We start from the raw sequence: 72089 nt of genomic DNA, 5'->3' as shown, positions 1-72089 counted from the left end.
ATTTTTTATTGTTCCATGCTATATTATATTCTGTTTTGGACATTATTGGGCTTTATTATACACTTTTATATTGTTTTTGGGACTAGCCTATTAACCGGAGGCCCAACCCAGAATTGCTGTTTTTTGCCTATTTCAGTTTCGCAGAAAAAGAATATCAAACGGAGTCCAAACAGAATGAAACCTTCGGGAACGTGATTTTCGGAACGAACGTTGTCGTGGAATTGTCACGGCAGATGTCCTTGAGCTAGGACTTAGTCGTGGAGCCATCTCAACTAGGAAGCTTGAAGGGGTTATGCGGGACAAGAAACACGAGGGTTTATACTGGTTCGGCCCCTTACGGTGAAGGTAAAAGCCTACGTCTAGTTCGAGGTGTTATTGATTAGGGTTACGATCGCCAGGGAGCTAAACAGCTATGCCCGGCTCTCGATCAGATTGTTGTCGCCCCTAAACCGCTGCCGGGTCGTCCCTTTATATAGGGAGGCTGACGCCCAGTGGCCCTTAGAGTCCCGGCCGGCTCATAAGAGTGTCCGGCTCGGACTCTAAACAATACTTGCCTTACACTACAAGTCTACTATAACAATAAAGATTGTGCTACGGGCTTTAAGCCATCGCCGGGTCTCAGCCCATCTCTGGCCCATTATCTTGAAACTTAGCTCCGGGCTTCTGGCAATGACGCTTAGTGTAACCCGGCCCTCCTGGCGGGTGACTCCCAGGTCTATATCCTCAACATTAGGCCCCAGATTGACTTGAGCCGGCTCGTGTCAATCTTCAACTCCGCCAACAGAAAAAATCTCCGGCTTACCGTTCGTGTGAAGGCCATAACCCGGTGTGACGTCATTCTCCGGACTCCGGATAATCCGCCGTGACGTCATCCTCCATTAAGTCCGTTTTCTACTCCGCCAGATCCGCAACGGATCTCTGCTGTTACTGTCTTTCCGAAAATTGAGGCGCCGTGAGGGGGAGATAACCACGCCGTGGTCTCCTTGAATATCGCGCCCACTTATGACTTGCCTTATAAATAGGCCGGCCCGGCACTCTCTTCTCACACTCTCCTTCTTCTTCCTCGCGCTGTCGTTCCTCTGCCCGAGCTTCTGCCGCCGCCGCCGCCGTCGCGCCCCTGATCTTCATCGACCCGGCCGCTGCATCACCTTGACCCGGACCAGATAACGGCGGCGACCTTCGCTCTTCCTCAACTCCGGTGAGTCTTCCCTGCCTTGCTAGAACAAATCTGTGGTAGGGTTCATCTTATGTTCTTCGCGTTCTTCACCATTGCCGCAAGTTTCAGTAACCCCTGTAGTCACTGCCCCCGTTGATCTTAACTCTTCGTAGAACCTTTGCGGTAAATGTTCGAGATCCATTCCATCTGCAAAAATCCTCTTTTTACTGCTTAAAGACCATGTTCCACCTTAAGAACTTCTCCTGTTTCTGTTTCTTTAGGTCTAGAAAATTTTCATCTTGCCCGACCATTTTGATCCGAAAAAGTTACTGTAATATATGAAATTTGTTTTACCACACTTAGTAAAAACTGCAGCCCTTGAATCTTGGCGGCTTATGTTTCCGGCTTAAAGAAAACACGCGCCGTAGAACTTTCCGGTTTAAAGAGAACCATGCTCTGTAGTATCTTCCGACTTAACCGCAGTAATCCGTAGATGACCAACTCATCCTGAATGCCCCGACGGCTTAGATAACCCACCGTATCAATACATACCATTAGTCCCCTTCATAAGCCGTCATTGTAGTTTGAATGATAAACTCCGGCTTATAATTAACCCGGACACCTTCTTCTTTATCATAGATCGCCAACCGTCACCATGCCTCCCAAAGCTCCCATCACTTGCAACTGGATGAGATCCAACGTCACTGATGAGACCCTGGCCAACTTCGTTAAGTCCGGATATCTGCCCAGGAAGGAAGTGATGTCCTACCGTGCCCCTGATCTGTCCGAAGAAAGACCACAGCCGAGGGAGGGGGAGGTAGTGATCTTTGCGAACCAAATGAGCCGGGGCTTTGCACCGCCCGGCTCAAAATTCTTCCGGGATGTGCTCAACTTCTTTGACCTTCGACCTCAGGATATAGGACCCAATTCCATATCCAACATCTGCAACTTCCAAGTCTTTTGTGAAGTATATCTTGGAGAAGAGCCGAGTCTACTGCTCTTCAGAGAGCTGTTTTATTTGAACCGCCAAAATGAGTGTGCCAACGGGCCAAGTCTAGAGTTAGGCGGCATCTCCATCCAGCGACGTAGGGACTGTCTGTTCCCTTACGCAGAGCCGCCGAGCCACCCTAAGGACTGGAATATGACTTGGTTCTACTGCCAAGATACATCCCCGGCTGACGAGAATCCACTGCCCGGCTTTCGCCCAACACGCCTGGAGCCGACTCACCCGTTATCCGACAAACTTACTGCTGCGGAACGCCAACCTTTGCTTCCAACGATCAACAAGATCAAGGCCCTGCTAGGCAATGGCCTGAACGGAATTGATCTGGTCCGGGTCTGGATCTCATGGCGGGTGATCCCATTGAGCCGCCGCCCCGGCTTAATGTGTGAGTACACCGGGCGAAAGGATGACCCGCAGAGGCACAGTCGCAATGATCTTCCAGAAGACGTTGCGGAAGAAGAGACCAAGGCTCTGTTAAACGAGAGCCTGGCAGACTGTGGAAGAACCGGGCTAGCCCCGTTCTGCAAGACCAATCCAGCCCCAGCGGTAAGCCGCTGACTTTAACCTTTCCATTTTTTACCTGTCATCTTACTAAGAACTCATTACTGTATTTTTCAGGCTGATGATAAATTCTGGCGGGTCAAGTATGACCATGAGGCGGCCAAGAAGGCCAGGAAGGCGAAGAAAGCCGCCAAGAGAGCCGCCCCTCGCAAAAAGGGAAACAGACCCACTGCTTCGGAGCTGCTGCAATTAAGCGATAGCTCCGAGTCAGAGGTAACCCTTAAACCTTTAAACTCTTGCCGTATTTACTGGTTGCTGCTGTCCACTTTACCATCATTTTGCTTATTGACAGGATGACACCAGCGCCAGTAACCCGGTGATTGAAGAGGTAACATTACTCCCCTCCGACTCGGAGCCTTTGCCACAGCTGAAAGTCCGAAGGGTAATCCGGAAAGTAAGCTTTTCTCATCCATTAGCTCATCAAGACCCTCAATTTCTTTTGAAGCAGCAGGTTCACGAAAGCCGGCGTCTCACCCGGGCCCGCAAGGACACCGACCTCTCCGCCGGGTTACCCGACGCGATAAAGAAACGTCGCACCGAGGTCTTTTCTCACTTGTACCCTTTTCATCCGTTGGCGGGTGTTATCCGTCAACCACTTAATTCTTCTGACTCCAATTACCAGGAGACCTCCCCCTCTTCGGGTGACTCCCTGCAATCAAGTCTGCCGGCCTTCAAGACTGCACCCGGGTAATAACAATCACCTTACATTATCTGTCTGTATTTACTCTTTGTGTGCCTAACACTTCTGTCTTTTCAGTGCCCAGGCAAAGCTCACCAAAAGAACAAAGAAGACCAGGTCAGCCGGAGTGCCGGACTTGCCTGAGCCGGAGACGACGGCTCAAGATCCGCCAGCCGCCTCCGAGGCCACCATTCCCATGGATACTGCGCCTGAAGCCCCTGCCCCGACCACCAAGACAACGACCGAAGCGTCAGCTAATCCGGAGGCGTCCGGCTCAGCCCCACCAGCTAACGACCCGGACGTGGTAATTACCCGGACGGAGTATGTTGAGCCGAGGAGGCCGACCGCACTGGCCAAATGCTCCGCTAAGGGGGAGTTGCTGCAACCCCATCGGGTGAATCTGGACCTCTCCAGCTACACCGATTTAAGCATTGGAGAGCTTGTCTCAGGCTACATCAGCCAAGTTCACAAGAGCCGAGACGCCGAGATCGCCATGGTCAACCAGATCCAACAGAAATCTGAGGTAACCTTCTGCTGTTTTCTTATTTCTGCATAGTGATCCTTATCATCCTAGCCCCCAAGTCTAGCACTTATACTTGAATATGTTGTAGACTTAGATTCCGGCTTACTGAACTGAGCCGGCCGTTCATAGATAGATACGTTCAATATGCATTAGCCCCCAAGTGCCAAGTGTCTTTGCTTGGAAAGCGCTTGGGACTTTATAGAATGACTGTCAATAACCCGGAAATATATGCAGGCTGTTGGCAAGAAATTAGAGTCGGACCTGGCGGATCTCAAGAGCCGGTTAAAGACTCAAGAGATGGAGACCCGGAAGGCGAATGCCAAGTTTGTCTCCAGCATCGCCGCTCAGGAGAAATTGAAAACTGAATTCGACGCTGAGCGGAAGGCCTGGGCTGAGGAGAAAGCCGCACTGATGACCCGAGCGGAACAGGCGGAGAAGGCACTCTCTGAAAAACCCGCTGAACTCTCCAGCCTAAAGCGCCAAGTGTCCCAAATGGTAGCTGCCATCTTCGGTAAGTCGCCTCACCGGCTTTCATTCATGTTAGAATGTTTACATCTCCTGATTCATCCTTGTCACCGGGTCATCTGATGTTGTTAAACAGGTTCCAGAAGTGCCAACTTGAACCAGAGCGTGGTCACCAAGCTAAAGGCCGTGTACACCCTGGTGGAACAACTCTACACCGGGTCACAGCGCGCTTTAGCTGTGGTGGCCCTATCCAACGAGGTGCCGACCCATCTGGCCGAAGTCCTGCGCCGGCTTGCTATTCTGCCATAGCGGATCCAGGAGCTACGCCGAGCCTCCGCAAGATCCGGAGCAATTGCCGCGCTGAGCCGGGCCAAAGCATTCCTGCCGGAGCTAGACCCGGCAGACATCGCACTGGGTTACCCGAGCTTGAAGGAAGACGGCTCCACCTTCGACCAGAAGGACTTCGCGGCATGTGTTAAGGCTGTACGCCCGGTGGCCACCATCATCGGGAACGACACCGACTTAACCAAGTACCAGCCGGGGTACAACGCGGAGAATCAGAGGATTCCAACCCCTCGCTATGAAGCTCTTAGTCTGATTCCTCCGGCTCGTCAGCACACCTTCGCCCCCGAGATTGACCCGGCCGGGTTAATTGACGAAGAAGCCCAGTTCGAAGCTCTCAGCGGCATCGACTGGAAGTCGTCAACCTTCGAGGTCTTGGGATCAACCGGAGCAGAAGACGAGCCGGGGACTTCAACCCAGCAGGCATCGTAAAGCGGCTGGCGGTTCACCGAACAACGCTCCAACCTTGAGACTTGAAGAATTTTGTAATAGACTAGGTGCAACATTTTATCTCTGCCGTGCCATCGTGCACGTAATGAATGCTGGAAACTCTTGAAATTATCCTTTGTGTTCCTCCGGGTCGTAATTATCCCTTTGTCCTTCTCAACCTTAAAAAGTGCCTTTAAGTATCTGCATAGAAAGGCAAATCACAAGTCGCAAGGCGGCTTACCGCCCTGAGAATCAGGTGTTTGAGATTGATAACCCGGAATACAAACCAAAAAGACTGGTCCTTAACTATATTCTGAACACAGTCGTGATAACACACTCAACAGCCTGTAAGCATACTTCCGGGTTAAATAACCCGGGTAGCACGGTTGGTATCTTAACTCGAATTTACTTGTCTTGATGACATCCATGATGCTCAACTAACAAGATAAACCAAAATTAAGCCGGCAAGTGAAACCCGGCCATGCACACGTTGTCATAATCAGAGTAGACTTTGCGATAAATCGGAACTTAGGGGCTTCCAGTTCGAATACGACCAGAAACCCGGCCCGAAAGGGGTTTAAGCCAAGATTCGGATACGATCATATAGCCCCCAATGGGTGTGGCGATGCCAATCAAGAGGGTACCGACAGCTATGTTCTCTTGGGTTCGAATACGACCCATGTTTGAACAGGAAGCCCCCAAGTGATTCTGAAAATTGTTTAACGACGCTGATTCAAATACGATCCACGTCGGTTCTCAGAGGGGTTACACTATGATTCAAATATGACCAAAGGCAACCTCCCAATGAGCTCGGCACTTTGCCAATCAAATGGGTATCGACAGCTACGTTCTCTTTGGTTCGAATACGACCCATGTTTGAACAGGAAGCCCCCAAGTGATCTTACTGCTTACGGCTAGACTCGAATGCGATCATAAACCGGATCCTCCTTTCAAATTAGTATGACACGTATATTTGGAGGAGAAAAAAGGACAGAGGTCCTGCTTTATTGCTTATCATAATATATACATGGTTGAGATAAATATATACACCACAAGAGCCGGTAGCTCAAGTGTAGTAAGGCCGAAGCTGAGCTATGTTCCACGGCCGACGGGTCTCCTCCTCAGATTTACGCGAGTCTTTATGCTCCCGGACATCAATGAGGTAATATGACCCGTTGTGCAAGTTCTTACTGACCACAAAAGGCCCTTCCCAAGGTGGGGATAACTTGTGTGCATCTGTTTGATCCTGGATGAGCCGGAGCACCAGGTCGCCTTCCTGAAAGACCCGTGACTTGACCCGGCGGCTATGATAACGGCGCAGGTCTTGTTGGTAAATCGCTGAACGGGCGGCTGCCACATCACGCTGTTCGTCCAACAAGTCCAGAGCATCTTGGCGCGCCTGTTCATTATCCGTCTCAACATAAGCCGCCACACGAGGTGAATCATGACGGATGTCGCTGGGAAGAACCGCTTCTGCTCCATAAACCATGAAGAAAGGCGTGAAGCCTGTAGACCTGTTAGGAGTAGTGTTGATGCTCCATAAGACGGAGGGCAATTCCTCCACCCAACAACTCGGCGTCCGTTGCAAAGGGACCAAAAGCCGGGGTTTGATGCCCTTCAGAATCTCCTGGTTAGCTCTCTCAGCTTGACCATTAGACTGGGGATGAGCTACTGAAGAAACATCAAGCCGGATATGCTCTCGTTGACAAAACTCCTCCATAGCGCCTTTGGACAGATTAGTGCCATTGTCTGTTATGATGCTGTGCGGAAAGCCGAAGCGGAAGATCACCTTTTTCATAAATTGAACCGCCGTGGCTGCATCACACTTGCTAACTGGCTCAGCTTCCACCCACTTCGTGAATTTGTCCACTGCCACCAAGAGGTGGGTCTTCTTATCCTTGGACCGTTTAAAAGGCCCAACCATATCAAGCCCCCAGACCGCAAAGGACCAGGCGATTGGAATCATCCTCAACTCCTGAGCCGGCACATGAGCCCGTCGTGAGAACCTTTGGCAGCCATCACATTTACTGACCAAGTCCTCTGCATGAGCGTGAGCCGTCAGCCAGTAAAAACCATGACGGAAAGCCTTGGCCACAAGAGATTTTGAACCGGCATGATGGCCACAATCCCCTTCATGAATCTCGCGCAAGATCTCTTGACCTTCCTCAGGGGAGATACAACGCTGAAATGCCCCTGAAACACTGCGATGATACAACTCGCCATCGATAACAATCATTGACTTAGCCCGCCGGGTTATTTGCCTGGCCAGAATTTCCTCTTCAGGCAATTCTCCCCGGGTTATATAAGCCAGATATGGCATTGTCCAGTCTGGTATGACATGAAGAGCTGCCACCAGTTGCGCCTCCGGGTCAGGGACGGCCAAATCTTCTTCTGTAGGCAACTTGACCGAAGGATTATACAGGACATCCAGGAAAGTGTTAGGCGGCACCGGCTTTCGCTGAGAGCCTAGCCGGCTTAACGCATCCGCCGCCTCGTTCCTTCGGCGATCAATATGCTCCACTTGGTACCCCTGGAAGTGCCCAGCAATGGCATCAACCTCGCGGCGATAAGCCGCCATTAGAGGATCCTTAGAATCCCAGGTGCCTGATACTTGTTGAGCCACCAAGTCTGAGTCACCAAAGCACCTCACCCGGCTTAAGCTCATCTCGTTAGCCACCCGAAGACCGTGGAGCAAAGCCTCGTATTCAGCCGCATTGTTAGTGCAAGGAAACATCAACCGTAGCACATAATGGAATTTGTCACCTTTAGGGGAAGCCAAGACAACACCAGCTCCCGAGCCCTCCAGCTGCCTGGACCCATCAAAGTGAATAGTCCAATAAGTGTTATCCGGCTTTTGCTCAGGTACTTGCGACTCTGTCCAATTATTGATGAAATCTACCAAGGCCTGAGACTTAACAGCAGTGCGTGGCGCATATTTAAGGTCATGAGGTCCAAGTTCTATAGCCCACTTAGCAATTCTCCCTGTAGCCTCTCTGTTCTGGATAATATCACCGAGAGGGGCAGAACTGACCACAGTGATGGGATGACCCTGAAAATAATGCTTAAGCTTCCGGCTTGCCATAAACACCCCATATACGAGCTTCTGCCAATGCGGATACCGCTGCTTGGACTCAATGAGCACCTCACTGACATAATAAACCGGCCGCTGAACCGGATGCTCCTTACCCGCCTCCTTGCGCTCCACCACAATAGCCACGCTGACGGCTCGTGCGTTTGCCGCCACATACAGTAGCAAGGGCTCCTTATCAACCGGAGCAGCAAGGACGGGGGGCTCCGGCAGTTGCTTTTTCAAATCCTCAAAAGCGGTATTAGCTGCATCATTCCAGACAAAGTTGTCAGTTTTCTTCATCAACTGATATAAGGGCATAGCCTTCTCACCCAAGCGGCTTATGAACCGGCTTAAAGCAGCGATGCGACCTGCCAAACGCTGAACATCGTTTATACATGCCGGCTTAGCTAGAGAAGTGATAGCTTTGATCTTCTCCGGGTTAGCTTCAATTCCTTTGTCAGAAACCAAGAAGCCCAATAGCTTGCCCGCAGGAACACCAAAAACACATTTGGCCGGGTTAAGCATCATCTTGTAGACCCGGAGATTATCGAAGGTTTCCCTTAAGTCATCTATCAGGGTTTCCTCCTTGATGGACTTAACCACAATATCGTCCACGTAAGCGTGAACATTGCGCCCGATCTATTTATGGAGACAATTCTGTACACAACGCTGGTAAGTCGCCTGCGCACACTTGAGCCCAAAGGGCATAGAGACATAGCAGAAGGCTCCAAAGGGAGTGATGAACGCCGTCTTCTCCTGGTCCTTAACTGCCATCTTAATCTGATGATACCCGGAATAGGCATCCAAGAAACTTAAGCGTGCACAACCTGCCGTAGCATCAATGATCTGATCAATACGGGGGAGAGCAAAAGGATCAGCCGGACACGCCTTGTTCAAGTCCGTGTAGTCCACACACATCCGCCAGGTGCCGTTCTTCTTAAGTACAAGCACCGGGTTAGCCAACCACTCTGGGTGAAAAACCTCAACAATGAACCCGGCCGCCAAAAGCCGGGCCACTTCTTCACCAATAGCCTTCCGCCTCTCTTCGTTAAACCGTCGAAGGAACTGTCTGACCGGCTTAAATTTCGGATCAACATTGAGAGTGTGCTCAGCGAGTTCTCTAGGTACACCTGGCATGTCAGAAGGTTTCCATGCGAAGATGTCCCTATTCTCACGGATGAACTCGATGAGCGCGCCTTCCTATTTCGGGTCCAGATTTGCACTGATGCTGAACTGCTGAGACGAGTCACCTGGAACAAAATCAACAAGTTTAGTCTCATCAGCTGATTTAAACTTCATTGCTGGTTCATTCTCCGTGGTTGGCTTTTTCAGAGAGGTCATATCTGTTGGGTCGACATTGTCTTTATAAAATTTCAACTCTTCTGTGGCACAAACAGACTCTGCATAAGCCGCGTCACCTTCCTCACACTCCAGAGCCACTTTCCGGCTGCCGTGAACCGTAATGGTCCCGTTGTGACCCGGCATCTTGAGTTGTAAGTACACATAACACGGCCGTGCCATGAACTTGGCGTAAGCCGGCCGTCCAAATATGGCGTGGTAAGGACTTCTTATCTTGACCACCTCAAAGGTCAACTTCTCCACCCTGTAGTTGTTCTCATCACCGAAGGCCACTTCCAGTTCGATCTTGCCGACTGGATAAGCCGATTTACCGGGTACCACACCATGGAAGATAGTATTTGACTGGCTGAGGTTCTTATCAACTAGTCCCATACGACGGAAAGTCTCATAATAGAGGATGTTGATGCTGCTGCCTCCATCCATGAGTACCTTTGTGAACTTATAGCCTCCCACTTGAGGAGCCACCACTAAGGCCAGGTGGCCCGGGTTATCCACCCGGGGAGGGTGATCCTCCCTACTCCACACTATGGGCTGCTCCGACCACCGTAAGTAGCGTGGAACCGCCGGCTCAACAGCATTAACAGCCCTCTTGTGAAGCTTCTCGTCTCGTTTGCACAAACTAGTGGTGAACACGTGATACGGTCCACCGCTAAGCTGCTTTGGGTTGGTCTGATAGCCCCCCTGTTGCTGTTGATGACCCTGACCAGACTGTTGATTAAAGCCCCCTTGACCGTTCTGAGGACCGGAATTTGACCCGCCGCCCGGGCCATGGAAGCCGCCGGAGCCTGAGCCGCCACCTGGACCATTGTAGTTTTTAAAGGCCTTCATGATAGCACAATCCTTCCACAGATGAGTCGCTGGCTTCTCTCTAGAACCGTGTCTCGGACAAGGTTCATTCAACAGCTGTTCCAGAGAAGGTCCTGACCCGCCGCCTCGGGGAGGGGGCCTCCCCTTGCGTCGCTGGTTATTACCTTGAGAGTTGGTGTTGGCTACAAACTCTAGGCTGCCATCGGCCTTGCGCTTGCCTCCTCCTTGATTCCCCGGGTTAAACTGAGGGCTCTTGCCATTGCCGTTCTTCTTTCCCTTCCCTGTCCTTTCATCATCTGAAGGGGGATCCTTGGTACCATCAGAATCGGCGTACTTGACAAGAGCCGCCATCAGTGTACCCATATCAGTACAGTCACGCTTAAGCCGCCCGAGTTTCATCTTTAGGGGCACAAAGCGACAGTTTTGTTCCAACATTAAGACTGCAGAGCCGGCATCCATCTTATCCGATGAATGTATGATCTCCTTGACCCGGCGAACCCAATGGGTCGTGGATTCACCCTCCTGCTGCTTACAGTTAGTCAGATCCACGATTGACATAGATTGCCTGCAGGTATCTTTGAAGTTTTGAATGAACCGGGCTTTCAGCTCAGCCCAAGACCCAATGGAGTTCGGCGGTAACCCTTTCAACCACGTGCGGGCAGTTCCATCTAACATCATGGTGAAATATTTGGCCATGGCCGCCTCACTGACTTCCAGTAATTCCATAGCCATCTCATAACTCTCAATCCAGGCTGTAGGCTGTAAGTCTGCTGTATAGTTAGGCACCTTCCTAGGTCCTTTGAAGTCCTTGGGTAGACGTTCATTACGGATAGCTGGCACCAAACAAGGGACACCCCCGGTTCTGGTAGGGATACCCGCATCAACGGACGTCGTCGGATAAGCCGGGGGGTCTGGTAAGCCGACAATTGAGGCGCCTGCTCCGCCTCCTGGCGTGCTTGGTCTGCTACGTAGAAGGCTCCCTTATGAGCCGGGCCATGACCAGGGGGCGGGTCATGGCGTTGGACATTACTTGAGCCGGTCGCCGAGACCATGTGCCGGCTGTAACTCGGGCTCTGCCCTGGACGAGGGGTTGAGTGGATCCTATCCCGGCTGTAGGAGTACGCCTCTTGTTGCGCCAGTGCTGTATGAAGGAGTTCTCTGACCCGGCGGGTCTCAATAGCCGTCGGAGAGTCGCCATCCACGGGCAGAGCCGCCAGCCGTGCCGCCGCGGCGACCATGTTCTCCAGCGGGTTATTATAATGGCCCGGGGGTATTGGCACATATTGAGGCAGGGCAGGGGCACCTGGGGAGGCCCCATCACTCGTGGCTGAATAAGGGGTCCTGACCCGGGCGCAATGACCCCTGGTGGGTTACTGGATCCCGCACCCGGCGTGTTGAAGAGATTGCGCGGATCGTAAACCGGCGGGAGTCGAGACTGGGCCTTCTGATGCCTCCTTCTCATGGCCTCGTTGGCCGCGTTTTGATCCATCGTGAGTTGGAAGGACTGCGCCTGAATCAACTGAGTCCAGGCGTCGAGAGCCGCCCGCTCTGCCGCCAGCCTGATCCCTTCTGCTGCAAGATCTTCTTTAGCTTTCCTCAGATCCAATTTTAACTGCGCCACCTCCGCATCATGCTGAGCTTGATCTGCCGGGTCAACCGTGGCCGTTAACAGGGCCGTTATCTTGTCCGTGAGATCCATCAGCACCTGAGCCGGGGAAGGCACCGGGTTTCCTGATCCGGCAACGGGGTCCTGAACAGGCTGCGCGCCGGCCATAAAAACTCCAACCTGACTTGGCGGCTCAAAAAGGTCCGGAATACTGTCGCCATCGGAAAAACTCATGAGCCTGCCATCTTGAAGTTGGTACAACGAGTTTGACTCATCAGCGGCCGACTCACCGTCAGAGCCGGCGGCCGCCTCATCACCAGACCCGGATGGATCAGAGGGCCCTCCGTGGATGCATCCCACGAAAGCGCGCCTTAAGGCAGGCCGGGCCCGGGCGGGTCGTGCGCGCTGAGCCGTTTTGATGAGATCGGCGCGGGGATCCGGCTCGGGGCCCGGCTCACTAATCTTGCCGATGAAGACATGAATTCCACCGAAGGGGACCCGGTACCCGTACTCCACTGAGCCGGCGTCGGGGCCCCAGTCCGCATCGTCGACGTAGAGCTTGCCGCGACGACTCTTGGTCATCCGGCCCACATCGTATCCCTTGAGCCCTTCGAAGCTGCCCTTCAAGAACTCAAATCCACCGTGCGCCGGCCCCACGGTGGGCGCCAACTGTCGTGGAATTGTCACGGCAGATGTCCTTGAGCTAGGACTTAGTCGTGGAGCCATCGCAACTAGGAAGCTTGAAGGGGTTATGCGGGACAAGAAACACGAGGGTTTATACTGGTTCGGCCCCTTACGGTGAAGGTAAAAGCCTACGTCCAGTTCGAGGTGTTATTGATTAGGGTTACGATCGCCAGGGAGCTAAACAGCTATGCCCGGCTCTCGATCAGATTGTTGTCGCCCCTAAACCGCTGCCGGGTCGTCCCTTTATATAGGGAGGCTGACGCCCAGTGGCCCTTAGAGTCCCGGCCGGCTCATAAGAGTGTCCGGCTCGGACTCTAAACAATACTTGCCTTACACTACAAGTCTACTATAACAATAAAGATTGTGCTACGGGCTTTAAGCCATCGCCGGGTCTCAGCCCATCTCTGGCCCATTATCTTGAAACTTAGCTCCGGGCTTCTGGCAATGACCCTTAGTGTAACCCGGCCCTCCTGGCGGGTGACTCCCAGGTCTATATCCTCAACAAACGTGATCCAGAGGACCTGGACCCTACGCCAAGACATCAACCAGGAGGGCACGAGGTAGGGGGGGCGCCTACCCCCCAGGCGCGCCCTCCACCCTCGTGGGCCCCTTGTTGCTCCACCGACGTACTCCTTCCTCCTACATATACCTACGTACCCCCAAACTACCAGATACGGAGCCAAAAACCTAATTCCACCGCCGCAACCTTCTGTACCCGTGAGATCCCATCTTGGGGCATGTTCCGTAGCTCCGCCGGAGGGGGCATCGATCACGGAGGGCTTCTACATCAACACCATAGCCTCTCTGATGATGTGTGACTAGTTTACCTCAGACCTTCGGGTCCATAGTTATTAGCTAGATGGCTTCTTCTCCCTTTTTGGATCTCAATACAATGTTCTCTTCCTCTCTTGTGGAGATCTATTCGATGTAATCTTCTTTTGCGGTGTGCTTGTTGAGACCGATGAATTGTGGGTTTATGATCAAGTTTATCTATGAACAATATTTGAATCTTCTCTGAATTCTTTTATGTATGATTGGTTATCTTCGCAAGTCTCTTCGAATTATCAGTTTGGTTTGGCCTACTAGATTGTTCTTTCTTGCAATGGGAGAAGTGCTTAGCTTTGGGTTCAATCTTGCGGTGTCCTTTTCCAGTGACAGTAGGGGCAGCAAGGCACGTATTGTATTGTTGCCATCGAGGATAACAAGATGGGGTTTATATCATATTGCATGAGTTTATTCCTCTACATCATGTCATCTTGCTTAAAGCGTTACTCTGTTCTTATGAACTTAATACTCTAGATGCATGCTGGATAGCGGTCGATGTGTGGAGTAATAGTAGTAGATGCAGGCAGGAGTCGGTCTACTTGTCTCGGACATGATGCCTATATACATGATCATACCTAGATATTCTCATAACTATGCTCAATTCTGTCAATTGCTCAACAGTAATTTGTTCACCCACCGTAATACTTATGCTCTTGAGAGAAGACACTAGTGAAACCTATGGCCCCCGGGTCTATTTTCCATCATATTAATCTCCCATCAACAAGCTATTTCCATTGCCTTTTATTTTCCTTCTATTTTACTTTGCATCTTTATCATAAAAATACCAAAAATATTATCTTATCATATCTATCAGATCTCACTCTCGTAAGTGACCGTGTAGGGATTGACAACCCCTTATCGCGTTGGTTGCGAGGATTTATTTGTTTGTGTAGGTGCGAGGGACTCGTGCGTGGCCTCCTACTGGATTGATACCTTGGTTCTCAAAAACTGAGGGAAATATTTACAACACTTTGCTGCATCACCCTTTCCTCTTCAAGGGAAAACCAACGCAGTGCTCAAGAGGTAGCAGAGGACCAAGCTCCGACGGCAGAAGACATCCTTCAACTTGATCACAATCTTCTTACCCCAACTGAGATCGAAGCTTTCAATATGATTGAGTTAGCTCGTATACAAAACAAGTATCTCACACGTGAAAAATATTTTGTTGAAGGAGCATATCATCGCACTCAAGGGCATTATCCGCAAGTTGGAGGACCTCTTACGCTCGATGTGCGACTATCCATCATCACCTCCATCTTCTTCACCAGCAAAAGAGATATAATCACATGGGTATGGGCGCTCCCCTTGGCAACTGCCAAGCTTGGGGGAGGTGCCCCGGTATCGTATCACCATCACACTTCTATCTTTACCGTTTTTCTTAGTTCGATCCTTCTAGTAATATCTTGATCTAGTAGAATAAAGTTTTTGGTATGATCTAGTTTTGAGTTTTGCTTTATGATCCCTTTATGTAATCGAGTCCGTGAGCTATATAATAAAGATTAGTGTTGAGTCAAGGGCTTGATTATTTTGTTATGAATCTTGAGGGAATAAAAGAAAAGAGAAAGAATAAAAAGAAATAAAGAGATCATATTGATCTTATGGAGAGTAATGACTTCACATAGAAAGAGTATGATGATTAAAAGTTGTTGAGAGTTGACAAACATAGTTTTGGTCATTGTTGCAATTAATAGGAAGTAATAAAGAAAGAGAGGCTTCACATATAAATATACTATCTTGGACATCTTTTATGATTGTGAGCACTCATTAAAATATGACATGCTAAAGAGTTGATGTTTGATACGTCACCGTCGTATCTACTTTTCCAAACACTTTTGCCCTTGTTTTGGACTCTAACTTGCATGATTTGAATGGAACTAACCCGGACTGACGCTGTTTTCAGTAGAATTGCCATGGTGTTATTTATGTGCAGAAACAAAAGTTCTCGGAATGACCTGAAACTCCACGGAGATTATTTTTGGATATAATAAAAAATACTAGCGAAAGAATCAAGGCCAGGGGGCCCACACCCTTGCCACGAGGGTGGGGGCGTGCCCCCTGCCTCGTGGGCCCCCTGGAGCTCCACCGACCTCAACTCCAACTCCATATATTCGTGTTCGGGGAGAGAAAAAATCAGAGGGAAAGATTCATCGCGTTTTACGATATGGAGCCGCCGCCAAGCCCTAAACTCTCTCGGGAGGGCTGATCTGGAGTCCGTTCGGGGCTCCGGAGAGGGGAATCCGTCGCCATCGTCATCATCAACCATCCTCCATCACCAATTTCATGATGCTCACCGCCGTGCGTGAGTAATTCCATCGTAGGCTTGCTGGACGGTGATGGGTTGGATGAGATTTATCATGTAATCGAGTTAGTTTTGTTAGGGTTTGATCCCTAGTATCCACTATGTTCTGAGATTGATGTTGCTATGACTTTGCTATGCTTAATGCTTGTCACTAGGGCCCGAGTGCCATGATTTCAGATCTGAACCTATTATGTTTCATGAATATATGTGAGTTCTTGATCCTATCTTGCAAGTCTATAGTCACCTACTATGTGTTATGATCCGGCAACCCCGAAGTGACAATAATCGGGACCACTCCCGATGATGACCATAGTTTGAGGAGTTCATGTATTCACTATGTGTTAATGATTTGGTCCGGTAATCTATTAAAAGGAGGCCTTAATATCCCTTAGTTTCCGCTAGGACCCCGCTGCCACGGGAGGGTAGGACAAAAGATGCCATGCAAGTTCTTTTCCATAAGCACGTATGGCTATATTCGGAATACATGCCTACATTACATTGATGAATTGGAGCTAGTTCTGTGTCACCCTATGTTATGATTGTTACATGATGAACCGCATCCGGCATAATTCTCCATCACTGATCCAATGCCTACGAGCTTTTCACATATTGTTCTCCGCTTATTTACTTTTCCGTTGCTACTGTTACAATCACTACAAAACCCAAAAATATTACTTTTGCTATCATTACCGTTACTTCCATACTACTTTGCTACTAAATACTTTGCTGCAGATACTAAGTTATCCAGGTGTGGTTGAATTGGCAACTCAACTGCTAATACTTGAGAATATTCTTTGGCTCCCCTTGTGTCGAACCAATAAATTTGGGTTGAATACTCTACCCTTGAAAACTATTGTGATCCCCTATACTTGTGGGTTATCAAGACTATTTTCTAGCGCCGTTGCCGGGGAGCATAGCTCTATTCTTTGAGTCACTTGGGATTTATATCTGCTGGTCACTATGAGGAACTTGAAAGACGAGAAAACAAAAATTTATCCCTCAACTACGAGGGGAGGTAAGGAACTGCCATCTAGCTCTGCACTTGATTCACCTTCTGTTTTGAGTAAGCTTGCGACACCTAAACCTGCTTCTGCTATTAATTCTGATATGCCGCAATGTTATTGATGATGCCACTTCTGCTATGCATGATACTTATGATGAAACTACTTCTATGCTTAATACTACTGTGCCACTTGGTGAATTTCTTGATGAACAACTTGCTAGGGCTAGAGAGAATGAAATTATTGAAACTGATAATATTGATGAAAGTGATGATGAAGACTCTCCCAATAAATATGAATTATCTGTTGTGCCCGAGGGCTATGTTATGGATGAAGAAACTGCTAGAGACTTTCTTGCTTGCAATGATAGGAGTGATCTTAAGAAATTATTAGCTAAGCTTAAACAAAAAAACTCTGAATGCTAGAATGAAATATGATCCTGCTTATGCTACTTCACCTATCTTTGTTACTGATAAGGATTATGAATTCTTTATTGATCCTGATATAATTACTTTGGTTGAATCTGATCCTTTCTATGGCTATGAATCTGAAACTGTTGTGGCACATCTTACTAAATTAAATGATATAGCCACCCTATTCACTAATGATGAGAGAACTCGCTACTTTTATATCCTTAAAATATTTCCGTTCTCATTAAAGGGTGATGCTAAGATATGGTTTAATTCTCTTAATCCTGGTTGTGTGCGTAGTCCCCAAGATATGATTTATTACTTCTCTGCTAAATATTTCCCCGCTCATAAGAAACAAGCTGCTTTAAGGGAAATATATAATTTTGTGCAAATTGAAGAAGAGAGTCTCCCACAAGCTTGGGGGAGGCTTCTCCAATTACTTAATGCTTTGCTTGATCATCCTCTTAAGAAAAAAATGAAATACTTGATATCTTTTATAACGGACTAACCGATGCTTCCAGAGACCACCTGGATAGTTGTGCTGGTTCTATTTTCAAGGAAAGAACACCAGATGAAGCTGAAATTCTATTGAATAATATGTTGACTAATGAAAATAATTGGACACTTCCTGAGCCAACTCCTGAGCCTATTCCTAAACCAACTCCGAAGAAAAGGGGTGTTCTATTTCTCAATCCTGAAGATATGCAAGAGGCAAAGAAATCTATGAAAGAAAAAGGTATAAGAGCTGAAGATGTTAAGTATTTACCTCCTGTTAAAGAAATACATGGTCTTAATTTACCGCCTGTTGAAGAAATACATGGTTTTAATCCATCACCTATTGAAGAAACACATGGTCTTGATAACCCGGCACAGGTAGTAAAGGTAAATTCTCTCTATAGATTTGATGAAGGTGATATTCCTCATTATAAGTCTGCTAGCCAATGCTTAGATGAGTTTGATAATTTTATTGTCAAACAAGAAAACTTCAATGCTTATGTTGGTAGACAATTAAAACAAAATGCTTATATGATTGAACACTTGGGTGATTACATGTCTAGAGTTCAAGGTGAACTTAAACTCATTAGTAAACATGCTTCTATGGTTACCACTCAAGTAGAACAAGTACTTAAAGCTCAGAATGATTTTCTCAATGAATTGAATAGTAAGAATAATGATTATGCTGTTAGAGTGGCTACTAGAACTGGTAAAATGACTCAGGAACCTTTGTATCCTGAAGGCCATCCTAAGAGAATTGAGCAGGATTCTCAGAGAAATAATTTAGATGCACCTAGTCTTTCTAAAAAGAAGAAAAAGAAAAATGATAGGACTTTGCATGCTTCTATTGAACCTGTTGCTGACACACCTGAGAATCCCAATGATATTTCTATCTCTGATGCTGAAACACAATCTGGTAATGAACATGAACCTAGTAATAATGTTAATGATGATGTTCATGATGATGCTCAACCTAGCAATGATAATGATGTAGAAATTGAACCTGCTGTTGATCTTGATAACCCACAATCAAAGAATCAACGTTATGATAAGAGAGACTTTGTTGCTAGGAAGCATGGTAAAGAAAGAGAACCATGGGTTCAGAAACCCATGCCTTTTCCTCCCAAACCATCCAAGGAAAAGGATGATGAGGATTTTGAGCGCTTTGCTGAAATGATTAGATCTATCTTTTTGCGTATGCGTTTAACTGATATGCTCAAAATGAATCATTATGCTAAGTATATGAAAGAAATTGTTACTAATAAAAGAAAGATACCGGAAGCTGAAATTTCCACCATGCTTGCTAACTATACTTTTAAGGGTGGAATACCTAAGAAACTTGGAGATCCAGGAGTACCAACTATACCATGCTCCATTAAAAGAAACTATGTTAAAACTGCTTTATGTGATCTTGGAGCCGGTGTTAGTGTTATGTCTCTCTCTTTATATCGTAGACTTGATTTGAATAAGCTGACACCTACTGTAATATCTTTGCAAATGGCCAATAAATCAACTGCTATACCTGTCGGTATTTGCGAGGATGTGCCTGTTGTGGTTGCAAATGTTACTATTTTAACGGACTTTGTTATTCTTGATATTCCCGAGGACAATAGTATGTCTATTATTCTTGGAAGACCTTTTTTGAATACTGCAGGGGCTGTTATTGATTGCAACAAAGGCAATGTCACTTTTCATGTTAATGGTAATGAGCATACGGTACACTTTCCGAGAAAACAACCTCAAGTTCATAGTATCAACTCTATTGGAAAAATTCCATCGATTATTTTTGGAGGTTTCGAATTTCCTCTTCCTACTGTCAAGAAGAAATATGATAATCTTATTATTGGGGATGTGCATATCCCCGTTGAGGTAACATAGTGTTATTCGAAATTTCTCCGGTTTCATGCGATTCGGAATGAGTTTGTTAACAAGACCTGATCAACCTTGTTAGTGGATTCCTTTTGATGAGCATGAGATGGATGAAGTTAGAAAGCACAACCTTCTGTACCCTCCTTTTACTCTCTGTTATTTAGTTGAAATAAAGTAAAAATAATATTTTCTGTCTGTTTTCTGAATTATCCGTGCAATATAAAAATACCCCGAAAATAAAAGTTCTCCAAATGCCCTGAAATTGAAATATGATTTTTTTCTGGAATATTTGAGAATATCTGGCACTGAGAACACAGCAGGGGGAGCAAGAACCTGGCCACGAGGGTCCAGGGCGCGCCCCCCTGCCTCGTGGGCCCATGGTGGCTCCCCTCCACTTATTCCTGCACCACACACTTCTTCTTCCTCCCAAAAAAATCACCATCCAACTCAAGCACGAGTTCTAGCTCATTTTGCTGCGATTTTCGATCTCCTTGCTCAAAGCACCTCTCACGAAACTGCTTTGGGGGATTGTTCCTTGGTATGTGACTCCTCCATTGGTCCAATTAGTTTTTGTTCTAGTGCTTTATTCATTGCAAATTTGTGCTGCCTAGGTGACCATGTTCTTGAGCTTGCATGTCAAATTTATATGGTTCCAAGTAGTTCTAATGCATGATATAGGCTCTGGGCACTTGTAGGAGTAGTTGCTATCAATTTTGTTGAGCTTGGTTCACTTTTATGTGAAGTTACTAAAAAATTCAGAAAATGATGAAGAGATTTTTGAGGGGCTCATCGAGCCGAAGCTCGAAGGAAAAGCAAAGTGAAGAAGCAGAGAGGCCCAATTATAATCTGCCTCGCACCGCGGAGGTTCCGCCGTGTGAATGGTGTTCCGATGATTTCTTGAGAGCAGCCGGGATTTATGATGATTTTTATGAGTTGGCTGAGAATGCAGGCCTCACCGACTTCCTCCGCGACCAACGCGAACAGTATCTCTTACTCACCAATACTTTTGTGCAAAACTTCTACTATTATCCTAAGGAATCACCTCCTTCAGTAGAGTTTCATTTATATGATATGGTCAAGAAGATGTCACTATATGAATTTTGCAGGGTTTGCAAAATACCTTTCGAGGGTAGCTTAGAGGAACCACATCGTAGGGATGTGGATGGGTTTATTGATACTATTATTGTAGGGGGAACTAGGAAGATTTCCGATGCAAGAATCACTAGCATACATTTTCTTGTTTTAGCTACTTTGCAATATTTGCTAGTCGTTGCTTAATTGGTCGCGGAAACTGTGGAAACCTTAGTGTTCCTGATATTATTATTTTGTTCCATGCTTTATTCCGTGATGACTCTGTTAGTATGGGCGCTATTATTGCCAAACGGTTAAGTCTGAACCGTACAAAGGGCCCCATCTTTGGAGGTGTCTATGCTTCACGCCTTGCTGCATACTATAACATACCTATTAGGCACTATGAAAAAGAAGAAAAAATGCTGCTACTATTTATTTAGATTATAAGAGTATGGTAGTGCATGATTTTATTGTTAAGAATAGGGAAAGGGCGCTTAAATACAAATTGTTTTTTGATAAAAGTCACCCCGAGACTATTACCTTGCCTGCTCCTTCCCTGTTTGATTTATCTGCAGGCTAGTATCCCGTTCCGCTAGCGGCCATCCAAGCGTACCGGAACCCTACATCAGCTACAGAGCCAGAGCCGGAACCACAATTTGATCCTCCATGACAGTCTAATTACCAGTGGGATCCGGAGATGATTGCCAACCAGTGGCAACCAACTATAACTTTGGATATCCGCCAGGCCATCCGTGCCAATAAACCAACTTAGGCCAAAAGCCTAAGCTTGGGGGAGTACGTATTTCCCACCGACATTACATTTATGTTCACACACTCATTGCTAGTTGTCGGTGCTCATACTCTTTCATTGTATTATCCATGCTAGTTTATTTTTCTTTCTATGATTTCTTCTTGTGTGTTTGAAAAACCTTAAGAAAACCAAAAAAATTAGTAATAGCTTTTAGCTAGTTTATTTTCTTGTTGTAGTAGTAATAATTAAAAAGAAAAAAAACCTAAAAAGATTTCCTATTTTTCTTTTGCTTGTTGGGAGCTTTCCCGTGTAAATAGTTTTCTTTTCTTTTCTTTGGGGGTCGATAGGAGAAGACCATGATGAAATTGTTGAAGTGGCTCTTATATGCATTATTGTTGATTTAACCAAGAGCCCATATTGCCTTGTCTTCTCTTGTTTATTGAATGCTCGCAGATTCCAGCTTAGTCCAATGCACGTGCACTATTATTATTATTCACATCATTCGGTCGTGCAAGTGAAAGGCAATTATGACGATATATGATGAATTGATTGAGATGAGAGAAGCTGGTATGAACTCGACCTCTCTTGTTTTTGTAAATATGATTAGTTCATCGTTCCTGATTCAGCCTATTATGAATAAACATGTTTGCAATGACAATTAGAGATTATAGTTGCTTATGCCATGCTTAATTAGCTAGGAGTTTATAATGGTTTACCTTGCGTGCCAACATGCTATTAAAATTGTGGTGATGTGGTATGATGGGGTGGTATCCTCCTTTGAATGATTTAAGTGGCTTGACTTGGCACATGTTCACACATGTAGTTGAAACAAATCAACATAGCCTGCATGATATTTATGTTCATGGTGGATTATATCCTATTCATGCTTGCACCCAATGTTTATTAATTTTAATGCATGTTCATGACTGTTGTCGCTCTCTAGTTGGTCGCTTCCCAGTCTTTTGCTAGCCTTCACTTGTACTAAGCGGGAATACTGCTTGTGCATCCAATTCCTTAAACCCCAAAGTTATTCCATATGAGTCCACTATACATTCCTATATGCGGTATCTACCTGCCGTTCCAAGTAAATTTGTATGTGCCAAACTCTAAACCTTCAAATGAAATTCTGTTTTGTATGCTCGAATAGCTCATGTATCAACTAGGCTTGTCCGTATCTTCCATGCTAGGCGGGTTATTCTCAAGAGAAGTGGACTCCGCTCCTCACTCACGAGAAAATGGTTGGTCACCGGGATGCCCAGTCCCATGCTTTATGCAAACCAAATCAAAATAATTGCAAACAAAACTCCCCCGGGACTGTTGTTAGTTGGAGGCACTCGTTGTTTCGAGCAAGCCATGGATTGATGCTTGTTAGTGGAGGGGAAGTATAAACTTTACCATTCTGTTTAAGAACCGCCTATAATGTGTGTAGCATAGAAGATATCGCCATCTCTTGATTGTTATGTTGACAATAAAGTATGCCGCTCAAAATATTATTTACCTCTGCTTTAAAATCGAGCTCTGGCACCTCTACAAATCCCTGTTTCCCTCTGCAAAGGGCCTATCTATTTACTTTTATGTTGAGTCATCACCCTCTTATTAAAAAGCACCCGTTGGAGAGCACCGTTGTCATTTGCATCCATTACTATTAATTTATATTGGGTATGACTATGATTGGATCTCTTTTACCATGAATTACAATGTTTAGTCAGTCCTTGATCTTTAAAGGTGCTCTGCATTTATGTTTTGCAGTCTCAGAAAGGGCTAGCGAAATACCATCTTGTTATATCATACTAAATCACTGATGGCGCGCATTGCTGCGCCTGTCTATTTGTACAACTAAATGATAGGAATTTTCGTAAATATATTATCACATGAAACATATTAAATTTGCATAAACATAACCATAAATTAGTCTGTAATATGAGGAAATCTCATATACACGCGGTAAAATTATGCTTCACATATTCAAATTGGCTGGGTATAAAATATATACAACAATTTAATTAGATTGTAAATACAACTAATCAATACTACCAAGACAAAATAAGCAATAAGCCAAAGATTGTATACATGGTGCATTACCAAACTCTTAACAGGACTCTACTAAAGGGCCACCATATTCGAAAATAAAAAATTAGGTGAGAGCCTAAAGGGCCACCATGTTCGAAAACAAAGAACTGGGTGGGCCTGTTGCACCTAGCCATTTCTCACAGAGTTCATCACATTCATGTGATAAGAGTGCTAACAAGGATTATAATTAGTTAGAATTATCAAATAAAACTATCCTACATAATATGGATATGTACTAATCATATAATTCAGTTTTGTTTGCTTGTTTTATTAAAGACCAGCCAGGCGGTGAGAAAGTGACAGACCGACAATTCCATTCGATACATGAAAAGCCTTACCAAAACATTAGCATGGAAAAGGGTGTCGCTAGACTTGTATGAATTAAATATGATCCAAATTAAAATGTCGACCAATCAGTAACCAGACTGTGGCATGACAACATAACTGATATAGCAAGTAACATCTTGTCTCTTGTGTAAGAGAAAAAACAAAGAGTATTAGAACGAAAGTGAACTGGAATAAATGCGAAGATGTGTAATAGGTCAGTACACCTAGCATGCAACCAGTGCGTCCATGCATTAGTGTACTGAAATTAATTTCAGCAAAGAGTCAATCAAATACTTTTTATTGAAATGAAACTTGAATCCTCTTCAACAACTTCATCTGGCAACTACCAAACTTTCTGCACTAATTTTGAATAAGTTTGAGCATAACAGTTTATATCCTGATTGTCACCCTCGCGTCTTGTATATACCTCAGAACTGTAGTAAGCAACATGAGTATTTATGAGGAGCAGCAGAACCAAAGGGAATGGACTTTTGTGTTCTTTAGGCTAGCTTATAAGGTTCAGTCGTGTTCGCCAGACAGTTGCCATGGCATCACATAGTAAAACTTAGATACCGAGTCTGCACTCCAGTAATAGTAGAGACACTCGTGAATTAGAAAGCAAAAACTGTACCTAAGTTATAATCTTAATGTAGTACTATTGCTGCTCATAACTGAAAAAGGGCCGATTTAGAGAAAGATAATCTACAGGATGCGCAAAATAAAATTTGGATGTTGACATATATTGCAACAAAATTCAAGACATTCATAGACTCTAGTATATTGTACTTGCTTATTTGCTACCTCGAGTATATATAGCAACTGGTTTGCTTTCAGGCACTTAATCAGCTAATTTATGGAACATCGAAATAAAAACTGTAGGAAATGAGAAAAATGGTAAGTACTAAACGTTTCCAGCTGTGGGACTCCAGAATCATGTATTTACGTTGGAACTAAGTTGGTGCTCCGATGCTATCTTAGTGTCCACCTGAAACTCAATATATGATACACATAGAAGACTTCTGAGTTATAATATGGAACGAATTCTTGAATTAGAAATTAGAATCACGTAAAGTAATCGATGCCTAGAGATTTATAACATAAAAAATTGTACATGTAACGGATTTACGATTAGATGGTTTGAAAGTTTTCTTCATGCTCGCATAGGCCTCCTACACTAAAAGTAGATAAGTCAAAATACTATTACCTGTGTCATCTATTAGGTCCCACATTCAAACAAAGTGAAGTCATTAAAAATCTAGCAAAATTACATTGTAATCTCCTTTGCGACGATTCCCAAAGCAACACACATGCATAGTGGGAGATGAGGTTTGGCGACACACTGATACAACAAGGCAAACACTGCCGAAGTAAAGAACAGTGGAACTTATTTCAAGCCTAATTGGATGGAACAAAAAGGACAAACACATAGAACATTGAGAATTCTTCCAAAAATATGATGAAAACTTTTCCTTGATATAAATTTAATCATAATAAATTGAATCTATGAAAGAAACTTGAAAGAATTACATGGTAATTACCATTGAAGTGAGCAAAGGAACGAATTTGATTTGGGAGATTTCAAGTTGCATACCTGTATAGAGTAAAATGCTCGGATGACACAACAATCCTGGAGAAAAATGATTCATGTAATCCTGCAGCAGCAACCAATAAAACTCGGAGCAGGCAACTTCTTGTGTGTAGCACCAAAACATGATCATTATTAAGAAACTCGTCCTGCCTTTTCTAGTTGGTCGCTTCCACACAAGAAAACTGAATAGAACATTAATAAATACAAGTGTAGAACAAAACTATGAGGATGATGGCATGATGTTACTAAACAGAGGAAACCATCATTATATTTTGTACAACCAATTAACTATATTAATAAAATGGCGCCATTGCAAAATTGTGGGAAAGATACCATACATGAACATTAGTTTCCTCCAGAAATATTTCCTTTACTTCATAGCACAAAATTTGGACCTGCAAATTTCTCCATTAGTATAGGAGAAAAGTCACAGATTCAATAAAAATACTGTACGCTTTTCGAAACAAAACAAAAATGAAATATTGTACGGACGCGAGTGCAAGACAATGAGAAACACATTTTTGCAAAATTGTACGAATGTGATTGTATGGTCACCTTGGGAGGAGGGTTTGACCTCAGCGTCCATAGGAGAAGGTGTCATGTCCTGCAGATAAGTGCCTCAAATCCCTTGATGCTTATGGCACGTTTGTCCTGATTGTGCACCTACAAGGGGCTCCAGAGCCACAAGGCCAGTGGCAGTGCCATAGGATCTTCCTAGAGGGATGGATGGCAGGGGTGGTCGTGTTCCACCTTGAAGGACGGCTCCGAGCACACCGTCGTGGTAGGAAAATCAGCGGAGATGGCGCCGCCGTTTCACTATGCACGCTGCCGCTAGCGGTCGAGAACGAGTGAGGGGGGGGGCGCTGGTGGAGGTCGAAGTTGTGGTCGGCGGCGCTGTCGGGAAGGATTCGCGCAGCCGCCAAGATTGGGAGGAGAGGAGAGAGGTCGGGGAGAGGAGGGGTCAAGGAGAGGGTTGTGCGAGCCTGCGCATTGATCCACTTCGGGTGAGGAGAGGAGACTCGTACAGCCCATTTGGCCCGATTTAATACAGAATCTCCAAAAAAGCTACCGGAGCAGCGGCCCAGTACGGTGTGGGGTCGATATTAGCGAACGGAACGAGATTAGGCGTGATTCACATCTAATCTGACGACCGAAAATGCTTAATTGGACAATCGGACGGCAGGGAACGTTGATGGCCTGAGAGGGCTGGAAAAGTGTGCAGTTTTAATGTCTCTAAATTATGATTGTTTTGAGAAAATGTTGTCATCCGAGATTTATTATTATTGCTCGCTACTTCCTCCTGTTGGGAAACATAGCAGAAATTCAAAATTTTCTACGCATCACCAAAATCAATCTATGGAGTTTACTAGCAACGAGAGGGAAGGAGTGCATCTACATACCCTTGTAGATCGCGAGCGGAAGCGTTCAAGAGAACGGGGTTGATGGAGTCGTACTCGTCGTGATCCAAATCACCGATGATCCTAGCGCCGAACGGACGGCACCTCCGCGTTCAACACACGTACGGAGCGGGGACGTCTCCTCCTTCTTGATCCAGCAAGGGGGGGAGGTTGATGGAGATCCAGCAGCACGACGGCGTGGTGGTGGAAGTAGCGGGATTCCAACAAGGCTTCGCCAAGCGCTGCGGGAGGAGGGAGATGTGTCACGGGAGGGAGAGGGAGGCGCCAGGGCTTAGGTATTGCTGCCCTCCCTTCCCCCACTATATATAGGGCCAAGGGAGAGGGGGGCACAGCCTTGGCCCTTCCTCCAAGGAAGGGTGCGGCCAGGGAGGAGTCCATCCTCCCCAAGGCACCTCGGAGGTGCCTTCCCCCTTTAGGACTCTCTCTTTCCCTTATCTCTTGGCGCATGGGCCTCTTGGGGCTGGTGCCCTTGGCCCATATAGGCCAAGGCGTACACCCCTACAGCCCATGTGGCCCCCCGGGGCTGGTGGACCCCCTTGGTGGACCCCCGGACCCCTTTCGGCACTCCTGGTACAATACCGATAATGCGCGAAACTTTTCCGGCGACCAAAATAAGACTTTCCATATATAAATCTTTACCTCCGGACCATTCCGGAACTCCTCGTGACGTCCGGGATCTCATTCGGGACTCCGAACAACTTTCGGGTTACCGCATACTAATATCTCTACAACCCTAGCGTCACCGAACCTTAAGTGTGTAGACCCTACGGGTTCGGGAGACACGCAGACATGACCGAGACGACTCTCCGGTCAATAACCAACAGCGGGATCTGGATACCCATGTTGGCTCCCACATACTCCTCGATGATCTCATCGGATGAACCACGATGTCGAGGATTCAATCAATCCCGTATACAATTCCCTTTGTCTATCGGTATGTTACTTGCCCGAGATTCGATCGTCGGTATCCCGATACCTTGTTCAATCTCGTTACCGGCAAGTCTCTTTACTCGTTCCGTAACACATCATCCCGTGATCAACTCCTTGGTCACATTGTGCACATTATGATGATGTCCTACCGAGTGGGCCCAGAGATACCTCTCCGTTTACATGGAGTGACAAATCCCAGTCTCGATTCGTGCCAACCCAACAGACACTTTCGGAGATACCTGTAGTGCACCTTTATAGCCACCCAGTTACGTTGTGACGTTTGGTACACCCAAAGCATTCCTACGGTATCCGGGAGTTGCACAATCTCATGGTCTAAGGAAATGATACTTGACATTAGAAAAGCTCTTAGCAAACGAACTACACGATCTTGTGCTAGGCTTAGGATTGGGTCTTGTCCATCACATCATTCTCCTAATGATGTGATCCCGTTATCAACGACATTCAATGTCCATGGTCAGGAAACCGTAACCACCTATTGATCAACGAGCTAGTCAACTAGAGGCTTACTAGGGACATGGTGTTGTCTATGTATCCACACATGTATCTGAGTTTCCTATCAATACAATTCTAGCATGGATAATAAACGATTATCATGAACAAGGAAATATAATAATAACCAATTTATTATTGCCTCTAGGGCATACTTCCAACAGTCTCCCACTTGCACTAGAGTCAATAATCTAGTTCACATCACCATGTGATTAACACTCACAGGTCACATCACCATGTGACCAACATCCAAAGAGTTTACTAGAGTCAACAATCTAGTTCAAATCTCTATGTGATCAACACTCAATGAGTTCTGGTTTGATCATGTTATGCTTGTGAGAGAGGTTATTAGTCAACGGGTCTGAACCTTTCAGATCCGTGTGTGCTTTACGAATATCTATGTCATCTTGTGGATGCTACCACGCGCTACTTGGAGCCATTTCAAATAACTGCTCTACTATACGAATCCGGTTTACTACTCAGAGTCATCCGGATTAGTGTCAAAGTTCGCATCTGTGACGCCCCCAATTTGACCGTACACTAATCATGCACGCAAATGTGTACGATCAAGATCAGGGACTCACGGGAAGATATCACAACACAACTCTACAACATAAATAAGTCATACAAGCATCATAATACAAGCCAAGGGCCTCGAGGGCTCGAATACAATTGCTCGATCATAGACGAGTCAGCGGAAGCAACAATATCTGAGTACAGACATAAGTTAAACAAGTTTGCCTTAAGAAGGCTAGCACAAAAGTAGCAACGATCGAAAAGGCAAGGCCTCCTGCCTGGGACCTCCTAACTACTCCTCGAAGCCGAACTCCATGTAGCATCATCCTCAGGATCTCTAGCTCCTGGACTCCAGCATCTGGTTGAGACAATCCGGTATAGAAAAAAAAGGAAAAGAGGGAGAAAAGCAACCGTGAGTACTCATCCAAAGTACTCGCAAGCAAGGAGCTACACTACATATGCATGGGTATATGTGTAAAGGGCCATATAAGTGGACTGAACTGCAGAATGCCAGAATAAGGGGGGATAGCTAGTCCTGTCGAAGACTACGCTTCTGGCCACCTCCATCTTGCAGCATGTAGAAGAGAGTAGATTGAAGTCCTCCAAGTAGCATCGCATAGCATAATCCTACCCGGCGATCCCCTCCTCGTCGCCCTGTTAGAGAGCGATCACCGGGTTGTATCTGGCACTTGGAAGGGTGTATTTTATTCAGTATCCAGTTCTAGTTGTCATAAGGTCAAGGTACAACTCCGGGTCGTCCTTTTACCGAGGGACACGGCTATTCGAATAGATAAACTTCCCTGCAGGGGTGCACCACATAACCCAACACGCTCGATCCCATTTGGCCGGACACACTTTTCTGGGTCATGCCCGGCCTCGTAAGATCAACACGTCGCAGCCCCACCTAGGCTCAACAGAGAGGTCAGCACGCCGGTCTAATCCTATGCGCGCAGGGGTCTGGGCCCATTGCCCTATGCACACCTGCACGTTGCATACGCGCCCGGAAGCAGACCTAGCCCCCTTAATACAAGCGCGAGCTTACGGTCCAATGCGGCGCGCGCCACTCAGTTGCTGACGTCACGAAGGCTTCGGCTGATACCACGACGCCGGGATACCCATAACTACTCCCGCGTAGATGGTTAGTGCGTATAGACCAAATGGCCAGACTCAGATCAAATACCAAGATCTCGTTAAGCGTGTTAAGTATCCGCGAACGCCGACCAGGGCCAGGCCCACCTCTCTCCTAAGTGGTCTCAACCTGCCCTGTCGCTCCGCCACAAGGTAACAGTCGGGAGCCGTCAGGAACCCAGGCCCACCTCTACCGGGGTGGAGCCACCTGTCCTTTCAGCCCCCTCATCAGAATCACTTGCGGGTACTCAACGAGCCGACCCGACTTCAGTCACCACATGTGTCATGTATATAATGTATATAGTATATACCCGTGATCACCTCCCGAAGTGATCACGGCCCAGTAGTATAGCATGGCAGACGGACAAGAGTGTAGGGCCACTGATGGAACACTAGCATCCTATACTAAGTAGTAGGATAGCAGGTAAGGGTAACAACTGTAGCAACAATGACAGGCTATGCATCAGGATAGGATTAACGGAAAGCGGTAACATGCTACACTACTCTAATGCAAGCAGTATAGAGAAGAATAGGCGATATCTGGTGATCAAGGGGGGGCTTGCCTGGTTGCTCTGGCAAGTAGGAGGGGTCGTCAACTCCGTAGTCGAACTGGGCAGCAGCAGTGTCGGTCTCGTAGTCTATCGGAGAGAAGAGGGGGAAGAAACAGTAAATACAATGCAAACATAAACATGACGATGCGTGACATGACAATGAGCAGTGCCAGGTGTGTCCTAACGCGACAGTAGGTGGTACCGGTGAAGGGGGGGAACATCCGGGAAAGTATCCCCGGTGTTTCGCGTTTTCGGACAGATGAACCGGAGGTGAAATGTTACAGGTTTGCTATGCTACGGATGTGTGGCAGACGAACGGGCTGCGTATCCGGATTCGTCTCGTCGTTCTAAGCAACTTTCATGTAGAAAGTATTTTCATCTGAGCTACGGTTTAAAAGATATGATTTTCTAAAGATTTACTAATTTTCTGAATTTTAATTAATTATTTAATTCAACATTATCCAAAACAGTGTTGCGATGACATCAGCATGACATCATGCTGACGTCAGCAGTCATCTGACACGTGGGTCCCACATGTCATAGACTGATTAGGGTAATTAGGGCTAACTAATTAATTAACTATTAATTAAACTAATTAATTAAATTAGATTAATCTAAACAGGGTTAATTAACTTAATTAATTATTTTTATTTTTATTTTTATTTTCTTTATTTATTCATTCATTAATTTTTATTAATTAATTTATTATTTTTATTTTCATTATTATTTTAAATTCTTTTTTTACTAAACGTTTTAGGGGCGGGGCCCCACTCGTCATAGGCCCACAGGGGCCTAGCGGATCGGGCGTGCGGGCGACGGGCGCCAGCCGGAATGGGCGCCCGCCCAGGCCAACAGGGGGAAACGGCGACGGCGTCAGCCGGGCGCCGAAGCGGCACGACGAGTGGGCGGCGGCCCGGCGAGCTGGTGGGGGGTGCTCCGAGCACGGCCGTGGCCGGAGCGGCGCGAGGCCGGCCGGTGGGCTGTAGAGACCGGGCGCCTGGACGCGGCCGGAGCGCGGCCACGGCGGACAACGGGAGGGGACGGCGAGCAGGACCGCGCGCAGGGAGCAGTAGTCGGGGACCGGGGGGGCCAGGGCGCGCGCGTGCGTGCGCGGCCGTGGGCTTGCGCGCACGAGAGCGGGGGAAGGAGGAGGAGGAGCGGAGCTCACGGGGCCGGTAGGGGAAAGGCAGCGGGGGTCGGGGAGGAGTCGGGGTCGACGGTGACGAAGAGGAGGCAGGCCGTCGAGGTGGGTCGACGAGGTGGCCGCGGCGGTGGCGGGTGGCGATGCGGACGGAACGGCGTCGGCGGGAAGGAGGTCGAGGAGGCGAGCGCCAGCATGGTGGCGAATGGCGCCGGGGCGCTCCAATGGGGAGGTGGCGCCGGTGAGGTGGTGGTGGGACGAGGCGGCGATGGGGGGGCACCGACGGCGTCGGGGGGCGGGGCGAACGGCGGTGAGCGGCGCAGCCCCGATCTGGATCGGGACGAGGGGGAGAGACGAGGGAGGGAGTGGGGGCGAGTGGGAAGGGGGGATCGGGCTAGGGTTCGGTGCCCAGGGGGTTATAGGCCAGGGGAGGGAGTGGGCCGGCCTGGCAGGCCACTGGCTGGGCCGAGGCCCAACTAGCCTGGGTTTTTTTTTCAGTTTTTTTTAGTTTTCTTTTTTTTTTGTTTTATAAAAATTATCACTAGCACTTAAATTAATACTTTTAAATATACTATTGCCACATTAATTTTCAACCCAAATTAAAATAGTTTAATATTTTATAAAATTCAAAAGGCATTTATTTTAAAATTTAAACCTCTATTTTAATTATTTTGAACACTTAAACATTTTATTAAAGTTAGGTTTCTCCACCATTATTATCTATGCAATATTTGGTTCACTCCGAACATTTTAGTTTTAATATTTGAAAACTTTTATTGTTTGCTATATTTTGAATTTGAATTTTGATCCGGTTTTGAACTAACGCGAGATTATCAACACTAACAGAGGTGACGTGGCATCATTAGCGTAGGTTTACTGTAGCATAATTATCCGGGCGTCACAATTCTCCTCCACTACAAGAAATCTCGTCCCGAGATTTAAGAGGGAAGTAAAGGGGGAAGGTTCGGGTTACGAAATTCTAGGGAGTGTTCTTGGTCTTAGTTGTTCTTCTCGAAGAGGTTGATCCATTACATTGATGTCTTCATCCTGCTGTTTCAGGTCATCATGATGAAGTTGTCGTCCTTTCTTCGGGAACTCCATTGTACTTACGAAAGAATCAAGGGTGGGTATATTCCAGGAGAACGGACCTCTGCAAGGTTGACTATCTGGTCGATAACATCGAGGGAGGTGGCGGAAGTAACTCTCGAATTGAAATTTACGAAAATATCGAGAGCAAAGTAAGGAGGTATCATGGGAAGTATCGAGTGGGCAGGCAATCGTTCGATGCCTGAAACAGGGCGTGAAAAGGGTTCAAAGCAATGGGAATAAGTATTGTGTCTGATACCAGAATTGATGATCTCTCGGAAGGTGGCTTGTGAATCACATATGACGCCAAGTGCGAGGAATTAACTTTGGAAACCGGGGGTGTATAGGAGAGTCAGGTTTCGATCCTATGGAACTGTGGGTTTTGGGCCCACCATGTGGTTAAAAGTAGGAGGAGCGGTGACACCTTGCGTGATCATGCAAGCAAGGCATGTCAGAGGGTAGCCTGTCGATTATGTCGGCAACAACGTCGGTACCAAGGGCGAGGGACGAAGAGAACCATTTTCCTGCTCGTTGAAACGAGGCGGACCAATAGGCAAGGTTCTCGTCCATCGGTGGTTACCGGAATGTCACCAACAATAGTAACAGGGTCTTACTGACAGAGTTGTACACCGAGGTGTTTACATAAGCAGGAGAATATTACTGCTCATATAGATCACCAGAAAGGTTAACCCAAACAATGGAAAGGAAAATATGATTATCAGATTAAACAGAAGAATGGAAAGGAAAATGTGTTAAAACACATAATTCAAGGGTATATTCTTCCCAAGGGTAAGCAGAGCATGATATCCATGACGGGATATAACGTAGAAAACTCTTTAGGTAAGGGAAGGAAATTTCATGACATTACCCATACAACGGTGTTTGGATAATTGAGCAGGAAACAATTAGCTTTGGGCTTCAAACGTTCCTGTTGAAAATCAGAGTACCATAGACATGCTTCGAGATAGTATTGACATGGTCAATAGGTAAGATCAGGCCATGGATTCACAAAGGATCCATCAGGAACAACTTATGGAATAAGTCTTACAATTTCCTCATGGAAGAATGGCTAACCTTGGTAAGGAGGATACTATATCAATAGGTCATCCGGCCATGTGTGCTAGGCATGACATCATCTTACCGGGTTATAAAAAGACCAATGTTATAACTCTTCGAATTACGTTCCAACCATCCTTTCTGACCAAGATTCAGATCAGATTGGTGTCAGGATACCTCAGACTTAGGATGTCTGAGAAGAAAGGTGCAACACAATTTGATGGGATGGCATTGTAAGATTCTCGGGAAATGAACCATGAAAGCAAGTTCCGAAACAAGAGTTCATCATTAAACCAAGGAGAGGTGAGGAGGTGACTGATTGACTCAGCGACAATCCATTGAGACTTCCAAAAGATGGATTTCCACAACTATGTGAACAAGGAGATAACAATAGCTAGATCGAATGACTTAATGATGTATGCTCGAGGAAAACATACACAGTTAAACATTGGCTAAAATGTGCACCCGAAATATGGGCTAGGTAGCACGATCAATGTTCGAATGATGATTCATTAAGCCATAGACGTAGAATGAAACTATAGACCAATAACTTCAAAGCAACAGGGTTGCTAGAAGTTTAGAATCTACACATCACAGACCATTTGTCGGTATTTCGTTTAGAAACTACACGGGGACCAAGAAAGAATGGTGATGGTGAGAAGTATCACTGTACCAAGAATTTCTTAAGAGGTGGAGTAATGTTCACGACATTCTTGACATCAAAAATGGTAATACTCCACGGTAGAACATATCATAAGTTGGATAGCAGGGGAAATCAAGATACATCACAAAATATGAACAAGTTCGTGTTGGGGGGGAGGTAAGGATGTTGTCGATGATAACATAATTCATCGAGGGGCAAGGATGGTATTTCTCATCCTGAATTTCGACACACAACTTGGAAGAAGTCAAATTGTTGACAATGATCACGACAAATTTGTCGAGAGGTTTTCAAGAAGATGTAATTGATCGACGATGACATTAAGTCAAAGGAATGATGAAAGCGAAAGGTTATTGGAACCACGGGTAGCACACAAACTCGGGGTCAAGTTTGTTGTTCGAGGTGAAACGATATGACGAGGAAAATCGACGTAAGCTTAGCATCATCGTCGCAAGTGGTGCTCCGGGAATAAGGACCAGGTAGCACAGTTAAAATCATCAAGATAATGATATAGCCAAACAGGCTAGGAATGACGCGATCGGGTACAAACTCGTAAGTAAGGAACATTACTAAAAGTTGTTGAACCGTAGTGCGGACTCGATTCAATTATCGGGGTAATCGAGTGATTAACCACTCAAAACCCAGGAAAAATAGTAATCCGTGAGAATGTAGTACTTGATGAAGAGCTCATAAGAAGTTATGCGGTTCCGTGATAATCTCGAGATACCAGGGGGTAATGCTCGACGACAGATCAAAGTAGAGGTTGGACTAGGGTATTGCTCTGCAGAAGACAAGTGCTTAAACTTGCACGAGAAATGGTATTTAAAGGAGAACATGGTCGGAACCATGATTGAAAAAGGCCAGATCCCAGATATAAGATGAACTTATACCAAAGGAATAATTAATTTAAGAAAAGCTTTAATGATAAGATCTACATCGTGTCCATGGGCATGAACGCAAAGTTCAAGGTCGACTCCCACTTCTCCAATGCATAACCTTTCATTTACTTCTCGCTTTCGATGAAGTTGTATGGTAGAAAATTATCTGGTAAAATACCAGAAGGGTATGGCTTGTGAAAACCTTTGGGTTCATACGGTTCTTAGGGAAGGTATAGGTTCAACCCATCAGGGCATCTTAGTAACTTATACCACAAACTTTGGAGTAAATAATACAAGCTCGAAAGTAGAGCATGGTTCACAAAGCAGAGGATACAATTTACCAAAGGCATCATGTATCCGAGGAAAAGCTCACAAGCTTATTTAATATGAAGGACATTGTCGGATAAAATCCATTAAAGGATATGTCGGTCCATAACAGAGCTGATGTGAGCATCGGGACACAACCAGAGGAAGTAACAATGCAAAGGCATTGGATTATAGAAGCAACTGACTAACTCAAAGCTCAATGCAAAGGAATTATAATGTCAAATTCAAGGGAGTCAGAAGCAACGCTCTAATCAAGAATGGATAAGTTGAGTAGGCTTAGGGGTACAATCGATGGCAATTTTACAGGTCGAGATCCAGCTCACGTATAAAATGACGTCTGAGCCGGAAGAATGAATTCTAGGCTATGATTGAGGATTGCAAGCATTCGCAACAAATTGAATCAACGGACTCAAAATGATAGTGACAAGAGATGCCAATAAGATTACGAGACTTATGGGATTAACCATAATGCAAGCAAACAAGAATTTCAAGAGCAATAGGCTCTTGAGGATTTTCGGAAGATCGAATAGTATTTGAAGACTATTGTGGAATACTTGAATCAACTCGGGATGAGCGGATACTCGGTAAGTGCGAGGATTATCCGTAGGGGTATTCAGGTGTCAAAGAACAGCAAGGCAGTAAGCTCAAAGGATTCTCGGAACAACAGAGAGAATTTCGGGGTATCTTGTAATAACCAGAACAACTGGGAAACATTGTATGAATGGCGAGTATACGCGGTTATCCATAGGAGTTTATCGACGAAAGGGAATTGCAAAAGCGACACCATAAAGTCTCAAGAGAACATCAGAGAGTATCTTCGGATCCTTCTGGTGCAGCAGACGATCATCTGTAATAAGGGGCTCTCCGGATGAAAGTGATAACGAGATCCTAATGTTAGATTTAGCAACATTCATTTAACCCGAATAGAAGAGAGATCAGAGTCCCAGAGTATAGGCAAGGAGTAAAAGATCCTAATACCACCCAATGGCGACGTGGGCCCGTAAGCCACACAGCCATGTTAGTAAAACAGTTTTCACTGACTAGACTCGACTTCGGCCAAGGAGTTGGAAAGGGGGATTCCTACAGGCAGTTGGCTCTGATACCAACTTGTGACGCCCCCGATTTGACCGTACACTAATCATGCACGCAAATGTGTACGATCAAGATCAGGGACTCACGGGAAGATATCACAACACAACTCTACAACATAAATAAGTCATACAAGCATCATAATACAAGCCAGGGGCCTCGAGGGCTCGAATACAATTGCTCGATCATAGACGAGTCAGCGGAAGCAACAATATCTGAGTACAGACATAAGTTAAACAAGTTTGCCTTAAGAAGGCTAGCACAAAGTAGCAACGATCGAAAAGGCAAGGCCTCCTGCCTGGGACCTCCTAACTACTCCTCGAAGCCGAACTCCATGTAGCATCATCCTCAGGATCTCTAGCTCCTGGACTCCAGCATCTGGTTGAGACAATCCGGTATAGAAAAAAAAGGAAAAGAGGGAGAAAAGCAACCGTGAGTACTCATCCAAAGTACTCGCAAGCAAGGAGCTACACTACATATGCATGGGTATATGTGTAAAGGGCCATATAAGTGGACTGAACTGCAGAATGCCAGAATAAGGGGGGATAGCTAGTCCTGTCGAAGACTACGCTTCTGGCCACCTCCATCTTGCAGCATGTAGAAGAGAGTAGATTGAAGTCCTCCAAGTAGCATCGCATAGCATAATCCTACCCGGCGATCCCCTCCTAGAGAGCGATCACCGGGTTGTATCTGGCACTTGGAAGGGTGTATTTTATTCAGTATCCAGTTCTAGTTGTCATAAGGTCAAGGTACAACTCCGGGTCATCCTTTTACCGAGGGACACGGCTATTCGAATAGATAAACTTCCCTGCAGGGGTACACCACATAACCCAACACGCTCGATCCCATTTGGCCGGACACACTTTTCTGGGTCATGCCCGGCCTCGTAAGATCAACACGTCGCAGCCCCACCTAGGCTCAACAAAGAGGTCAGCACGCCGGTCTAATCCTATGCGCGCAGGGGTCTGGGCCCATCGCCCTATGCACACCTGCACGTTGCGTACGCGGCCGGAAGCAGACCTAGCCCCCTTAATACAAGCGCGAGCTTACGGTCCAATGCGGCGCGCGCCACTCAGTTGCTGACGTCACGAAGGCTTCGGCTGATACCACGACGCCGGGATACCCATAACTACTCCCGCGTAGATGGTTAGTGCGTATAGACCAAATGGCCAGACTCAGATCAAATACCAAGATCTCGTTAAGCGTGTTAAGTATCCGCGAACGCCGACCAGGGCCAGGACCACCTCTCTCCTAGGTGGTCTCAACCTGCCCTGTCGCTCCGCCACAAGGTAACAGTCGGGAGCCGTCAGGAACCCAGGCCCACCTCTACCGGGGTGGAGCCACCTGTCCTTTCAGCCCCCATCAGAATCACTTGCGGGTACTCAACGAGCCGACCCGACTTCAGTCACCACATGTGTCATGTATATAATGTATATAGTATATACCCGTGATCACCTCCCGAAGTGATCACGGCCCAGTAGTATAGCATGGCAGACGGCAAGAGTGTAGGGCCACTGATGGAACACTAGCATCCTATACTAAGCAGTAGGATAGCAGGTAAGGGTAACAATTGTTGCCAGGCTATGCATCAGGATAGGATTAACGGAAAGCGGTAACATGCTACACTACTCTAATGCAAGTAGTATAGAGAAGAATAGGCGATATCTGGTGATCAAGGGGGGCTTGCCTGGTTGCTCTGGCAAGTAGGAGGGGTCGTCAACTCCGTAGTCGAACTGGGCAGCAGCAGTGTCGGTCTCGTAGTCTATCGGAGAGAAGAGGGGGAAGAAACAGTAAATACAATGCAAACATAAACATGACGATGCATGACATGACAATGAGCAGTGCGAGGTGTGTCCTAACGCGACAGTAGGTGGTACCGGCGAAGGGGGGGAACATCCGGGAAAGTATCCCCGGTGTTTCGCGTTTTTGGACAGATGAACCGGAGGTGAAATGTTACAGGTTTGCTATGCTACGGATGTGTGGCACACGAACGGGCTGCGCATCCGGATTCGTCTCGTCATTCTGAGCAACTTCCATGTAGAAAGTATTTTCATCTGAGCTACGGTTTAAAAGATATGATTTTCTAAAGATTTACTAATTTTCTGAATTTTAATTAATTATTTAATTCAACATTATCCAAAACAGTGTTGCGATGACATCAGCATGACATCATGCTGACGTCAGCAGTCATCTGACACGTGGGTCCCACATGTCATAGACTGATTAGGGTAATTAGGGCTAACTAATCAATTAACTATTAATTAAACTAATTAATTAAATTAGATTAATCTAAACAGGGTTAATTAACTTAATTAATTAACTAATTAATTAATTATTTTTATTTTTATTTTTATTTTCTTTATTTATTCATTCATTAATTTTTATTAATTAATTTATTATTTTTATTTTCATTATTATTTTAAATTCTTTTTTTTACTAAACGTTTTAGGGGCGGGGCCCCACTCGTCATAGGCCCACAGGGGCCTAGCGGATCGGGCGTGCGGGCGACGGGCGCCAGCCGGAATGGGCGCCCGCCCAGGCCAACAGGGGGAAACGGCGACGGCGTCAGCTGGGCGCCGAAGCGGCACGACGAGTGGGCGGCGGCCCGGCGAGCTGGTGGGGGGGTGCTCCGAGCACGGCCGTGGCCGGAGCGGCGCGAGGCCGGCCGGTGGGCTCTAGAGACCGGGCGCCTGGACGCGGCCGGAGCGCGGTCACGGCGGACAACGGGAGGGGACGGCGAGCAGGACCGCGCGCAGGGAGCAGCAGTCGGGGACCGGGGGGCCAGGGCGCGCGCGTGCGTGCGCGGCCGTGGGCTTGCGCGCACGAGAGCGGGGGAAGGAGGAGGAGGAGGAGCGGAGCCCACGGGGCCGGTAGGGGAAAGGCAGCGGGGGTCGGGGAGGCGTCGGGGTCGACGGTGACGAAGAGGAGGCAGGCCGTCGAGGTGGGTCGACGAGGTGGCCGCGACGGTGGCGGGTGGCGATGCGGACGGAACGGCGTCGGCGGGAAGGAGGTCGAGGAGGCGAGCGCCAGCATGGTGGCGAATGGCGCCGGGGCGCTCCCATGGGGAGGTGGCGCCGGCGAGGTGGTGGTGGGACGAGGCGGCGATGGGGGGGCACCGACGGCGTCGGGGGGCGGGGCGAACGGCGGCGAGCGACGTTGCCCCGATCTGGATCGGGATGAGGGGGAGAGACGAGGGAGGGAGTGGGGGCGAGTGGGAAGGGGGGATCGGGCTAGGGTTCGGTGCCCAGGGGGTTATAGGCCAGGGGAGGGAGTGGGCCGGCCTGGCAGGCCACTGGCTGGGCCGAGGCCCAACTAGCCTGATTTTTTTTCCTTTTTTTTAGTTTTCTTTTTTTTGTTTTATAAAAATTATCACTAGCACTTAAATTAATACTTTTAAATATACTATTGCCACATTAATTTTCAACCCAAATTAAAATAGTTTAATATTTTATAAAATTCAAAAGGCATTTATTTTAATATTTAAACCTCTATTTTAATTATTTTGAACACTTAAACATTTTATTAAAGTTAGGTTTCTCCACCATTATTATCTATGCAATATTTGGTTCACTCCGAACATTTTAGTTTTAATTTTTGAAAACTTTTATTGTTTGCTATATTTTGAATTTGAATTTTGATCCGGTTTTGAACTAACGCGAGATTATCAACACTAACAGAGGTGACGTGGCATCATTAGCGTAGGTTTACTGTAGCATAATTATCCGGGCGTCACAGCATCGACGTAACCCTTTACGACGAACTCCTTTTCACCTCTATAATCGAGAAAATTCCTTAGTCCACTAGATACTAAGGATAAGTTCGACCGCTGTCATGTGATCCATTCCCGGATCACTATTGTACCCCTTGACCAACTCGTGGCAAGGCACACTTCAAGTGCGGTACACAGCATAGCATACTGTAGAGCCTACGTCTAAAGCACAGGGGACGACCTTCGTCCTTTCTCTTTCTTCTGCTGTGGTCAGGTCTTGAGGATTACTCAATACTCACACCTTGTAACACAGCCAAGAACGCCTTCTTTGCTGATCTATTTTGAACTCTTTCAAGATCATGTCAAGGTGTGCGTTCTTTGAAAGTATCATCGGGCGTCTTGATCTATCTCTATAGATCTTTATGCCCAATATGTAAGCAGCTTTATCCAGGTCTTCCTTTGAAAAACTCCTTTCAAACAACCCTTTATGCTTTCCAGAAATTTTACATCATTTCGGATCAACAATATGTCATTCACATATACTTATCAGAAATGTTGTAGCGCTCCCACTCACTTTATTGTAAATACAAGTTTCTAACAAACTTTGTATAAACCCAAAAACTTTGATCACTCCATCAAAGCGTATATTCTGACTCCGAGATGCATGCTCTAGTCCATGGAAGGATCGCTGGAGCTAGCATACCTTTTAGCATCCTTAGGATCGACAAATCCTTTCTGATTGTATCACATACAACCTTTCCTTACGAAAACTGGTAAGGAAACTTGTTTTGACATCCATCTGCCAGATTTCATAAATGCAGCTAATGCTAACATGATTCCGACGGACTTAAGCATCCCTACGGATGAGAAAATCTCATCGTAGTCAACTCCTTGAACTTGTGAAAATACTCTTTGCCACAAGTCAAGCCTCATAGACGGTAACATTACCGTCCATGACCGTCTTCTTCTTAAAGATCCATTTATCTCAATGGCTTGCCGATCATCGGGCAAGTTCACCAAAGTCCATGCTTTGTTCTGATACATGGATCCTATCTCGGAATTCATGGCTTCTAACCATTTGTCGGAATATTGGCCCACCATCGCTTCTCCATAGCTCGTAGGTTCAGTATTGTCTAACAACATGATATCTAAGACAGGATTACCGTACCACTCAGGAGTAGTACATATCCTTGTCGACCTACGAGGTTTGGTAGTGACTTGATCCGAAGTTTCATGATCACTATCATAAGCTTCCACTTCAATTGGTGTAGGTGCCACAGGAACAACCTCATGTGCCCTGCTACACACTAGTTGAAGTGACGGTTCAATAACCTTATCAAGTCTCCACCATCCTCCCACTCAATTCTTTCGAGAGAAACTTTTCCTCGAGAAAGGACTCGTTTCTAGAAGCAATTACTTTTGCTTCCAGATCTGAAATAGGAGAATCTTTTTCACATAAGCATCGCAGCCCCAAACTTTTAAGAAACGACAACTTAGGTTTCTCTAAACGGTGTCGTCTCAACGGAATTGCGTGGTGCCCCTTTTAAAGTGAATGCGGTTGTCTCTAATGCCTAACCCATAAACGATAGTGGTAATTGATAAGGGACGTCATGGTATGCACCATATCCAATAGGGTGCAGTCATGATGTTCAGACACACCATCACACTGTGGTGTTCCAGGCAGTATTAATTGTGTAACACTTTCCACAATGTCTTAATTGTGTGCCAAACTCGTAACTCAGATATCTCTATGATCATATCATAGACATTTAATCCTCTTGTCACGACGATCTTCAACTTCACTCTGAAATTACTTGAACCTTTCAATAATTCAGACTTGTGTTTCATCAAGTAAATATTCTCAGCATCTACTCAAATCATCTGTGAAGTAAGAACATATCGATATCCACTGCGTGCCTCAGCACTCATTGGACTGCACACATCAAATGTATTACTTCCAACAAGTTGCTCTCTTGTTCCATCTTACTGAAAACGAGGCCTTTCAGTCATCTTGCCCATGTGGTATGATTTGCATGTCTCAAGTGATTAAAAATCAAGTGAGTCCAAACGATCCATCTGCATGGAGTTTCTTCATGCATATATACCAATATGACTGAAATGGCAATGCCACAAGTATGTGGTACTATCATTACTATTTTATGTCTTTTGGCACGAACATGTGTATCACTGCGATCGAGATTCATTTTAGGTGCAAGACCATTGAAGGTATTATTCAAATAAACAGAGTAACCATTATTCTCCTTAAATGAATAACCGTATTGCGATAAACATAATCCAATCATGTTTATGCTCGACGCAAACACCAAATAACAATTATTTAGGTTTAACACCAATCTCGATGGCAGAGGGAGCATGCGATGCTTGATCACATCAACCTTGGAAACACTTCCAACACATATCGTCATCTCACCTTTAGGTAGTCTCCGTTTATTCCGCAGCTTTTATTTCGAGTTACTAACACTTAGCAACCGAACCGGTATCTAATACCCTAGTGCTGCTAGGAGTACTAGTAAAGTACACATTCATATAATGTATATCCAATATACTTCTGTCGACCTTGCCTGCCTTCTCATCTACCAAGTATCTAGGGTAGTTCTGCTTCAGTGACCGTTCCCCTCATTACAGAAGCACTTAGTCTCGGGTTTGGGTTCAACCTTGGGTTTCTTCACTAGAGCAGCAACTGATTTGCCGTTTCATGAAGTATCCCTTCTTGCCCTTGCCCTTCTAGAAACTAGTGGTTTTACTAACCATCAACAATTGATGCTCCTTCTTGATTTCTACTTTCGCGGTGTCAAACATCGCGAGTTGCTCAAGGATCATCATGTCTATCCCCGATATGTTATATTTCATCACGAAGCTCTAATAGCTTGGTGGCAGTGACTATGGAGAACCATCACTATCTCATCTGGAAGATTAACTCCCACTCGATTCAAGCGATTGTAGTACTCAGACAATCGGAGCACATGCTCAACGATTGAGCTTTTCTCCCTTAGTTTGCAGGCTTAAGAAACTTGTCAGAGGTCTCATACCTCTTGACGTGGGCACTAGTCTGAAATCCCAATTTCAGTCTTTGGAACATCTCATATGTTCTGCGACATTTCAAAACCGTCTTTGGTGCCACAATTCTAAACCGTTAGCATTACGCACTGAACTATCACGTAGTCATCAAAACGTGTATGTCAGATGTTTCGCAACATCTACAAACGACGCTGAGGTTCAGCACACCGAGCGGTGCATTAAGGACATAAGCCTTCTGTGCAGCAATGAGGACAATCCTCAGTTTACGGACCCAGCCCGCATAATTGCTACTACCAACTTTCAACTAAATTTTCTCTAGGAACATATCTTAAACAGTAGAGCTAAAGCGTAAGCTATGACATAATTTGCAAAGACCTTTTGACTATGTTCATGATAATGAAGTTCATCTGATTATTTAATGAACTCCCACTCAGATAGACATCCCTCTAGTCATCTAAGTGATACATGATCCGAGTCAAACTAGGCCGTGTCCGATCATCACGTGAGACGGACTAGTCATCATCGGTGAACATCTCCATGTTGATCGTATCTACTATACGACTCATGTTCGACCTTTCGATCTCTTGTGTTCCGAGGCCATGTCTGTACATGCTAGGCTCGTCAAGTCAACCTAAGTGTTTCGCATGTGTTCCGAGGCCATGTCTGTACATGCTAGGCTCGTCAACACCCGTTGTATGCGAACGTTAGAATCTATCACACCCGATCGTCACGTGGTGCTTCGAAACAACGAACCTTCGCAACGGTGCACAGTTAGGGGGAACACGTCTCTTGAAATTTTAGTGAGGGATCATCTTATTTATGCTACCGTCGTTCTAAGCAAATAAGATGTAAACATGATAAACATCACATGCAAATCATAAAGTGACATGATATGGCCAATATCATCTTGCGCCTTTTGATCTCCATCTTCGAGGCGCGGCATGATCACCTTTGTCACCGGCATGACACCATGATCTCCATCATCGTGTCTTCATGAAGTTGTCTCGCCAACTATTACTTCTACTACTATGGCTAACGGTTAGCAATAAAGTAAAGTAATTACATGGCGTTTTCATTGACACACAGGTCATACAATAAATTAAGACAACTCCTATGGCTCCTGCCGGTTGTCATACTCATCGACATGCAAGTCGTGATTCCTATTACAAGAACATGATCAATCTCATACATCACATATATCATTCATCACATCCTTTTGGCCATATCACATCACATAGCATACCCTGCAAAAACAAGTTAGACGTCCTCTAATTGTTGTTGCATGTTTTACGTGGCTGCTATGGGATTCTAGCAAGAACGTTTCTTACCTACGCAAAAGCCACAACGTGATATGCCAATTTCTATTTACCCTTCATAAGGACCCTTTTCATCGAATCCGATCCGACTAAAGTGGGAGAGACAGACACCCGCTAGCCACCTTATGCAACTAGTGCATGTCAGTCGGTGGAACCTGTCTCACGTAAGAGTACGTGTAAGGTCGGTCCGGGCCGCTTCATCCCACGATGCCGCCGAATCAAGATAAGACTATTAACGGCAAGTAAATTGACAAAATCGACGCCCACAACTACTTTGTGTTCTACTCGTGCATAGAAACTACGCATAGACCTAGCTCATGATGCCACTGTTGGGGAACGTAGTAGAAATTCAAAATTTTCTACGCATCACCAAGATCAATCTATGGAGTTTACTAGCAACGAGAGGGAAGGAGTGCATCTACATACCCTTGTAGATCGCGAGCGGAAGCGTTCAAGAGAACGGGGTTGATGGAGTCGTACTCGTCGTGATCCAAATCACCGATGATCCTAGCGCCGAACGGACGGCACCTCCGCGTTCAACACACGTACGGAGCGGGGACGTCTCCTCCTTCTTGATCCAGCAAGGGGGGGGGGAGAGGTTGATGGAGATCCAGCAGCACGACGGTGTGGTGGTGGAAGTAGCGGGATTCCAACAGGGCTTCGCCAAGCGCTGCGGGAGGAGGGAGATGTGTCACGGGAGGGAGAGGGAGGCGCCAGGGCTTAGGTATTGCTGCCCTCCCCCCCCCACTATATATAGGGCCAAGGGAGAGAGGGGGCACAGCCTTGGCCCTTCCTCCAAGGAAGGGTGCGGCCAGGGAGGAGTCCATCCTCCCCAAGGCACCTCGGAGGTGCCTTCCCCCTTTAGGACTCTCTCTTTCCCTTATCTCTTGGCGCATGGGCCTCTTGGGGCTGGTGCCCTTGGCCCATATAGGCCAAGGCGCACACCCCTACAGCCCATGTGGCCCCCCGGGGCTGGTGGACCCCCTTGGTGGACCCCCGGACCCCTTTCGGCACTCCCAGTACAATACCGATAATGCGCGAAACTTTTCCGGCGACCAAAATAAGACTTTCCATATATAAATCTTTACCTCCGGACCATTCCGGAACTCCTCGTGACGTCCGGGATCTCATCCGGGACTCCGAACAACTTTAGGGTTACCGCATACTAATATCTCTACAACCCTAGCGTCACCGAACCTTAAGTGTGTAGACCCTACGGGTTCGGGAGACACGCAGACATGACCGAGACGACTCTCCGGTCAATAACCAACAGCGGGATCTGGATACCCATGTTGGCTCCCACATACTCCTCGATGATCTCATCGGATGAACCACGATGTCGAGGATTCAATCAATCCCGTATACAATTCCCTTTGTCTATCGGTATGTTACTTGCCCGAGATTCGATCGTCGGTATCCCGATACCTTGTTCAATCTCATTACCGGCAAGTCTCTTTACTCGTTCCGTAACACATCATCCCGTGATCAACTCCTTGGTCACATTGTGCACATTATGATGATGTCCTACCGAGTGGGCCCAGAGATACCTCTCCGTTTACACGGAGTGACAAATCCCAGTCTCGATTCGTGCCAACTCAACAGACACTTTCGAAGATACCTGTAGTGCACCTTTATAGCCACCCAGTTACGTTGTGATGTTTGGTACACCCAAAGCATTCCTACGGTATCCGGGAGTTGCACAATCTCATGGTCTAAGGAAATGATACTTGACATTAGAAAAGCTCTTAGCAAACGAACTACACGATCTTGTGCTAGGCTTAGGATTGGGTCTTGTCCATCACATCATTCTCCTAATGATGTGATCCCGTTATCAACGACATCCAATGTCCATGGTCAGGAAACCGTAACCATCTATTGATCAACGAGCTAGTCAACTAGAGGCTTACTAGGGACATGGTGTTGTCTATGTATCCACACATGTATCTGAGTTTCCTATCAATACAATTCTAGCATGGATAATAAACGATTATCATGAACAAGGAAATATAATAATAACCAATTTATTATTGCCTCTAGGGCATACTTCCAACACCTCCGTTTCTAAATATAAGTCTTTGTAGAGATTGCACCATGGACTACATACGGATGTATATAGATGCATTTTAAGTGTAGATTCACTCATTTTGTTCCGTATGTGGTCCATAGTGAAATCTCTTCAAAGACTTATATTTAGGAACGGAGGGAGTAGTTGATTATGCCATTGATATGAGTAAATATGAGACCTAAGTGTTATTGTGAATATAGTTAGTCATATTTTTTGCTGAAAACTTGAATGCTGACTTTACATATTTACAACAACAAGAGCAAACAGAGTTTGTAAAAGTTTTTCTTTATCACTTTCAGTTCATCAACTGAATTGCTTGAGGACAAGCAAAGGTTTAAGCTTGGGGGAGTTGATACGTCTCCGTCGTATCTACTTTTCCAAACATTTTTGCCCTTGTTTTGGACTCTAACTTGCATGATTTGAATGGAACTAACCCGGACTGACAATGTTTTCAGCAGAATTGCCATGGTGTTATTTATGTGCAGAAACAAAAGTTCTCGGAATGACCTGAAACTCCACGGAGATTTTTTTGGAAATAATAAAAAATATTGGCGAAAGAATCAAGGCCAGGGGGCCCACACCCTTGCCATGAGGGTGGGGGTGCGCCTGCCCCCTGGGCGCGCCCCCTGCCTCGTGGGCCCCCTAGAGCTCCACCGACCTCAACTCCAACTCCATATATTCGTGTTCGGGGAGAAAAAAATCAGAGAGAAAGATTCATCACGTTTTACGATACGGAGCCGCCGCCAAGCCCTAAACTCTCTCGGGAGGGCTGATCTGGAGTCCGTTCGGGGCTCCGGAGAGGGGAATCCGTCGCCATCGTCATCATCAACCATCCTCCATCACCAATTTCATGATGCTCACCGCCATGCGTGAGTAATTCCATCGTAGGCTTGCTGGACGGTGATGGGTTGGATGAGATTTATCATGTAATCGAGTTAGTTTTGTTAGGGTTTGATCCCTAGTATCCACTCTGTTCTGAGATTGATGTTGCTATGACTTTGCTATGCTTAATGCTTGTCACTAGGGCCCGAGTGCCATGATTTCAGATCTGAACCTATTATGTTTCATGAATATATGTGAGTTCTTGATCCTATCTTGCAAGTCTATAGTCACCTACTATGTGTTATGATCCGGCAACCCCGAAGTGACAATAATCGGGACCACTCCCGATGATGACCATAGTTTGAGGAGTTCATGTATTCACTATGTGTTAATGATTTGGTCCGGTACTCTATTAAAAGGAGGCCTTAATATACCTTAGTTTCCGCTAGGACCCCGCTGCCACGGGAGGGTAGGACAAAAGATGTCATGCAAGTTCTTTTCCATAAGCACGTATGGCTATATTCGGAATACATGCCTACATTACATTGATGAATTGGAGCTAGTTCTGTGTCACCCTATGTTATGATTGTTACATGATGAACCGCATCCGGCATAATTCTCCATCACCGATCCAATGCCTACGAGCTTTTCACATATTGTTCTCCGCTTATTTACTTTTCCGTTGCTACTGTTACAATCACCACAAAACCCAAAAATATTACTTTTGCTATCGTCACCGTTACTTCCATACTACTTTGCTACTAAATACTTTGCTGCAGATACTAAGTTATCCAGGTGTGGTTGAATTGACAACTCAACTGCTAATACTTGAGAATATTCTTTGGCTCCCCTTGTGTCGAATCAATAAATTTGGGTTGAATACTCTACCCTCAAAAACTGTTGCGATCCCCTATACTTGTGGGTTATCAATGTTGGACAAGAAAGACAACGTAATGGGTCATGTTTTCTTATATCTGAAATAAAGTATATTGTCATGGATCATCCAACATGTTGAGCTTGCCTTTCTCCCTCATGCTAGTCAATTCTTTGCACCAAGTAGAAATACTACTTGTGCTTCCAAATACCCTTAAAACCAGTTTTGCCATGAGAGTCCACCATGTCTACCTATGGATTGAGTAAGATTCTTCAAGTAAGTTGTCATCGGTGCAAGCAATAAAAATTGCTCTTTAAATATGTATGATTTATTAGTGGGAGAAAATAAGCTTTATACGATCTTGTGATGTGGAAGAAATAAAAGCGACAGACTGCATAATAAAGGTCCATATCACAAGTGGCAATATAAAGTGACGTTCTTTCGCATTAAGATTTTGTGCATCCAACCCTGAAAGTGCATGACAACCTCTGCTTCCCTCTGCAAAGGGCCTATCTTTTACTTTTATCTTCTACCTTATGCAAGAGTCATGGTGATCTTCACCTTTCCTTTTTATATTTTATCCTTTGGCAAGCACAGTGTGTTGGAAAGATCCAGATATATATATATATATATATATATATATATATATATATATATATATATATATATATATATATAATTGGATGTAAGTTAGCATGAGCTATTATTGTTGACATTACCCTTGAGGTAAAAGGTTGGGAGGCGAAACTATAAGCCCCTATCTTTCTCTGTGTCCGATTAAAACTCCGTAACCACAAGTATTGCGTGAGTGTTAGCAATTGTGAAAGACTAAATGATAGTTGAGTATGTGGACTTGCTGAAAAGCTCTTATATTGACTCTTTCTGATGTTATGATAAATTGCAATTGCCTCAATGACTGAGATTATCGTTTGTTAGTTCTCAATGAAGTTTCTGATTCATACTTGACATTGTGGATAGATTGTTACTTTAGCATAAGAAATAATATGGCAATATCCATATATGTTGTTGTTATAAGAATGATCATGATGTCCTCATGTCCGTATTTTATTTTATCGACACCTCTATCTCTAAACATGTGGACATATTTATCGTTATCGGCTTCCGCTTGAGGACAAGCGAGGTCTAAGCTTGGGGGAATTGATACGTCCATTTTGCATCATGCTTTTATATTGATATTTATTGCATTATGGGCTATTATTACACATTATGTCACAATACTTATGCCTATTCTCTCTTATTTTATAAGGTTTAAATGAAGAGGGAGAATGACGACAGCTGGAATTCTGGGCTGGAAAAGGAGCAAATATTAAAGACCTATTCTGCATAACTCCAAAAGTCCTGAAACTCCACGGAAGTTATTTTTGGAAATAATAAAAAATACTGGACGAAGAAAATACCAGAGGGGGGCCACACCCTGGCCACGAGGGTGGGAGGCGCTCCCTACCCCCCTGGGCGCGCCCCCTGCCTCGTGGGCCCCCTGGTGGCCCTCCGGTGTCCATCTTCTGCTATATGAAGTCTTTCATCCGAGAAAAAATCACAAGCAAGCTTTCGGGACGAGACTCCGCCGCCACGAGGCGGAACCTTGGCGGAACCAATCTAGGGCTCCGGCGGAGCTGTTCTGCCGGGGAAACTTCCCTCCGGGAGGGGGAAATCATCGCCATCGTCATCACCAACGCTCCTCTCATCGGGAGGGGGCCAATCTCCATCAACATCTTCACCAGCACCATCTCCTCTCAAACCCTAGTTCACCTCTTGTATCCAATTCTTGTCTCTAAGTCTGGGATTGGTACCTGTAGGTCGCTAGTAGTGTTGATTACTCCTTGTAGTTGATGCTAGTTGGTTTACTTGGTGGAAGATCATATGTTCAGATCCATTATGCATATTAATACCCCTCTGATTATGAACATGAATATGCTTTGTGAGTAGTTACGCTTGTTCCTGAGGACATGGGAGAAGTCTTGCTATTAGTAGTCATGTGAATTTGGTATTCGTTCGATATTTTGATGAGATGTATGTTGTCTCTCCTCTAGTGGTGTTATGTGAACGTCGACTATATGACACTTCACCATTGTTTGGGCCTAGAGGAAGGCATTGGGAAGTAATAAGTAGATGATGGGTTGCTAGAGTGACAGAAGCTTAAACCCTAGTTTATGCGTTGCTTCGTAAGGGGCTGATTTGGATCCATATGTCTCATGCTATGGTTAGGTTTACCTTAATACTTCTTTTGTAGTTGCGGATGCTTGCAATAGGAGTTAATCATAAGTGGGATGCCCGTCCAAGTAAGGACAGCACCCAAGCACCGGTCCACCCACATATCAAATTATCAAAGTACCGAACGCGAATCATATGAACGTGATGAAAACTAGCTTGACGATAATTCCCATGTGTCCTCGGGAGCGCTTTACTCTATATAAGAGTTTGTCCAGGCTTGTCCTTTGCTATAAAAAGGATTGGACCATCTTGCTGCACTTTATTTACACTTGTTACTTGTTACCCGTTACAAATTACCTTATCACAAAACTATCTGTTACCGACAATTTTAGTGCTTGCAGAGAATACCTTGCTGAAAACCGCTTATCATTTCCTTCTGCTTCTCGTTGGGTTCGACACTCTTACTTATCGAAAGGACTACGATAGATCCCCTATACTTGTGGGTCATCAATAATCCACCTCGGTCATATCGTAGCGGTGCTTAGGCGAAGCCCTGCGTCGGTAGCATCATCATCACCGTCATCACGCCGTCGTGCTGACGGAACTCTCCCTCGAAGCTCTGCTGGATCGTGAGTTCGTGGGACGTCACCGAGCTGAACGTGTGCTGAACTCGGAGGTGCCGTGTGTTCGGTACTTGGATCGGTCGGATCGTGAAGACGTACGACTAAATCAACCGCGTTGTCATAACGCTTCCGCTTACGGTCTACGAGGGTACGTATACGACACTCTTCACTCTCGTTGCTATGCATCACCATGATCTTGCGTGTGCGTAGGAATTTTTTTGAAATTACTGCGTTCCCCAACACACCCTTCTCGCTGCACTCGTCGTCTGGCTCACAATGGCCACCGCCGTCTCGTCGCTCCACTCATAACATCACATAGCAGCAGCCTTCGGTCCAGGGGTGGAGCTAGGATTTAGGCATAGGGGGGCCAAACGGCGACGAAGCCAGCAAATATTATGGCTCGCATACTACCCAATAGTTTATACTCAAGTGTCATTGGCATGAAACTTAGCTTGGACACATAAGTTTTCTTTTTGGCAGCTGGAGCGTGTGTAGTGATAGCTAATATTGGTCAATAATTCCACATACGCACCAAAAAGACGAAGTTGATAATCAAACTACTATAAAATACGACATGAAACGACATGCTAATAAACATTGTCATATGGAAATTTAAGATATACGAAGAAGAATAATCATGTATTGTCACATGGTTGGCTTTTAACTTGCATTTATATAAGTTTGAATGAGAAATCATCGCTTGTTGTATAGGAAATTTTATCGTTTAGTTAGCAAAAATTGATCAAGGTTGCTAGAATACATACCTAGAGAACCAAATCCGCCCCTCCTGACCCCCTTTGCCCGTTTGCTGCTAGGTCCAAGTAGATCGGCTAGTCATCATTGGCGGGCATATGCCACAACCATAATTGTTTACGGATGCTCGACCAAGCTTTCGAACTATTGTGGGTGCCTCTGCTAGTTCGTTGGCCGTAGCATGAAGAATTGGTGGGTGAAGCGACCCGTGTCGCCGTATGAATCACATCTTTAGATCAAAGACCAGAAGCAGGCTCTTTCGCAAAAAAAAAGAAAAAAAAAAGACCAGAAGCAGGCTGTGAAGGCATAGGACAGTAGGGCTCAGCGCTATATGCACGCACACGCTAATCACAGAGATTTTTTAGGCTAATCACAGAGATAATGCCCACCACCAGGAGATTTAGTGGAGGCCCATGATGCAATCTGTCTTGGCATGATAGAAAACGATTAATTTGTGGGCTTTGTATGTGGGCCTTTTTTCTTTTCTTCCAGTATTCACGTAAGATAGGGTGGGCTGACAACGTTGTGCATGCAAATCCTATCGCAAATTAACCGCTGATACGTGATGTTCGCTCGATCGTTGGGGGGGGGGGGCTGGCCCCTGCTCGTCCTCCTGGCTCCGCCACTGCTTCGGTCTCTCGTTCTCCACTTGCAGGAAGCAGTCACCTCATCGCAACAACATTCGTCGTTCCACGTCCACCGTCAGAGCATCATCATGGCCACCACCTCAACAACACACTTGTCTTGCAACATTCGGCAGCCTCTCGTCGCGACCCACGGCCAGCATGCAATAGCGAGAGATGGTGGTGTCCATCGCTTTAACATCGGCTGCACCATGCAACAGCCCCCTACAACATCTTTGACACCCCTTGCAGCAGGTCGCCTGCAGCACCTTCGGTGTCATATGTCGCTTGATGATATGTCTAAAATGTGTCTATACTTTTTTCTATAGTCATGCTAAATTTATATCATTATTGCATCACTTTGGCATATTATTTATTAATTTATTATGCTAACCAATTAATAAAGTGCCCAATGTCAGTCGTTGTTTCTGCATTTTTTTTTTGGAATTTACAGAAATATAGTTTGTCGGGGACAAAAAAGCAAGCATTTTCTTTTTTTGAGAAGTTTTAAGACATGAGAGCCAACCTGGGCAAGAGCCCACCCGGAGGGGGCCAACCATGTCTCCATGGAGCCGTTGGAGTACAAAGTCAAGAACGAATCTATCGATATCTCGATCAAACGTGAAAAAAAAGGATTAAGTACAATATTTCGGCTGAGCTTGGACCTAGACTTTTTTTTTTTTTGATAGAGAGGGAGACGGGCGACCAAACACCGCAGACGTCGCACCCCACCCCACCCCAGGTCACAATTCACCGCGACACCACCACTGCCACCATAGCAATGGCCACCGGCGCCACCAGCGATAGCTCCACCGCTCCGGCGCCCCACGTCCTGGTCGTCCCGTACCCGGCGCAGGGCCACACGATCCCGCTCCTCGACCTCGTCGGCCTCCTCGCGGCCCGCGGGCTCCGCCTCACCGTCGTCGCCACGCCCGGCACCGCGCCGCTCCTCGCGCCCCTCCTCGCCGCGCATCCGGGCGGCGCCGTCCGCGCGCTCACTCTCCCGTTCCCCTCCCACCCGGCCTTCCCCGCCGGCGTCGAGAGCGCCAAGGGGTGCCCGCCCGTGCTCTTCGGCGCGCTCATCGTCGCCTTCGCGGGGCTCCGTGGCCCGCTCGGCTCCTGGGTGCGCGCCCGCGCGGGCACCCCGGACCGCGTCGTCGCCATACTCTCCGACTTCTTCTGCGGGTGGACGCAGCCGCTCGCCGCCGAGCTCGGCCTCCCTCGCGTCGCGTTCTCGTCCTCTGCTGCTTACGCCACCGCCGTGCTCCACTCGCTCCTGCGCCGGCTGCCCAGCCGCGAGGACGAGAGCGACGACGAGTGCCCGATCGCCTTCCCGGATCTCCCGGGCGCCCCGGTGTACCCGTGGCGGCAGCTCAGCCTGCTCTACCGGACGTACAAGGAGGGCGACGAGGTTACGGAGGGGGTCAGGAGGAACTTCCTCTGGAACCTGGATTGCTCGGCGTTCGTGTCGAACACGTTCCGGCGGCTCGAGGGGCGGTACCTGGAGGCGCCTCCGGCGGACCTGGGCTTCCGGCGCGTGCGCGCGGTGGGGCCGCTGGCGCCGGAGGCCGACGCCGCGGGCAACCGCGGCGGGGAGACGGCGGTGGCCGCGGCCGACCTGTGCGCCTGGCTCGACAAGTTCGAGGACAGATCCGTCGTGTACATCAGCTTCGGGAGCATGGCGGTGCTGCAGCCAGCTCACGCGGCGGCGCTGGCCGCCGCCCTGGAGAAGACAGGCGCGGCGTTCGTGTGGGCGGTCGGCCCTGCGACGCTCCCGGACGGGTTCGAGGAGCGCGCGGCGGCGGGCGGCAGGGGCACGGTGATCCGCGGGTGGGCGCCGCAGGTGGCCGCGCTGCGGCACCGGGCGGTGGGCTGGTTCGTGACGCACTGCGGGTGGAACTCGGTGCTGGAGTCCGCGGCGGCCGGGGTGACCATCCTGGCGTGGCCGATGACGTCCGACCAGTTCGTGAACGCGCGGCTGCTCGTGGAGGAGCTGCGCGCCGCCGTGCCGTTCTGCTGGGGCGGCGTCGCCACGCCGCCGAGCGCCGACGAGCTGGTGAACGTGCTCGAGTCGACCGTCGTGGGGAAGGGGCGGGAGTGGGGCGACGTGGCCGCGCGGGCCAGGGAGCTGGCCGAGGAGGCCGCGGCGGCGGTGCGCGAAGGCGGCAGCTCGTGGCGGGAGGTGGAGGAGCTGGCGCGGGAGCTTCGCGAGCTCGGGAGATAGCAGGTGAAGCGACGCCATAGAAATCACAGATCTCCGCTGTAAAATGTACAGAAAGTTCAGCAGTTGCCATACATCATATTTTTCTTGTGCATTCACGATCCGCTGTAAAATGTACAGAAAGTTGAGTATCGCGGCAGTGCTGCGGGGATTTGGAAATTGAAAAGCCGTGAGCATCTGGATAAGCTATCAACATGTTACCAGAGAGTAACATTTGGACATTTATCCTGCTATTTCTATTTTCAGAGGGGGGCGATATCCTAATCCTACTGCTGCTAGTCTATGAAAGATGGTAAATGAGATGTTTTTGTTTTATATTTGAAACCTTCGAGGTGACTGAAAACGATCTTCACGCCGAAACATCTAAAAAAGCAATTGTAGTGAACAAACCTGCAAGCACGGAACGACACGGGCCATCTGGGATTATGGAGCATCATCAAAAATCGAATGTGTGAAGATCCAATGGTGATTGCGAGCGTGTTTGATGTCTGCTTTGCGACCTGGCCAGTTATACCTTAAAAGATGTCGCAAACATTGGCGATCAAAACATGAAATTTTGCATACATTGCATATAATGTTACAGGAAGCAAAATATATGGCAGGTCTTATTCAGTTGTAGAACCGTACTACAGGAGAAGTGGATAGGCGGACAACAGCATACACGCAAACCTGATACTCAACTTTATAGACGATCAAATAATAGGCAGCAACAAACAGGGTGGCCTCGCTTCATACATAAGCAACTGCATCAAACACCGCTACCGTCTTGTCTGAAGGCAGGGCCAGCATTTCCTCCTGCGCCTGGAATCTCCACCTCCGGCATCTGCATCCTCTCCGCCAAGGTTTCCATCCCCATGTGCGACCACAGGAGCCAAACGAAGGTGAGCAGCTCCCCGCCAGTGCCCAAGCTCTTAGCGTGTAGGCGCCCCCGGCATCTGCTGGCAGAGTAGCAGAGCATCTCCACCCACACGGCTTCGATCACCTCCCACATTTTCTTCTCATCCTCTAACCCCAAGAGCCCTTTAGCAAGAATCCAGGCGTCATGTACGAGACCTTCTTCGGCTGGTGACGTCTCCATCTTGGTGAATATTCTCTCTGCAACTGATTTTTCCTCCAGCATCTGTTGCTCTTTTTCTTCTTTTGAATTCATGCAGCGGTACAAGAACCTTCCCAGTCCCATGGCCATGGGTTGCCCCCGCACTCGTTGCTCCACCGGTGGTTGTAGGCCGCACTTGAGAATTTCCTTGAGTTTGTGGTAGGCGGCCGTGAACAGATTCCGCCTTGTGCCGGCCATTAGAATCTCTGGTTTTGCAGACAATAGGTACATCGAGGCTTGCTCCGGTGTACCCCCTAACTCAATTTTCCAGGGGTATTCTTGACCCCCGCCATCTATTTTTTCTCCGGCCCGCCGCTGCCCATATCCAAGCCCCGTAGCCCATATCCAAACCCTGTATAACCCGTATGACCCATACGTATGTATACGGTGACATCCCGAAAAAAAAGGATGACACGACCCCACGACCAGGTAAGACGTGCCGACGGCCGATCCATCAATCACGCAGCTCAATCAATCACGCAGATCCATCATTCACGCAGCTCCTCCATCATTCTGGTGAGGTTCTCTAGGAATATCGGCGGCAGCGATCTTATCGCCGGCGATCTCGTCCGAGAGCGCGCGCGGCACCGTCGTCAACCTCCAGCGCTCGCAGGTACCGCATCCCGTTTCCCCACGTTTGTCTCGCTCGCGGCAGCATCAAACGAACTGCCGTTGTTTTCGTCGTAGTGGTTAACCTAGCGGGGCGGGCAACCTAGCTTTCTGGTGGTCCAGACCATCGCAGATCTTGTTCTGGTAGTGCTGCTCGTCGTGATATACACAGTGATCACGCGGGCTAAAGTGGGTTTCTTCTTTCTAGGGTTAACCTAGCGACGGTTGCCGTCGGTTGTGTGCACGACAACTCCGTTATTTGATGCGGCGGCTTACCTAGGTATCCGGCGATCCAAAGTAATCACGACTGGTGCCGTGGGCTAGGAATCTAGCGGCGCATGTTATCACGGGTAGCGCTGCTTCTCGCGATCCAAAGTGATCACGTACTGGATTCGTGGGACGTACCTTAACGCCGCTCGGTGTGGAGAGGGGGGAGGATCCATGGGCGATCAGAGGTCGTTGGCGTCGGTTGTGTGCACGATCTGAACGCCTTCGGTTGGGGCGCTCTCCGGTTGTTGTAGTTTATTTAACATCCGTGATCGTGCGCTAGGTGTTGTATATGTCAGCATTGATAATGTTTGCACATGTGACGATACATATTAATTGTTGTAGGAAATGGCGGACGATGAGTTAACTGATATGATGTATGACATGGAGTTTGGAGAACTGATGAAAGACTGGATAGAAGATTGGTCAGATGATGAAAATTCAGATCGTGGAGATAGTTCAGAGAATGGGAACGTATTGGAAGATCTTAATGTGAGTGGCATTATCATGTTGTAATTTTTTGGTGGCATCCGACAATATTATATTTTGAAAATTTATAGATGGATGAACATGATGATGGTCAAGAAAACAATGAGCATGATGATGGTGAGGAAAACAACTCGGAGATCTCGAATGAAGATTACATTAGTCAGGTATGGAAGTGGAATTTTTTGTTGGCATGCATGCAAATTGAATTAATCCTGGAATATTATATGATAAGTACTTATGTATCTGTGTTATATTTTTCAGCTCATTTCCGAATGTCATAATGCGTACGACTATTACGGTGAATCCGACGCGGAGACAGGCCTTGATGTCGAATCATTAGCTGCATCTGATTCTGGGGAGTCGCAATCGTCGGTCATCATGAGTGAGGTATGTATGTAATCAATGTTGTATGGAAGTAATGTTATACCATAGAAAACTGTTTTCATGGCTATGTTATGATTGTGTAGGTGACAGAAGTTGAGGGTAAAAAGAATGTCCAAGATACTGTTAGTGCAGATGATAAGAGGGATATGTTCATGCAGATAATACAAATGACTTTTACGTCTCACGAGGCTGCGTATGATTTCTACAACAGCTATGCTAGAGATAATGGTTTCAGCATTAGAAAGAATAGGGTCAGGTATAGCAAAACCGAGTCACGTCATATGCGTTATAGGCGGTTTGTTTGTTCCAGACAAGGAAAACGTGACAGCAGGTTGCTAACCGAGGAAGGACACAGCCGTAGGCTCAGACCCGAGACACGCTGCCACTGCGAAGCGCACCTGACCGTGAAGCTTGACCAAAAGCGTGGGGTTTGGTATGTTGATAGTTTTGAGGACAAGCATAGCCATATCTTGGCAGGACCGGACGAGGTACCTTTTCTTTGGTCCCACAGAAAAATCAAAGAGTACCAGAAGCATGAGATAATGTCCATGGGAGCTGCAGGGATTAGAATTCACGACATGATGGATTGCTTCATCAGCAAACATGTATGGTACGGCGGTGTTGGTTTTACCAGGCGTGAAATATACAACCTTTACGCCAGGGAGAAGAGGAAGCTGCTTTCAAAAGGTGATGCTGCCACAGTCATAGGCATCATGGGCAGTAGGAAACAGAGGGATCCTAGCTTCTTTTTGAGTACAAGCTAGACAAGGAAGGACATATGAATAGGATGTTCTGGTGTGACTCCCAGTCTCGTCATGACTATGAGGACTTCGGCGACGTGCTTGTATTTGACAGCACGTACAAGATGAATCGGTATGGTATGCCATTCATACCCTTTGTTGGTCTTAACAATCACCGGAAGACCACTGTTTTTGCTTGTGCCATAGTTTCGGACGAGACCGAAGAGACATATGTGTGGCTGCTGGAGACTTTTTTGAGGTCCATGTGTCAAAAGATGCCTATGAGTGTTATCACGGATGCCGACGCTGCGATGATCAAGGCAATTCGCCAAGTCTTCCGAGACGTGTGGCACCGTATATGTACGTGGCATATAGAAAAAATATGAAGATTCACCTCAGTCACAAGTCCTTGAAGGAGTTCCGAACTCTTCTGTACTACAGCACGTCCACGGCCACGTTTGAGGAGAGATGACACGCGTTTTCCAAAAGATGGCAGTCGGAAAAAACAGTAACATGGTTGAGACGGATGTATAAGAAGAGGAGACTGTGGGCCGCGGCTTATCTGACAGAGGGTTTTTGGCTTGGCATGAAAAGCAACCAGAGGAGTGAAAGTCTAAACTCATGCCTTCACCTCCACCTAGACGGTGAAATGACCCTGGTGGATATGATTTTGCACTATGAGAACGCCGTTGTACGTATCCGTGAGAATGAGGCACGAGATGATTGCACGGCCTCACAGAGTTTACCGGTGCCAGTTACTAGCTCGAGGGAACTTGAGATAGCTGCTTCTCACGTCTTCACTCCAGCAAACTTCTATATGTTGCAAGCTGATCTTAGGAAAATTGGTGGCATGAAGATTGTAGAAATAAAGCTCGGAGATGGATCACAGCAGTACATCGTGGCCTGGAAGAATAACCGGAAGAGCCGTTTTTGGGTGGAGTACACTCCAGTAAATTCCGCAGAAACTATAAGGTGCAGCTGCAGAAGAATGATTCGAAAGGGTCTACCTTGCAAGCACATATTCCATGTACTGAAGTACTTGAATATATCTGAAATACCAAAGTGTTTAGTTCTTGTGCGGTTCACGAAAGACGCAAGGTTGGGACTGCCCGCCAGGCGCACAAGCGATCTGTTGGGATTTGGATGGACTGGAGCAGCTGAAAGAATGAAATATAGCCAGGTCAGTGTGTTGGCTTCAGAAGCTATGCATGCAGCATGCAAACACCCAACTTTGTGGGATCAGTTACAGGAGAGTTTGAAGGCCGTGATAGCTAAGAGCCATGAGTATGATCAGCTAAAGAAAAATTTGAGTAAGAAAACGGCTGATCTTAGTACTTGTGCAATTGAATATGTAGATGATGGTGAAGGCAACATAGTTGAAGTTCATGATCCTATTAAAGTATCAACGAAAGGTGCAACTAAGGTAGATGAGAACCGCCCTATGTCGAAAAATGGTAGGCCACTTTCGTACGACGAGATCAGAATCAGGTGCGGCGCATGCAAATTGCTAGGGCACACTAAACGCAGCAAGAAATGCAAACTAAATAAGAAGTAAGTTTTTGTATGCATTGTAGGTTATAATTGTTTTTAACTTGTCATTCATTAACTTTTCCTGTTATCGTGTGCAGAAGCGTGGTGGGCGAAGAAGAGTAGAACAGTTGCTAAAGTTATGTTAGGATGAATCCAGTGATCTAATAATGAGGTGTTTACAATGTATTACTGCATATATGATACATGATATATACTATTGCAAGAGGCCAGTACCTTGAGATAGTGCTTGTAGCATATATGGACTAAACAGGAGGCGGTCACTAGGGACTTTAATCATGGAAAATGGATAGCATTTTAGCCATTGTAATGATGGCATCTTTTGTGTTGTCCACTGTAGTTATATTATATTAGAAAACTAGACGATACCCGGCATGTTGTTGCGGGAATGCTCCCTTTGCAATATATTCATAGAGAAATGGTTACGTGTAACATGTATATGTTGTTGCGGGAATATTTTGTTTGCATGTTGTGGTGGACCTTTCTCCATACATGTTGAATGACGAGGTGGCAAACTTGCATGTTAAGAGAAATAGGTTAGTGGTGGCTAGTTGTTTAGATATAGAAGATGTAATTATGTGTGATAATAATTAAATTTTTTTCACTCCTTTGGTTCACCACCATTTAGATATAGAAGATACCAGCTCACTTTGGTCTATAGTATAGACTTCATACCAAAAACCCACCATTTTCCCCTCATAAAGAAAAGAAAAACCCACCATTTTATGGCTTGTAGTGTAACTCAGGCCGCTTGTCGCGATGACGTGGAGGGGGGGGGGTGACGGATGCCGTAAGACGGCGCGACACACGACCGCTCCCATTGCCGAGCCCATTTAACAATTTTTATTTTGATTACAGCCCGTTTAAATGGGCCGCGTTGGCCACCTGGTCGGGGCGGTTCTTCCCTCGCGATCTCCACGCGCGTTCTATCTATCCACTGCAACCGCCGCCGCCGCTGCTGCCACCGATCCACGTCGTGCCGCCGGTCACGTTACGCCATGGTTTCGTGGAGCGACGAGTCGAGCTCTTCTTCGGATGGCGAATCCGTGACTAGCCTGCAGGTACGCTCCTACTATATAATCTCCAAATAGTGCTAGGCTTAGGGTTAGAGTTCTTCATTTCCGGTATTTAACGCAGGGCGTTGATTTGTGCATTATCTCTGTTGTTTCGTTTAGCTTCCTACGACTATCCCTTGCTATGAATGGAGTGGCATTGCTCACGATCTGTCTTCTCGTTGTCTGCATCGAGAACCTTGCGTCAGGCTAGTTGCTTTTGATTCCCTGGACACTGGCAGACGTTTTCTTGTCTGTGGTCAGAAGGTATGTTGTTCCGTACTGTATATATATGTTTAACTTACCTCGTGCTCGATTTACTTCGCGGTAATCCATTGTTCTGCCCAAAATTGCATACATTTCAATTAATTTGTGCATTTACAAAGTCCGTATTTATGTTGTTTTTTTACGGTCTAATATTTGTTTTAGCACATAATAGCATATACTTGTAGTTAATTGATCCATATATATATATATGTATATCATTGCATGCTACATTTTGTGTTTATATGATCGAGACCATATTTTTAGTGCATTGCATGTAATTGTATTGCATTTGTGCATATATGATTGAGACCATATTTTTCATACTGTAGGAAGAAGTGAAATGTAACTATGTGGAATGGGTAGACCCGGAGTGGTCAGTGGCTACGAAGTTCTGCTTGAGAGAACTGTGGAGCATGTATGACGAGAAGCTGAGACAGAATATTAAGAATGCTGAAGAAAAATGCATGTTAATTGGAGAAAAGAGGAGGACGGAGGAAGAGCTGAGATTTTTCAAAATGGACTTTGCTAAACTGGTGGCTGATAAGGAGGATGCTCTCACGCAGTTGGGCAATGCAAGATTGTCACTTAGCGATCTCAAAGAGGAGCTGGAGAAGAATAAGATGGCAGATCATGGTTGTGCCAATCTACATCAGGTCCTGAGGGTAAAGGCTGAGAAAGACCGGGACCGGGTGGTGCTAGAGAGAGACCAAGTGATGAGAGAGAGGGACCAACTGAAGCAAGAGAAGAAAAAACTTGAGTATATTATTGCAGATTTTCTCAAACAGAAACATGGGTACGTTGAGAAGATCAAGAAGCTGAAGGAGATTTGTGATGAATTTTAAGTATGTTTTGTGGTTTATTGTTGAACAGAATGATCAAGTCCTATCTGCATTGTGGCCAGTTCATTTGTGTAAGGTCTAAGTATATTATATTAACCAATAAATTATATCACTTTCGAAATAGTTCTTGGCTAAGCACTGAAATTATTTTGCTTCCACCGGAGCTCTAAATCATACTGATCAAGGGGGCAAAATAGTAGTTGATCATGTGATTGATGGTGCTACTGATCCTGATCTTCATGATGCAGAAAAGGAAAAGGCTAACAAAAATGCAGCAAAAAAACTGTGCAACGAGATTTGAAGCAACACATAACGCCAAGGGAGTCTGGCGCAAGACACGAGGAAGATCCACCTGTGGACGCCGATCCCGAGAGATCCAGCGGCAATCATGCGCACGGGATCCCAGGCGGATCTGCCTACTCCACCAACCGCAGGATCCACGGGTGGCCCGTCTGCATCTGACACGCGGGCTGTCTCCACCGAGCGGTCGGGCGGGACCGGACCTGGCGCGTCCCCCCGCGCCAACTGGCGCTCGTCGACTGGGTCGCCCGCGCTGGGACCGGATCTGTCGTTGTCTCGGGCGCGGGATCCCACACCGGATGGCACGACAGCCGAGGTTGATTCTCAGGCAAACAAAAAGGAATTTATCAACTTTTTTTCTTATTGTTGAATAATGCCAAATCAAATAAAAAATATGCAAAAGTAAAAAGGAAATGAATTACTCTTCCATGAAAGAAAAGAATGAACACAACAACAAAAAACATTAAGGTAGAACTAATGAAGGGAAGCAAAAATTTATTGGTACGAAACGTATAGTCTGACTGCATTACACATACACAAGTATGTGTGAGCGACCAAAAATCCACACAAAATCCATGGTATCGTGCTTATTACATGAATGATAGAAAATCAAAGTTGTCCATGCCGGGAAACATGCTTCCGGACTTAAATCAAACGACTGAAACTAGAATCTTGAATCATGTATGATGTCTTCACGCCTTGCTTTTCTTTGCGATGTCGCGGATTTTGTTCTTCACACATTCGAGCGTGTTGGTAGGTGAGAGAACCAACTCGGCGATGAGACGCCTTCTCCTTGCATTAACCGTGCCCTGCAATTTTTAGAACAAGGTTTAATGAATAGAAGTTGGTATTATACGACAATTGTACAAGTGTACGAGCAGAGAGGACAAATTACCTGGGTAAAATCGGCGGTCCATCGATCCCCGTCCCAATGCTCCATAACTTCAATCATAAAAAGGCCACAAGAGTTCCTAATATATATGCAAACATTAGTCACCGTGCACACGAACATGTCTTTCGTAAGTAGAAAATGATGAACCATAACTCACCCGTCCTCTTGTGGTGGCATGTCGATCTGAGGTATGATAGGCCACTTAGTGACGTCTGGATATTTGCCAGGTGTAATACGGTTTGCCTCTTCCATATCAATTGCTATTGCTAGTCGCTATTTGAAAGAAAGTAGTAGTGAGAAACCATATGACATTTCATATGAAGAATGCTCAATGTCGGGGAGAGTACCAGTGCTTTCACAGTGTCGAGAGAGAACTCGAGAGGATAGAGCGAATCAAAAACTCGGAATTCTTTCTTGCGGTTGTGCATCACCATGGTGATCCAGTGTGTATTGCCGACGTTCAACGGGATAAATGACTGAAATGTGGAACACATTTGTAATCAGATGCAATTATGCTTGTTGAAATGAGTGTTAATGAACTAGTAAGAACATATCATACCTTATCACGGACGGTATACTCGTCCAGAACCCTACGTACTGCTCCAGCTCTGCTCAGCGCAGTATCCATGTTGTATTTCGACGGTTTAGGGTTGTCTCGTGCCTTAGCACGATCAACAAGGTATTTGGACCTCCAGGCTGGACAGAGGTGCCGATCATGACCAACGCGCAGAGCCAAATGTGTCTGATAAGCATCGATAACCTGCGTAAAATAATAGAACATTTTGTTTTCATAGGTGACACCTAGATTATGCACTTAAATAGCAGGACATGGTAATAGATCTTACGTCATCCGCCAGCCATGTATGCTCAAGTACCAGTCGTATTCTCTCCACAGTCACAGAGGTGCCACGTTCATGGTAGTAAACTCTTTTTGTCATATTCTTCTCAGACCGAGCAGCTGCCTCCACAAACGCAACAGCAGCATCGATGAGTTCTGGTGTCAAATCGTCCTTAACAGAGCCTTTCATGTCATTGTCACTAAACAGAGCTGCATGATAAATTACGAACGTCACGAATGGTGAGTACATGAAATGGTAGTAAATTAAGCACTAAGATAGCTACTAATGGTACCTCTAGTTGCGGTAGTGTTGCCGGATGGCTTAGTACCGCGAGCGCTTCGCTTGCCGGGCTTGTCAAGTTTAAAGGGGGATTCAAATTTCTTGGGAACAGTCCGTCGGCGCTTCCCGGATATAAAATCGTCTTCTTTTGCGGTTGCTGCAGACTTTTTCCCCTTGCTCTTACCCACCATCCTGTCGATAGAACTTGCAGAAATGTCAATGTCGGACGATTCTGCTCGAGGAGAATTACCTACAATCCAAGGGTTCTCCGGTGTTGCGCCGCACTCATCAGTAGGCTTCGTTGTCTTGTCAACATTTAACTTGGCAGGTGTTTTCTAGTTAACAAAAAAATAATGTGATAGGTTCAGTTAACGAAAATGAAGATGCATAATTGAGATAAATGAAGACAAATAAATGAAAACATACTTCCTCATCATCGTTGTTCTGGTTTACAACAGGCTCGTCAGGCTGTGTCAAATCAATCACCGGCTCTAGACCGTCAGAGTCATCCTTGTACACGAATTCTTTTTTTCTGGCGGACCATTCTCAAAGGAATCCACTTCTAGGTCGGCATCGTTGTTGCCGGAAGCCGCAGCAGCCGCTGGCTTGTACATCACACCATTTTGGTTCAACTTCTCTAACAATCTCTGCATTACATAAAAAATATTAATTAATGTCGGCACGGTTTTGCAACTTCAAAAATGTTGTAAACATAGAATTAAGGGTGTGTCATCTCGGCTACTTGTTCTGGTATTTCCTTCATTTCGCTGCGTATGTAATCCATACACCGCTTCATGATGAGGTTCATCATCTCGTCCGCGTTTGAGGCTAACTTGGACTTCTTTGCCGCACCAACGGCGGGCTTCATTTTTGGCTTTTCTGGTTCGGGTACTTTGCGCTCCTGCGCCCTATACTCCTTGGTTATGTTGTCTTCAATCTGCATGTGAAATACAAGTATATGTGATCAATAAAAATATGAATACAACTAATTATGTTATATAAAAGTTAAGAAGTACCCAACGTAATGAATTACCTTGATGTTACCACGGCCACGGCCTTGGTCATAATCAAACTTGTCTCTCCTTGAGGCTGCAGCTTCAGTCCAATTCCTCATTAGAGGTTCCATGGACAAGCTAGGATTGAATGCGCATTCACCTTCCAGAGGCTGAACCTTCTCCCAGTACATGTACTGCATGAATATGAAAAATTACAATTAGTACTATACAGCAGGTAAATTAGCAATCATTTTTTTTTGCAATGGTACAAGTCTGAAAGGTGTACCTGGAGGAGAGCTAAGTTCCCTCTCGGCCATTGGCGGAGGTGTTTGCCTTTCCTCACGTTGCGAAGGCAGTCCAGCAGAACCCGGAGGGTGAATGCATTCCAATTAATCTTGGATATACGCTTCACATCGTCCACCAATGCGTAATATTGCTTTGGTACAGTCTTGCTCGACATGGGAGCAAGAACTGTTCCAAGCAACACGAGGACAACTCTCCGAAGGAAATCGTCGTCGGCAGATTTATTTTTTGTGATGTCCACAATCAGATCATTGATGACTATGTTACCTGTGGTCTTGCTTAGGAACTGAGGCGGCACACGATCTTTAACATCCTCACCTTCCTCACCGAGAATACCTTCTGCCGACAGTCCGTGGTTCTCCAAGGCCAAGATGCACTCAACATCCACGGCACCGAGAGACACTTCGCCAACCAAGTCTTGTACAATGAATCTGCCCTTGCTAGGATCAAATATCTCAACCATGTACCGGATCAACAGTGTACGCATCTTCAGCGAAGGTATCTGAAGCATGCTACGGAGTGGTGTTTCGGCAAGTGCGGCCCGTTGACCGGAAGATAGACCGGCAATAAGTTTGCACCATTTTTCTACGGCGCAAACAATTTCTCCGTTGAGTTCATCCATCCTGTTAAAAAATATACTTGGTTATAGTACCATAAATTATGTAATCAACTTTTTTCCTAACATATTGTTGCATAAAACATAATAATGGAATACACTATCCCACAGTAGATAGAAAACTATACAACATAATTTATTCATACATAAGCATTCAGCAGAGACACGTGCAGCACATAAAATGACAGTTTAACAAGTACTTATTTAACCAATTAGTTTCATAATAAAAAGCAACATAATTTATCTAATCATTTATTGTCATATGGTACTGTACAAATAGATATAAGAATCAGTGACAGTGCCTAATTAACAGTAAATTGAAAAGAAAAAAACGAAATTATGCATACTGGAACATGCATCAAACAAACGTGCATCACATACAATATTAGTCGGCGTCTCATAGTTGCAACATGCATGTATTAGGGCATTGCTATAACTAACACTGATAAAAAATTGTTGTTTATTCATCAATCCAACCTACAAGTGAAAGACAACAAACAACATGCAGAAACTAATTTGCAATCGTAGGGCTATCTAATCAAATACACACACAAACAAATCTAGTGTCATAGGCCTATCTAATCAAATACACGCACAAACAAAAAACATCTACTCCAACAGATGTAATGCGAAGATTATGCGCTAATTAATCTTAGTCCTATCGAATCTACCAGACGCACAAAGAAAAGCATCATGGATGCGGTACGGTTGCCAACATACTGGATCGCTCGATGAAGATGGAAGTTGTCGGCGTTGTAACGTGGACGCAGTTCGTCCACGACGGCCAGCACGCGCTGACGACCTGGATGTTCTCGACGATCTTGCTGGGGTTGGGCCGATGCTAGGGACGCAGCTGTCGTCGACTCGGCGGTAGGAGCCGTCGTAGACGACATGAAAGACGATGCCGAGACTAAATAGGAGGAGGAGGATCTCCTAGGTCGTCGTAACCACCAGGGATAGAACGCCCGTGATCTTTGCCTTCCTTAGTTGAGGAGAGGCAGTACGTGCTCCTAAATTAAAGGGATAGGCTTCCCACGCTCGAGTTTTTTTTGTAGATTCCGATCCGGGAATTGTGTAACAAATCGCAGCTGCTCCTCTCTTTGAGCGATGAGGGGCTCGTTTCATGTATTTTTTTTTCTTTTCTTTTTCATATTAGAAAATTTTGATATCAAATAATTATTTCAACTCAACCAAATGGCCCCAAAAAAGTTTCACACAATGGGATGACCATGGACATCATGCATGCCAATTCTCATCGATTTCCGACACTCGATGCATTTACTAGGATTTTGCCGGCGAAAAGAACCCGAAACGTTGCCCGAACGTGACGCAAGGTTCGTTCGGTGTCAGGAATGGCTCACATGTTGCATGGGGGCCTACATTGGGCATCCTCACATGGTGCCAAAGTTTGGTGTCATTTCATGCAGGCCGGCACATAGCACATGTGCAATCACCATCATTCGGGTCTGCCGTAGGGGGAGCCCGAAGGACGTTGTTTTTCTGGACTCAACCAAATGGCCCCAAATTTTTTTCACGCAATGCGATGACCATGGACATCATGCATGCCAATTCTCATCGGTTTCCGACACTCGATGCATTTACTAGGATTTTGCCGGCGAAAAGAACCCGAAACGCTGCCCGGACGTGACGCAATGTTTGTTCGGTGTCAGGAATGGCTCAGATGTTGCATGGGGGCCTACATTGGGCATCCTCACATGGTGCCAAAGTTTGGTGTCATTTCATGCAGGCCAGCACATAGCACATGTGCAATCACCATCATTCGGGTCTGCCGTAGGGGGAGCCCGAAGGACGTTGTTTTTCTGGACTCAACCAAATGGCCCCAATTTTTTTTCACACAACGGGATGACCATGGACATCATGCATGCCAATTATCATCGATTTCCGACACTCGATGCATTTACTAGGATTTTGCCGGAGAAAAGAACCCGAAACGCTGCCCGGACGTGACGCAATGTTCGTTCGGTGTCAGGAATGGCTCAGATGTTGCATGGGGGCCTACATTGGGCATCCTCACATGGTGTCAAAGTTTGGTGTCATTTCATGCAGGCCAGCACATAGCACATGTGCAATCACCATCATTCGGGCCTGCCGTAGGGGGAGCCCGAAGGACGTTGTTTTTCTGGACTCAACCAAATGGCCCCAATTTTTTTTCACACAACGGGATGACCATGGACATCATGCATGCCAATTATCATCGATTTCCGACACTCGATGCATTTACTAGGATTTTGCCGGCGAAAAGAACCCGAAACGCTGCCCGGACGTGACGCAATGTTCGTTCGGTGTCAGGAATGGCTCAGATGTTGCATGGGGGCCTACATTGGGCATCCTCACATGGTGCCAAAGTTTGGTGTCATTTCATGCAGGCCAGCACATAGCACATGTGCAATCACCATCATTCGGGTCTGCCGTAGGGGGAGCCCGAAGGACGTTGTTTTTCTGGACTCAACCAAATGGCCCCAATTTTTTTCACACAACGGGATGACCATGGACATCATGCATGCCAATTCTCATCAATTTCCGACACTCGATGCATTTACTAGGATTTTAAAAAACAATTCAAATGTAAAAAAGATAAGATCTATTAGAATGAAGAAGTGAAATAAAAGATAACATATTATCTTACATTTTGAAAATATTTCAAATATAAAGAAGAGAGCAAATAGTAGAATCAAGAAGTGAAATAAAACAGAACATTTTATTTTACAAACTACAAACATTTCAAATATAATAAAGATAAGAAATATTAGAATGAAGAATTGAAATAAAACACACCATTTTAGTTTATATTTCGTAAATATTATCAATATAAAAACAAGAACGAACAAATGAAATAAAACACAACAAAATTTGGCATATTTTTTTAATTTTAGTAAACACTGTTAGAAATAATATAGAAAAAAGAGATTTGATTTTAAATATTAGAAATATAAACAAGAAAATAAATTTTGGAGTTAAGAAGTGAAAAACAAAGAGAATATAAAACAGATCAGTGCGCGGGTAAGGCTGCCCTGGGCCAGCCCGCCCGAATTGGGCCCAAGGCAGAGCCGCGCAAGGCACAGCGCAGCGCACAGCCGTGGGGTGGTGGGAGTTTAGTCCCACCTCGCCAAGCGAGAGAGCGCTGCACCGGTTTATATACCCGGCTGCGACTCCCCTCCCAAGCTCCTATCATATGCAGGCAGTACATTGCCTAACTCTCGGCCCCTCTGCCCCGTGGGGCCTACTAGCAGCAGAGATATTCTGCACCACGGGCCTGCATCCTGGCCCATGAACGGCTGGGTTCCTAGTCGTATGCAGGCCGTGGTGTATGAATTCTCCTGCTCTGGTAGGTGGGCACTTTTTTTGGCATATTGCCATGTGTTATGATCTTCAAATCACACACTAAATTATACACATGCTAACTTGCATTCAATACACATTTTTTTTGCATATATGACAAGTTAATGTTTTGACCTGCAAATCACCTAATAAATTTTACACATGCTCACTTACATGTAATACGCATGGCTATTAATGGGATTTCAACAAAAATGAGGCCGTGGTGTATGAATTCTGCTCCCACATGCATGCCATGGTCATGGTAGGGTGTGCATAAAGTTTGGGATCATTTGGTGGGACCGGCAAGGAAAACCTCTTTCAAACTTGCCCTCCGGCAAACCCGAATGGTCCGGCTTGTACATGGTTCATGTGGAGGCATGCATGAGATGACCCCACTTTTTCGGAGCATGTGGGCATGGCCAATGTGGTCCCCCAGGCAATGTGTGCACGAATTCGGACACAATACACACGTTGCGTCATGTCGGGGCACTGTTCTAGGATTTTATCGCTAACCTTGCAGGGTTAAGCTATGTATTTGAATCTAGAACCAAATTAACGCAACCTTAGAGTTGAAGAACTGGCTGATCCATATATCATTAATAATGCTCTATTTCCACTTCAAGCCAGCATAAACCTATATAACCAAAAGCCAGCATGGCCTGCAGTCTGCCTAACCCATCATCCTAGGCTTACAAAGTTCATGAGCACCGCAAAATAACAGCAACAACTACTAAAACATCGCAACAAACTAAAGGCCACATCTTCAGCAGGAAGTAGAGTCTTCTTTTTTATCCTTCCAGTCTTGCCACGTTGATTCTCCACCCCTGCTTCGCTGTGTACACTTCACTTGCTACTCGCTCTAGCAGTCTTGCTCCCACCTCCAGCACCTTTTTTGTGGCTCCTTTGTCTGCAAAATAGATCAATCAACAATCCTATTAGGGGCTACATTTTTCATGCAGAGAAATAACTATAGTTTCCATGTGGGGCAAAATTTTGAATTTTTTTACGGTTTTGTGTGTGTGTGGGGGGGGTTAGGGTTCAGGGTACATGCCACATTGTTCACATTGTCCAATTAACACTTTGTATAGATTTTTTGGGTAAAAAATGAACGAAATAATGCAACTAATCTGAACGTAACGTTTGGCATGTATCAAACCAAGTAGCCACTATTCTTAAAAAAACCAGTTAGCCACTAATTGCGCCAAACATATCACGTAATTACCAACGAAAATGGGTTGACAATTATTTCTGGAAATTTTTGGAAGGAATTTATTGCTCTTCCTTTTTTAGAGAAAAATAAGTTTCTGGCTCGGGCTTCTGTGATATGTGGTTGGACCCGCGGTTAGTGCACATGTTTTGGAAGCCCCCAAAAGATCGTGCTCGTTAAAAAAAAATTGCATCGAAGCGCATTACTTCAAAATAACTAATTAACCCTACAATCACGGATATATACCTTCCCATTCTACCGCATATCAACCCTATCCTAACCACCCCCATCTACCTTGTTTCTCCTCACATAGCCATCACCGGGATCGCGCCATCGCTTCTCAAGCGACCACGCCGACGCCGGATTAAAAAGGTCTCCTTCATGGCTCCTCCCATCTTCGATTGCAGTGCTGATTATTTTTTCCATTGATTCGACCAAGAAGTCATTTCCGAAGAGATTAGAAAATACAGCCTTTGCCATAGTTGAGTAGTTCTGGTGTAATTGGAGTACATGATGTCATGCAAGAGCTTTTTGATTGATAGTTTGTAGTAGTTGTTCGTACGAACTGGTTATGAATATATTTTCTCGGTGGTATTGTTAGGAATTAGTTGGATGAGGTTGTGGATACAGTTTTCATACTATGGGTATATGTGTTGTTGTAGGGACCATGGTCTCAGAGGCACATAACAAGGTGAGAAGGTTTGAGATGGCACAATCCCCAGTCACTCCACATGAAGGATACATTCCACAAAAGCAGGTAACAACACCGCAATTTTGCTATGCACATAAAAAATTATGTTTGCCCCTTTACTCATTTAATGTATTAACTCTGATGTGAGATACTAGGTGCTGGTCATGGAATTTTTTGTTAGTAGGGATGATGAGATGTCACATGTCCCGAGAGCATACTTTGATGAACACCCGGCAGAAGTCAGAATTTTTGAACCCAACAAAGTGACCTACGATCTCATTATGAGTGAAATGAGAGATACTTTTGGTTGCAAACTGGGAGCAGAACTGTACTACTTCTTACCCGGGTCTGCGTGGAAGCTGCCAGAAGGAATGTTCTTGATTGCAGGACCAGATGATGTAGAAAAAATGCTTTCTGATCTGACTGGCAGCAAGACATG

General features: G+C 46.1%; 2 protein-coding genes and 1 long non-coding RNA gene across 3 annotated transcripts; 1 reads left to right on the top strand and 2 right to left on the bottom strand.

The window, feature by feature from the left end:
• Positions 1-23341: 23341 nt before the first annotated feature.
• Positions 23342-26396, bottom strand: LOC120969852 (uncharacterized). Its single transcript, XR_005764301.3, has 2 exons — positions 25946-26396; positions 23342-25785 (listed from the first exon to the last, which is right to left on the bottom strand). It is a non-coding gene; the product is annotated as an uncharacterized lncRNA (long non-coding RNA).
• Positions 26397-53349: 26953 nt separating this feature from the next.
• On the top strand, positions 53350-55120 carry LOC109758934 (UDP-glycosyltransferase 89B2). Its single transcript, XM_020317794.4, has one exon. It carries the CDS (start codon positions 53459-53461, stop codon positions 54899-54901), a length of 1443 nt encoding a protein of 480 aa, XP_020173383.1. The 5' UTR covers positions 53350-53458; the 3' UTR covers positions 54902-55120.
• An 8061-nt stretch (positions 55121-63181) lies between these two features.
• On the bottom strand, positions 63182-66260 carry LOC109758933 (uncharacterized). The gene is made up of 12 exons (XM_073503921.1): positions 65781-66260; positions 65533-65688; positions 65242-65436; positions 65041-65146; positions 64926-64990; positions 64549-64834; positions 64257-64429; positions 63941-64141; positions 63729-63857; positions 63539-63654; positions 63385-63460; positions 63182-63298 (listed from the first exon to the last, which is right to left on the bottom strand). The coding sequence occupies exons 1-12, from the start codon at positions 66258-66260 to the stop codon at positions 63182-63184; spliced, it is 2100 nt and encodes a 699-aa protein (XP_073360022.1).
• Positions 66261-72089: the final 5829 nt, after the last annotated feature.

This window comes from Aegilops tauschii, chromosome 7 (assembly GCF_002575655.3).
Source record: "Aegilops tauschii subsp. strangulata cultivar AL8/78 chromosome 7, Aet v6.0, whole genome shotgun sequence".
NCBI lineage: Eukaryota > Viridiplantae > Streptophyta > Magnoliopsida > Poales > Poaceae > Aegilops > Aegilops tauschii.
The sequence above is the reverse complement of the archived record's forward strand: the minus strand, read 5'-3'. Positions and strand labels throughout refer to the sequence as shown.

Excerpts from the sequence above, each read along its gene's own strand:
- LOC109758934 (XM_020317794.4), top strand. The coding sequence starts at position 53,459 with ATGGCCACCGGCGCCACCAGCGATAGCTCCACCGCTCCGGCGCCCCAC.
- LOC109758933 (XM_073503921.1), bottom strand. The coding sequence starts at position 66,260 with ATGGTTGAGATATTTGATCCTAGCAAGGGCAGATTCATTGTACAAGAC. Across the intron at positions 63,858-63,940 it reads AGTATACCGTCCGTGATAAG|TCATTTATCCCGTTGAACGT; the intron begins GTATGATATGTT and ends TCCACATTTCAG. Across the intron at positions 63,655-63,728 it reads TCGACACTGTGAAAGCACTG|CGACTAGCAATAGCAATTGA; the intron begins GTACTCTCCCCG and ends TCTTTCAAATAG.